The following is a 71,611-nucleotide window of genomic DNA, read 5'->3' on the forward strand; positions in this document are numbered from 1 at the left end:
CTGTCTGCCTGACTTTCACTCCCAGGGTCTAAAGCACTGCTTCTTTCCTCTCTGCTGTTTTGTCTGCAGGGCTTTCGGAGCCGTTTGTAAAGGACTCGACAGGGCCACTGGACGAGAGGTGAGTGTCTGCTGACAGAGAGAGAGGGAGAGCAATGAGAAGATGGATGTCCAGAGCAAAGCTCTCTCCTAAAGCCTGCAGTTTTCCTTGGCTCTGGTGTGGGTGCCAGCCTGTGATAGGGATCATCTGAGCATGGGATGTGTGTGTTTGCTTTGTTGTGCAAGCCCAAGCAGAGCAGCTGCGTTTGAAATCATGAGCAAATGCCATAGAATTGCTAAAGGGTTCCCAGCTCTTTTGCTCTGTTTGCACAGAACCAGAATTACCTCCTGCTTGCAAAATGTGTTTGAATAATAATGAACATCATCATCATCATTCTAAGAGTGGTGGTAAACTAGGGCCATTTGAGAAGAGTGTAGGTGCAGAGAAGGTTGTTAGAGCTTTGAAGCTGAGGGACCATTTCTGCAGAGCTCACAAGGCCAAATGTCTCTGGCCACGTGTCCTGTAAGCAGCCCCCAGCCAGCAGAGCAATGGGCTGTGGGAATGGCACTTGCTGAGCTCTGGTGTCCCATCCCAAGGCAGTTTGGCACAGCCTGGCTGCGGCGCTCCAAAAAGACTCGCTCCGTGTTTGCTGTGGCCTCCTGCCACAGACTCCTCCAGTTGAAGGTCTGCAATGTCCCTTCAGGTGGCCATAAAGAAAATGAGTCTCCGAGGGCAGAAGAGGGAACGAGCTGTGAATGAGCTCCTGCTCCTGAAGGACAAGAAGAACCCCAACATTATCAACTCTTTGGACAGGTGAGTGCTTCAGCTCTCATCCCGTGCACGAGCCCTGCGTTAATCTTTCCTGGCATCCGTAGTCCGTAGCCTGTTTTGAGAAGCCTGACCCGGCCATATCTTGCCAAAACAACAGCCTGGCAGTTCACTCCCTCCATGTTCCTTTGTTGCACCACTTTGGTTTTCTCTTCAAGCGGACCCTATTTTCTGTGTCTTACAACAAGTGCTGATAATCCATGGCAGAAATTATTTCCCTTGGTGTCTTCTTCCCAAATCTTTTCCATTGCTTCAGTTACCAGGAAGAGCAGGTTCTTGTTTCCAGAAAGGCCTCATCTGCCCATTTTTCAATGGCCCTGCCTGTTGCTGAAGAGACTTTCTGCAAGGTTTTCCAAAGAGTTGACCACTTTTATCCCAAGTGCTGCACGGCCTCCCTCCCTGGATAGCTCCGGAAGTTGTGTTGCCTTGTGGTGGAGTGAATGGTGGAAGTGATGAGTTCAGATGCTGAAGCAGCTGGGGGCAAGTGTTGTGGTTTCACATTGATCTGGGCTGTTGCTAAAAGTGCATCTTTCACTTGCTTGCCATCTAAGGCCTCTCCTTTTTCACAGGTGTCTCCTGTGAAAATCAGATGGGATTCTGTCCTCATTGACAAGTGAGCTGGAAAGAAAACCCCACTGGAGGCTTTGCCATGGGGGAATTGAGCACTGCACATTCATCTCTGTGCCATTGTTTTCCTTTTCCAGCTTCCTTGTTGATGGAGATCTCTGGCTGGTGATGGAATACATGGATGGAGGAACTTTGCAGGATGTGGTCAGACAGACACGCATGGCTGAAGGAGACATGGCAGCTGTCAGTCGGGAGGTGAGGGATCCTGCTTGTGCCTCCCATGGCTTGGACACGATGCTCCTTCCAGAAGGGCAGGAGAAGAGGAGGGGCTCCACGCTCAGGGCTTTGTTTCTGTCTTGTTTTTATGAGCTGGAGAGGAAAGAGCCACTGAAATGAATGGCCTGCCAGCATCACTGCACTTCTGTTCTTGTCCCCTTTCCTGCTGTTGGGGTACTCTGTCTTTTTTGGGTTTGATTTGCTCTTCTCAGCTTTGCCTTGGAACCATTTGCCTGGAGCTTGTGTGCACTGCACTCCTGGCCTGTCACAGCAAAGTTTCTGCTGGCAGAATTCTAAACTCTCCTTTCTTGGCTGATATATTCCAGCCATTGATTTTTACCCTGGTGTTTCTTTTTCTCTCTCAGTGTCTGCAGGGCCTGGATTTCCTCCATTCCAACCAGGTGATCCACAGAGATCTGAAGAGCTCCAACATCCTTCTGGGAATGGACGGCTCTGTCAAGCTGGGTGAGTGTTCCTGGCCAGGCACGGCGCTCCCGGGCTGCGGGTGTGGGGCTGCTTGCCAGTGGCGGCCAGAGCCCCACAAGTGCTGCTGGTGGCACTGCCACAAGCGCTCCTGCTGCCCCTGCAGAGAGCTCAGGGGAGGAGCAGGAGTGTCAGGAGTGGCTTTGCTCTGGCTATGGCCCTTGCAGAGGGGCAGGAGTTGGAATGGAAATCTTCAAGGGAATCAGTAAAAGCCACTGCATGAAAGCTGAGGGTTTCTTGAAGGGTCCAGTTCATCTTTCCTTGCCTCCAGCCGTGAGGACTTTTGCAGCTGTATTCACGACTGCATTCTCACACTGAGAGTGGGGAATCTTTGGGGTTGGTTTCCTCATTCCAGCTGCCTTTGACAGGGTTTGTTTCTGTCCTCAGCTGATTTTGGCCTCTGCGCTCAGCTCAGCCCTGAGCAGGACCAGCCCAGCTCCATGGTGGGCACTGCTCACTGGATGGCCCCAGAAGTTGTCACCAGTTCTCCTTACGGCCCCAAGGTGGACATCTGGTCCTTGGGCATTGTGACCATCGAGATGGTGGAAGGAGAACCTCCTTACTTCAAGGAAACGGCGGCCATGGTAAGAGGCAGATTCTCCAGTGTTTGCAGAGGCCTGTGAGCACAGCGTGGCCCTGCCCTGGCAGGAGCAGATGAAGGTTTCTGGACATGGGGAAGGGAATTCCCAGAGGACTCGAGCCTGAACACAGACCAATATTCTGCAGTCTCTGGCAACAATGTGCTTTGGACTTTAAGGTGTTCAGCTCTTCTATCTGTGAGGATGACCTGAAAGCGTGAAGACAGTATCAGCTCCAATGTTATCTTGCAAAAAAGCCCCAAACGCACCCCAAAAGCCACCCCCAAACACAAGAAATCTATGAAGGAGTTTGTAAAACAGGTTTGGCGAGATTAAGTCCCTCCCGGCTCTTCTCACTGGGAAAGTTGTCTAACACGTCAAGATGATTATTTAACATGCCCAAAGTCTAACACGTTTCTTTCCTAGCCCAAGCTCCTTTCTCCATGTCACCAAGCCTGAGCTTTCAGCAACACAAACCTGTTTCTTGTCTGACAGTTTCTGGGATGGGGCATCACAAATGAATTTCCTTGAGTGTCAGTGTCCCTGCAGAGATGCGTTTGATGTAAGAATCCTTTGAAATAACAGTCAGACCACAGTGACTCTTGCAAATGGCCTGGAACGCTGGTGTCGGTATTTGGAGAAGCAAAATCTGCTCTTTCTGATGGAAGTGCCTACTAAGAAAGCCAATGAGATTGGCTCTCCAGGCCAGATCATTTGGATGTTGCAATGGCTGTGGCTGCATCAGGCTTTGGGTTTTTTGGTTGGTAAAGAAAAATGAGCAGCATCTCTGCCAGGGAGGAAAGTGCCCCTGGAGCTGGGGCTGAGAAGCTGGGGTCGACGTGAGCACTGTGGGTGTGATGGAAGCTGGCAGAGCGCTGTGTTTGCTTTTCCTGCAGGCTCGCACTCTGATCCGGCAGAACGGGACCCCGCGGCTGCAGGAGCCCCGGCGCCTGTCGGCTCTGCTGCGGGACTTCCTCGAGTGCAGCCTGGAGTGGGACGAGGAGCGGCGCTGGTCTGCCCAGGAGCTGCTGCAGGTGAATGCCAAGCGGCTGCAGGGGAAACAGCAGCGGCAGGGAGGGGTTTTCTTCTGGGGCCCTCTCCCGTAATCTCCAGGCTGGCTGCTTTGCACGCGCAAAGCAAGCAGAATCCTCGCCCGGTTTGGGTTGGCAGGCTCCTTTCCAGGTCCTCTGCACCTGGTGCCCTCAATGGGCGCAGACATCTTCAAGCAGATCAGGTGCCCCAGAGCCCTGCCTGAGCTGAGCTTGGCTCTTTCCAGGGAGGAGGCACCTCCCACATCTCTGGGCACCTTCTGTCAGTGTGTTCCCCACTCTCCTGGTAAAAAACCAAAATTCTCCCTTACATCTAATCTGAGCCTGCTTCCCTCCCTGCACTTCAAATCCATTCCCCTTTGTCCTGTTGCAACAGAGCCTGGGAGGAAGTTGACTTTGGAAAGTAACGCTTCACTTCTTTCTTTTTTATCCTTTGGCCAGCACCCATTTTTAGCATCAGCCAAGCCTCTCTCCAGCCTGACCCCTCTGATCACTGCAGCAAAGCAACTGAGGGAGCAGCGGAGGACATGAAGCGCTTTCTCTTCTACTTGGGACAACTACTTAGTTCTGGTAGTTAGCACTGCCAGTTAGTTCTGGTAGTTAGGACAGCCTGTTTGTTGTGGTTGTTGTGACACCCTGTTTGTTACGGCAACTTTTGGAATAAAAACTCCCTTCAACCTCAACTCCCTTGACATGTGCCATCCTTCTCCCCCTGTGACTCAGCTGCGCGGAGCAATGCGAGGCCACAGTGGGCCCAGCCTTGCCCAGAGCTGAGCCCCAGCAGAGGCCTGGCAGAGGCCAGAGCAGCCTCGGCATCTGCAGAGTCAGCCTGGAAGGACTTGCTTGGAGCCTTCTGGGCTGCACTCGACTCTGGGTTACAAACTGCGTGTGGCGGAAAATGCCACTGGTTCTGCAAGAGGGCAGAAGGGGCCTGGGGAAGGCCAGAAGGGCCATGGGGAAGGCTCCATGCTAGAGAAAAAACCTGCCCTGTGTTGGAGAAAAACCATGCCTTTATCCCCTCGGACAGAGGCAAGAAAATTGAATCCTAAACCAAGGCAAAGAGAGGCAGGGGAGCAGCCCCGGCCCTTCCGCTCCTGCCAACCAAAGCGTCCCTCACCTGCTTCTGAGCCCCTGGGCGCTGGTGGCCCGTGGCTGTTGGTTTTTGTCAGGCTGGCTGCCACCAGCCCCGGACAGGCTGGGCACTGGAGGCTTCAGGTGGGGAGATGGGATCCTGGGATGCATTTGATGGCACCTGGCAGCGCAAGCAGGGGAATGGGCTCAGCCGAGGCAGCGGCGGGAAGGAGACCGCGGGCAGCCGCTCCCGCAGCGCCCTCAGGCCACGGGGAACACGGCGCCGACACGGCACAAGGAACCCGCCAGAGCCCCCTGCCGCCCCCTCCGCCCGCAGCCGGCCCCGAGCCCCGGCAGAACCGAGCGCGGCTCCCACCCGCGCTGGGGCCGCCTCCGAGCTCCGCCGCCGCCTCTGCGGTGGTTCCCTTTAAGCAGCAGGCATTAATTAATTAGTATCAATAAAATAAATTATGAATGTCAATATGGAAAACATGAAGCTACAGAAATCAGCCAGTGTGAAGGCTACTGCTCAAATATATTTACCAAATCATTCTTTAAAGTAATTTGATAAATAATTTGAAAAATAAATTAAGAAAACAGAAGGATGCCTTAAAATGTTGATTTGGTAGTAAAGTTGTTGCTTCATCACTGCAAGAAAACTGTACATTTTTTTTTCTGCTCTTGTGTAAGCTTTAAACTTTGTGTTCATTTTTTTTATATAAGTTTGCCAGTTTCCTATATACTGTGTGCACCTCCACTCAAAAACTGTCTCTCCTTTTATGGCTTTTAATCTATAATCTATGCTCCTTCTCTATGTCACTGAGAAAATTCAAAACTTTGGCAATCTTTAGAACACAAAAGCATAGCAAGCTATTTATTTAGTGGTAGACAGATTCCATGTGAGACAGGGCTTGCTACCTGCAGAATCTCTTTTCCATTTGACAGTGCACAAACTCACCAAACACTTTGAAAAACAATAAAAATGGATTTGGACACGTTAGATGTTTGAAAACAAGTCAGTTTCCAAAAAGTTAATGAATCAAACATAATATCCTGGCTTACTATTCCCTTCTTTTCCTTTAAAGGATACCAGAAAAAAGTCTTTGTGCCATGTGACAGGTTTATTTGAGAGGGCACTTTTTTACATCTATTTCATTGTAGGGGTTGTTAAGCAGCAAATGAACATGAAGGTGTGCTCCACTGAAATTTAAAATGAACTACCACTACTAGTTGAAGGGAGATGGAGAAGAACTGTTTATGAAGTAAAGGGGGGAAACCCCACAAACCAACAATCATAGTGAAATTAGTTCCAAAAAGCTGTTGTTGTGGATATTAACACTAGAAATCTTGCTACTGTATGGTCTGAATGAAATAGATATAAATACAGAGTCACAGAAAAGGTGAGATTAGAAGGCTCTCTTGAGACTGCCTATTCCAAATGCCCTGCTAAAATTGGATCAGCTAGAGCAGGTTGCCAATGACCATATGCAGTAGGGTCTTGATTGGCTTTACAGATAGAGACTGCACAGACTTTCTGAGGAACCTGTTGGGCACTCTCCGAAACAAAATGTATTTTTTCTTATGTTCAGATGGAATTTATTATATTTCAGTTTCTGCCCACTGTCTGTTCTATGTTTACTGAATACAATGGAGAGGACTACGTCTCCATGTTCTTTATCAGTTATAAATACTTATGTTTCCTTCTGTCTTCCTTGCCTTCCGCGGTTTGAATCATCCCAGCACCTTCAGCATCTTTCTGTAGCAACAGATGCTTCAGCCTCTACTCAACTTTGTTGCCTTTCAAAGGAATGTTCTTATCTCTGTTGTATTTGAGAGTCCAGAACTAGGTCTGGCAGTCGAGATGTTTCTCCCAAGGAAAAGATCCCCCCCTGAACCTACTAGCAATAATATTACTAAAGTAACCCAGTGGGCTTTGCCTTAAGAGCACACTGCTGGACATAATTTGTTATCTGTGGAAAGGGATTGGTTAAAACAAAGGGAAAGTAACTCATTTTGGAGTAAACACCTCCTAAAATTTGTCTTTAACCAAGGCAACTAGGAAAAAAAATGCCTATTGGAATACCTTTAAGACTTATATGCAACAGTGTGTTTCACCATAAACTAAACTAGAAGGTAGATGCTAATGAAACAGATGAAAATTTCCTCCTTGATGACGTTTAAGTAATTTAAATCTTATCTTAAAAGTAGTTCAAAATTCTGATCAAATTCACCTTTTATTAGAGTGAGATTAGCAATTCAGAGTTGCTATTTGTGAATGTCAACAAAATATCAACATTTATGAGTTAGTATTTGAAGGAAGAAATATGCCATATAATCACAAAATTATTTAAATTAACATGTTAGTGGAATGTTGAATAAAGACTAATACAATAAAGATATTTTAATAAAATTAACATATTAAACAGTGAAGGTGCAAAGGGCTCCACTAAAAGTGATGAAGTCACAAAGCTTTCTGAAATCAGGAGAATTTTAAATTATGCATTCCAATTCATGTCTCATTAATATTAATATTGGTTAGATACCTTGGAGAGGCAGAACTGAATATATACTTCCCAGTTTTCATCTTTACCCAAGCAATGTTTTCAGAGGAGTTAAAGGAGCTCTTGTAGCCAAGCAGGTCAACATCCTACTGAGTTACTTTGGCAATACTATTGCTAGTAGGTTCTTCCAGGTGATCCCTCTAATTTCATCTCACTCTTTTGTCTCCCACTCCCAATACCAAAACTCTATTCACTACTCTTCTATGTCTCTGACAGATAGTAGGTAGAATAGTAGCAGTCACAAGCATATCTTTCTTGCCTTAAGTCCACGACTCTTACTTTAAATCACTGGGGCCCATGAAATACTTGCTAGATGTCAACAAAACTTATTTCTTTTTAAGATGTATGGATATGTCTTGCAACCAAAAAAATTCCAAACAAATGCAATCCAAATAAACAAACAAACAAAGTATGAAAGAAATACATATCAGCTCATTTCCGTGTACAAAAGACAATTGACCAAACCAGGAAAGTCTGGAAAGTTATGAACCTGCTATAACATCTGCTATGTTAGTGTGAAAAAATACATTATTTAACAAATAAACAAATAAATAAATATCCCTGCAAAAATGTTTTCTTTTTATAAAAGTTATTATTATGTTCTTGGTAAATTAATAACTATAATAAAAAAAATATCTCAGGTGTTCTCTATGAGGGTCAGACTGGCAGACAAAATGTAGCTAGAATGTTCATAGGTTAAGATGTATATATATTTGTCAAGACTATGACAGGAATAAAAAGTTTAAAAATTCACCCATTTCAATATATACATGCTTGGTCTTCCAATGATCACACTGGACCGTCAAAAAAAATAGAAATCCTTAGCAGGGCCAACATACCTGTAGAGAGACCAACAAGCTAACTTCTGACTTAAAACACATACAAAATATATATCATGTATTGACATAACAGATAAAAATAATTGATTTAATTTGTTCTGGAGTGTGGCAAAATCAAAGTTCAGGTCAAAAAATGCTATGCAACCGTGTTGCTATGTGTGAAGCAACTGCGGAAATTTTTGGGAAAAAACTCAATATCATCATCTCACTAGAAAACCACTTAAACGTTGAAATATGAGGTCTGAAGATGCTATTATCTAAAGCAAGAAAGAGGAAATGAAAAGTCTAAATATTAAGAAAGTATAGATAAAGACATGGAAATTGCATAAACTAATCAGGAAAAAAGAGATAACAGAAGTAACAGCCAACAAAATTTCGAAAATGACAAGCAGATGTTGTAAAATATGAGTTAAAGTAATGACAGAACCAAAACTCCATGAAGACTTTGCCTTTACTTTGCAAAAACTTCAACATCCCCTCCAAATGACAAGCAGGCACGCCTGGTCTCCTGAAATCTTGCCCTCAAATGGTTTTCTTGGGTTTTTTAAAAGAAGTTTTTTAATGTGAAAGAAAAAGACAATAGCATATATTCAATTCAATAAAGTGCTCTTTGCATCCAGTAACAGAGTGGGTAAAAAGTAAATTGGAGAAGACTGCTAAACCAGTCTTCTGTACAGGTACAGAAGAATAGCTTTGAAGTTGCTTTTGCAAGAGAAGATAGAAATAGTCCTTTGTAAAACTTAGGAAGAACTGCTTATGTCAAACCAGAAGATGAGTTCTGTGGTGGTCTGTGTAATTCGCTGAGAGTGTAAGAAAAAAGTCAGACGTGACAACCATTATATTGTCTTTCTGAAATTCTTTCTAGCTTGTGCAGCTTGTGTATGTGCTTCTTAGCCTACTTTTAGTGTGGCATCCTACAGATCTATCCTTTTTTTTAACAGAGCATTCTGCCTCAGGGTGTATTGATAAAGGGAGCTCATTTGACAGGAAACCTCTTATGCAAGAATAAAGGCAGGATTTGCTTTTTCTTTGCAGCCTCATGGAAAACTGACATCTATGGGACAGAAGGTCACATGGCCCCAGCTCTGAGGCTGTCATCAAAGTCCATCCAATGCTGTAGAGTACTTGAAGGTTTCACAGATCTGTTCAAAGGTTTAGAACTATTTTCTGACGAGAATATTATGCCTTTCCAGAACATTTTGTAATTTTGTTTACATGGCAATTGCAAGGTAAAACGGGTGTTACCTTAGGCATGGGATGATATGCTACGCTAAATTTTCTGTAGGTGCTCCTGGTGCAGAGATATCACATTTTCCTGATACTAGCTTGTCATTAGTGGACATTGTATTAAATTATATGAAATTGTGTTTTATAATTTTTGTGCAAAACAACTTTTGTTAAAGAAATGTGCAAGATTATTAAAGGTAAAAAAACCACCCTTTAAAGCCCTTTGTGAAGACTCATTTGGCTTTCATCAGAAAATCAAGAATTAATCTGATGATAAAACTAACATGACTTATCTCTTTATACACATCTCTTTCCATCCCAATAAAAAATAATTAAATCTGATTAATTTTATTCAAGCAACCTAATACAGAGATTTGAAAAATTATTTCCTTCCACTCTACAGTGGTAAGGGGCAGCACTTTCAGCTTGCTTATGTTAACTAAAATATTTTCTGTTACATACAGGATATTTCTGCAAGTGGGTTCCATTTTACAGAGATTTCAAGGTTTGTCAGTCTGGGGGCACCACAGCACAAGTTGGTTCAAGCAGTTAAGTCCAGGGCCAGAAGTCTAAACAGGCAAAGGTATGATAATCCAGTCATTCATGGTCAGGAGCCAAGAATCTAATTACACAGAAAAAGCAGCTCTAATGAAAATCTCAGATTTACTTTCCAAATAGATATGATATCTCTGGAGTTCTGAGACCCCCAGAATTCAAGATTTCCTTTTTCTATGGCCATCTCAGTAAAAGAAGATTGGTTGCATTGGAGGTTTTAGAACCCCCAAATTAATTATGTGCCAGCTGGAAAGCCTAGTCAGATGACTAAGAGTGCATGAAGTTTCAGAAGCCATGGCTTTCTGGTATTTTGCAGTATCTGGAATTGTCCTGGGAGTCAAGAAACTACAGAGCCATATATGTATTTATATGTAAAAAATTACTCATTATGATCCCCTATGTTTTCACTATCATGAGATTGTCACCTGGATATGTGGATTTTTACCTGGACATTGGTAAAGCTCTTAACACCATTTATCACGGCATTCTCCTGGAGAAACTATCTGCTGGTAGCTTGGTCAGATGTGCTCATAGATGGGTAAAAAACTGGATGGACAGCTGGGCTGAGAGAGTGATGGTGGATGGAGATACATCCAGCTGGTGACTTGTGGCAAGTGGTGTTCCCCAGGGCTCTGTCCTGAGACCAGCCCTTCTCGATGACTTTATCAGCTATCTGGACAAGGGGATAGAATGCACACTGGGTCAGTTATTTTGAAGATAATACCAAGCTGGGCAAGAGTGTCAATCTGCTTTAGGAAAGGAAGGCTCTACAGAGGGATATGGCAGGCTGGATCTATAGTATGAGGCCAGTTGCATGATTTAGTGGTGGGCCTGGCAGTGTCAGGTAAATGGTGAAGTCAATGATCTTACAGGCGTTTCCCAACCTAAGCAATCCCATGATTCAGTGATTTACCATCCATTGTTTACCTCACGCATCAAGCAGAGAGAGTTCCTACTTTAAAGAACACTTAGTAACATTTAGATTAAAAGTTATCTAGATTTTCGCCATTTCAGCAGTAGCTTAAAACAGTCATGTATACTAACAGCCCTACTTTCCAGAAATACTGCATGATGTCAGAATGACATTAAGCATAACAAAGAAAACTTCAACTCAGCATAAAGGGCATACTTCTGAAAATGTTGGAGTGATAGTTGGGTGTCAAAAGAAAGGTTCACTGCTGCCCCAGCAAGGCCAATGTGATGGCCTAATCAGAATGGTGTGGATGACATCACCGTCATCGAGTAGACAAAGAGAATTCAGCACATATTCTCCAAAACACAGAATTTCCAAAGCCTTTTCAGGGTTTGTTTTTTTTTTTTTGCACTGAAATGATATCTGAATCTGTATTACTGGACCTAAAGCAATGTGAATACACATCCTCATCGTATTCTGATTTTTGCCAAAAAAATCTTTAACTAATTTCTTTTGACCAGCCAAATCCAATTGATGAGACAAGTTCAGACCACAAACATTTTCCAAGGTGAGGAACAGCCCCATAGTAAAAGGTGTGCTAGCTGCTAAGGACACATTTATTATTGTTCCAGAAAATAATCAGAGAAACTTCTTGATGAAATGCCAGAATCCAAGAATTCAGGAGAATTTCAATTTCAATATCTATTTGTGGGTAAGCCGTGTCAGGGATTTTTTCTTGGACATTGGTAAAGACATTTTTCCTGTCTTTGAAAATTGTTTTTGGCCTAAAAGCAGAAGAGGATCCACTGCATCATTCACAGCATCAAGCGTTTCTATTAGTTTGCATTTCACAAGCAATGGTTTAATGAAGAAAATTAACCTAATGTACGTCCTTTGGGAAAAACCCCAAATTCCTCTTTTATTGCTTTTTACAGTTAGTTGAGCATGATCTGTTATTCCAAACTATGAAGAGAAATTTAGAGTGCCCTAGCACTGGAGCAGTAATTGGTGTAATGGGAACTCATTTCATGTCATTCCCTGTCAAGATATTTGTACATAAGATCTGGAAAGTCAAATGCTGCATGGCTGGGTAAAAAAAATCCAAAAGTTTTGGAGGAATGGAAGTTAGACCATCAGCAAAAATGACAATGGACTTAATGTAAGAAAGAGGCTCTACAGTACAAGGACTGTTAACTATAACGAGAAAAAGATTTTAATAAGATGGAATAAGATCCTGCAACAGGGAATCACAAAGTAGATATTTTCAGGACTAGTAGGCAGATTTTTATATAAGCCTACACATTCTTTGATCCACCTGCTAAGGCTAGTTAAAGGAGAGTTATAAGCTCTTACTCAGATTTAGCTGACTTGCCAACAGCAGTTACACTGATTTTAGAGCTCTTGTGCATGTTCCTTACATTCTACATCAGCAAAAATGGTGAGTGGCTTTTTTGAAGTCTTTACTTTCCCAGTACCTCCTGAAAAAGTTAATTTATATTGCCTCTACCTTCAGGGAAAAAAGCAATGGTAGGAGATATAAAGACAAAAACATTTTTTTTTTTGCCTTATATCATGGTTCACCTCAAGGCTAGAAGAGCTAAGAAGGAACTAATAAAACGAGAATGTAAGGATAAAGTCAGAGGAAGGGATGATGGCTATTTATGCTGCCTCTGACCTTTTAAATATGGTCTTAGAACATGGCCCTAAATTTATCCCCATAGAAATGATATGCTAAATTTATATGCAGACTTTTTGAGATTTGTTTTTAGTCTACAATTAGTTTTTCTCTGGTGAGTTCACTATTTGCTAATTTATGTCATCTCTTGTTGTGTGTATGTATTCATGTCTTGTTACTGGCTTAGACCTTTTTCTTTCCTCTTTTGAGTTTTTATATTTATTTACATATTTTTTAAAATTCCTACAGTTCAAAATAAAGAACTGGTTCCTGCTTTCAATTCTCTGTCTGTTAATCTGTTGGCTGTACTTTTTTGCTGCCCATTTCTCATCATGAGCCCTGCACAAGCTTCTATTGAAGCGCCGTAAAACACAAAACAGTACATGGTTCAGAATAGATGCATCATTAGCAAAAACTTGCTAGGAGACAAATACACACAATATATTAGCATATATTTTACGGTTCCAGTGCTTTGGTAATGCTTTTATTTGACCAGTTCCTATGTATCTTTGAATATTTTTTCTGTTTACTTGCTGTCATGTTAAGGTGTGACTAACCAGGATGAATTAATGTTCTGCAGTGCTGAAAGTAGCCCACTGTTTTCCTTGTCTGCTTCCAGCTGCCTACCCATTACAAAAACAGCTTCTCAGTACTTTACGTCAGACTCTGCGAAACACAATGTGCAAAGGCACAGCATAAAAAAAGTAGCAGCTTTGTACAGAGGAACTTCTTGCAAAACTACAGGTACACCTGCCATTTAGAGCACTTGATGTTAGGCCTTGATTCAACCTCCAAGGAATCCTCATTATTTGACTTCCATTTTAATGAGAAAAGCAGACACCACTGCAAGCCAGTCCTGTTTAATACATTTATCAATGACCTGGAAGGAAGGAAGGATCAAGTGCACTCATTGTCAATTTGCAGATAACACCAAGCTGGGCGGGAATGTTGGTCTGCTGGAGGGTAAGAAGACACTACAGAGGGATCTATCTAGACGGGCTGGATCAATGGACTGAGGCCAATTGCACGACATTCAGTGAGGCAAAATGCTGGGTCCTGCAGTTCAGTCACATTCTTCCCCTGCAGCACCAGGGGAAGAGTGGCTGGAAAGCTGCCCAGCAGAAAAGGACCTGCTGGAGAACTGCTGAACATGAGCCAGTGTGTGCCCAGGTGGCCAAGAGGGTGAATGGAATCCTGGCCTGTATCAGCAAGAGTGTGGCCAGCAGGACTTAGCAGAGCATATTTGAGGTGTTGATGCTTCACCTCAGGTCCTGTGCTCAGTTCTGGGCCCCTGACAAAAAGATGAATATTGAGGTGCTGGAATGTGTCCAGAGAAGGGTAACAAACAAAGGTGATGAAGGGTGTGGAGCACAAGGCTTAAGAGCAGCTGAGGGAGCTGGTGCTGTTTAGCCTGGAGAAAAAGAGGCTCAGGGGAGAAACAGCCTCAAATTGTGCTAGGGGATATTTAGATTGGACATCAGGGAAAATCATCTTCCAGGTAGAGTATACCTTCTTTGCCTCCCCACTTCTCCGTTCATTTCTGTGACCTGTGATTCCCACAGACTGATCTCATGAGCAAAGACAGAGGGAAAGAAAGCTTTCAGCACTTTCACCTTTTCCATGAAGAAGATATGCATGTTAGGTATCCAGTCTTGATGTCAAAGACAAAACATAAAAATACATCAGAAGAAATAGAAGCTGGGTTTTAAAGTACAGTATTTCCAGTAGATTGGAAATTCACTGCCAGCAATGTGAAAAAAACCAAAATCTCCCAAACCTATGTCTACAGGATATCTATGCATAAAATATATAAACCTCTGGAAAAGGAGAGTTCTAGGGCTCAGAATACCTCTAACAGTGTCTGTTTTATTTGCTAAGACAAATGGTTAAAGCACCCAGAGGGACTGAGCTATGAGCAATATAGATGCATACTTAGAGTCAGAGTCTTGACTGAGGCATTGAAAAAATGTATTTCTTAACATATTCACAAAAATCTTCTTAATAAAAGCTGCAGACTTTTCCAAGAGGTATGTGCTATTAGGAAACAAAACACACTTTCACATGCTCTAAAATTCTCTAAAACACATATGGTTCAAAATTTGGTTGTTTCCTAGATAAATTAGACAGAAAAAAAATCTCCTAGTGGAATTCGCAGACCTAAACCAGTTTTCTTCCCATCTCTATTCCTGTGGAATACTTATTAGTTTCAGCACTGCTTTAATTTAAATTATTGTGGCATAGATAATGCAAAAATAAATAATTAAATATTTGTGTGCACATGAAAACACACACACAACACAACCACACACACATAAGATCTTCCAGCTCAACTGGAAATGCCACTATTATCTGAATCTCTTAAAAGATCTCTTCGCTACCTTTTCCTCTGGATGTTATCTTTTTGTGGCTTTATTTTATAAGTTACAATACCTCAGACGTAGTTAGGTTATACCTGTGGATTTGACACACAGGATCCTGAAAGTCTCTAAGATGGAGCTGACTCATGAGCTGACAATAAAAGTGGACCAGATGAACAAAAGGGACAATGGAAAATACTTGTACTGATTAATTTCAATGAGGAGACAAGCAATAGAGACTCCTTAAAGCTTTCAAGCTCAGCTTCAAATAGAACATATGCAAGTACACAAGATTCTCCTCTGGCTCTGTCCTCATCATGAGTCAGGTATTAAGTTTACTAATTAGCTTATCTAAGAACTGTCATATTGTACTGCTGGATCTTCAGTATTTAGGAGAAAAAAAAATCTTTTAGCAACCATTCCCAAGAATTTATTTTCTTTTTTTCTAAACTATCATTCATATTAGCACATTTTTAGATATACTTTAAACTAACACGGAAAAACCCTCAAAAGCTTACATGCACTTTTCAACTGCTATGGAACAAATCAGAAATGTGTAGCATTTACTCTGAAGGATAAAAGGGCCAGAGAATGGGAAGAATTCTGTGAGAACCCAAATACCCTGGATATCTCATAACAAAACAAAGAAACACAGCAGACACCTAATTGCCGTCTTCACCTATACAGTTAAAAGAGGTCTGCTGCAAAAATTACGTGTAATCAATAAGAAAGCAGCTATAAACAGAACCACACATGGCACCCTGCAATTTAATTCTGTCCCTACTACTGCTGGGTTCCACTTTTGTATTTATAGTATGCATAATAAATGAATACCTTTTAGAACTGATCCAAATGGCAGAAAATCTCTTTCCTTTTTGACATATTCAGAATCAACTATTTGCTTTTCTTACATCCAAGTTAAAATATATTTGGATTGTGTCTTAGCTGAGGAAGAATTGAGTTTGGTTTGTGTAGCAAAAAGGCTATGTGAAGGAGAACATTTCATTAAATAAAGCAATATATATGTATCTTATAAACATAATCCAAAAGTCAAATAAAGAAAATAAAAAACAAATTTGCACCAGTAGCAAATGCAAATTAATTAGGAAGTAAATATATAGTTTCCAGGTATTTGTTTGTTGATCACTTTTAAAATATGCCTTCTGGCTCACTTTAAAAATAGCTTGAAAAGTATTTATCTTTTAAATGATAAATTTATGATACATAATTTAATGGATAATATAATATGTGTTGAAAAATGATTTTTCAGGTGTTTGTGATTTTGATCAGCTAATGCAACCCAAACTTAGTTAATGTTGTTTGAACACTTGAGTCCTGAATCATCTGTTGAGGACTGAGTCTTGAAGAATCGACTGGGGATTTATTTTCTGTCTTGTACCATTGTGATGGGTGAGTTCATCCTCTGTATTCAGGTCTCTGCTCTTCTTTTGTGGAAAAAAAAAAAACAACCCAACAAAAAACCAAACAAAAAACAACGAACCAAACAAAAGCAACAAAATCTCATAGCTTAAAAATGTCTATGCAGCTCAATATGAATTTCAAATACAAACTCAGTGACTCATTTTTAACTAATTATATAAAATAATTTTTTTTAAAAATAGAGATGATAGTAACATGAACTTTATGAATAACTAAGTCAAAAGATACCACTATTTTTATATATTAAAAAAATAACAACACTGTTGTTATGCCTGAGATGCATAAGAAAGAGTGTGGCCAGCGGTTCGAAGGAAGTAAGCAGATCTCTACTGTGCTCCTATGAGACTCCCCCTTGAGTATTATATCCAGCCCATGAGTCCTCAGTACAGAAAAGGCCTCTTGGACCTCTTAGAGTGTGTCTAGAGGAGGACTACAAGAATGGTCAGAGGATTGGAACACCTCTCCTATGAGGAGAGGCTGAGACACTTGGGGTTGTTCAGTCTGGAGAAGAGAAGGTTTCAGGGAGACTTCATTGCAGCCATTCAATATTTAAAGGGTACCTGTAAGAAAGACAAGGACAGACATTTTAGCAGGGCCTGTAGTGATAGGCCAAGGGATAACAAAAAGATAATGGATTCAGATTAAATGTAAGAAAAAAAAAAAAAAGAGGTAAAGCACTGGAACAATTTTCCCAGAGACTTGGTAGTTGCCTCATCCCTGGAAACAATCAGGGTGGACAGGGCTTTTGAGTAACATGATCTAGTTGAGAGGTCACTATTCACTGCAGGGGCACAGGACTAGATGATTTTTAAAAGTTCCTTACAACCCAAACTAGTCCCTGATTGCATGATGCTATTGTTGCTACTTCCCAAAAATAACAGGTTTAGAATGGATGTGTTGCCTTCATTGAAATTAGTTGCCAAAATCTTTGTTAGCAGGAAAATAGTGAAGAAGTGAACATTTTGTAAGTATGCAAGAATCTTTTTTGTATGTTTAAGAGGGCAGGGGTGCTTGTCAAACTGAGAGAAGAGATTCTTTTGCTTTGCAGTCTGTGTCCCAAGTCAGACCCAAGGTCTTTGAATAGGTCCCACAGAGTGTGCACAGAAGACCAAACCAATACCACACACATCAGATCTGTCTCAATGCATTGCATTATTGTTTCTGTACGTGCTGCAACTCTGAAAGCTGAGATCTGTGCTTCCAGAGGTCTGAATGTGGCAGATATGCTCATGTCACTGTCTACGCCATACAGAAACACACCACGTAGAAACTGAACTGCCCATGTTGCCATGGATCCTGGGAGTCACTTTGGAAAAGCATAAGTTTTTCTTTTTTGTTGGGAATGACAAAATATTCTTCTGTTCAGACTCCATAGCATCTTTTTCCGTGCCTCATCTACTGCTCTGGTATAGCTGCCATTATAATCAAGCTAGTACTTTATAGTCACAACATTATTATTATTCAATAACCTTTCTTTTCTGTTGGAGATTGCTTGTTTTGGACCTTTAAAGTGAAGTGATTCTACCTAGCAGACCTTTCTTTTATTTCAATATTTATAAAACATCATCCACTCTTGCAAAATGGTCCATAGAAAGGTATGGGTTGGAAGGGACACCTAAAAAGTCACAAAGTTCCAGCCTTTCTGCCAGGCCTGGGGAACTTTCCACTAGACCAGGCTGCTCAAAGCCCCGTTCAACATAGCCAGCAACACTCCTAGAAATGGGGCACCCAAAACTTCTCTGGGCAACCTGTTACAATGTCTCACAACTTCCACAGTGTAGAAATTGCATAAAATCGTTCTTACAAAACCACATCCACTGCTACTGAGGGAAGGTTTATCCGAATTCAAAGTTCCTAAGCTCTAATTTTCTGTCATTGATTTGCTCCATAACCTCAGATTTTCTGTGATTTAATTGTTTCAGTTTTACTTTGGATTGATATCATCTAATCCTGTGTGATTCCTCTGAGGACTTAATAGAGAACTGTTATTATATGAAAAGAAAAATGTTACATGAATGTATATTATCATGTTTAGATGCTTTGCGTCGGCCTGCTGCTCGTTAATGTTTCCTATAAGCAAGAATGAATGACATAAACTGTATTTGACAAAAATGTCTTCAGCAATTGCTAGAAGTAATGCTATGAATATACTAAAAATAATGACACTGTCATTGTATTCAGGCTGACAGGCTTTGCTAAGAGGCAAGGAATGTTAGCTTATGCATAGATCTGTTAAAATATTGTATTCTGGACATGGCTTCCTATGTTTGGCTGCTTTGCTGTGCCAGCAGGATGAACATCTGATGATCTGCAGCAGCTAAAGCCTGTGACCTCAAATATATTGACCTGCTCATGCTAATATTGTTTATTTGGCTACTGGAATCAAGCAGATTTCTGCCAGGTTGGTTTAGAGGACATAAAAAGCACTCCATAATGACATGCATCTATCCACAACTGTCCCAGCTTCAATCATTCCCTAGTCTTCCAGATTGAAGGGAATTTTTTTTTTTTTTAAATCTCAGGTTTAGAGTTTTATTGTTGCATTAAAAGTATAATATATTTCATATTAAGCACTTGATGTTAGAGAATACAAGCTTCTGAAGAGATTTTACCAAATCAGAATTCTTCAACTAGTGTGATATTTTAAATAGCATTTTTTTTCTTTAATTAAGTCAAGTTAGTACTTAATCGACTAACTAACAGCAAAACCAAAACTAAGTCCTTTTAAAAAAAGATTTTTGTCCTGGGTTGAAGTATATTCTATCACCATCTTCATGAACTGTTGAAACCAGGTGAGGCAGTGCTCCCTGCCTCCTCCACTCTGGCTTCTCTTCTGTTAATGGGCCCATCAGCACCTTTGCTGCACAGCTCACAGATAACCCCCTCCTGGACTACCTCCTGTTAATGGGCCCATCAGGCCTTATCACATGACTCACCATCCCATTGTGAGATGCTCCGCCCAGAGGGAGGAACCAAGCATTCCAGCCTGGATATAAGCTGAGACTCTGAACACCAGAGGGGCGCTTACCCACTGGATTCCCAGAGGACCCGAGCTATCAGACCTTTCTACAGGATCACTGCTTCAGGAAGACCACCTCATCTGGACTGCTTCCATCACTACGCTCAGGCTGTATTCTGACTCTGTCAGTGGTCTTTTGTATTATTGTATCTATTCTAGTTTACTTTCTTTTTTTTTTTTTCTATTAAATTGTATCTCTGACTTGGAGCCTCTCATTTGTTTTGCCTTCAAACTACTACAGCTGGATACCGAGAAATACCTTCTGAGGGCTTTAGCCTGGTCCCTAATGACCGTTGGGTGAAACAAATCACCAAGGAACAGCCGGAGCTGGAGTGCAGTCTGACACACATGGAGTCTGGTGAAACAGTCAAGATCACAGTCATGCTGGACACAGGGGCGGATGTCACTGCGATTTCTCATGGACATTGGCTGAGCGATTGGAATCTGGGGCCGCCCGAGTGTCTCCTCACAGGGTTTGGAGGAACTATGGAGTGTAAGCAAAGTAAATCTGAGATTACTGTCACGGGTCCCGAAGGAAAGACAGCAGACATCCGGCCCTACGTGGTGTGGGATAACTCAACAGTGTGGGGGAGAGACGTGATGTTCCAGTGGAGAGCAAAGATGGAATTGGATTCGTAATGGAAACCACAGCGACGCCTGCCATTCATCATTAAGTTACCATTATTCAGTTATCGTGGAAAACCAATCCGCCTGTTTGGATAGATCTGTGGCCTCTTGAATGCCCTCAAAAAATTAGTAAGTGAACAGCTACAAAAAGGCCACATCAAGCCCACAAACACTCCCTGGAATTCCTCAGTGTTTATCTTTCAGAAGAAGACTTCTCTGATTCCTGGAGATTGCTTCACGACTTGAGGAACAAAATGATAGAGGACATGGGGCATTTACAACCTGGATTTCCTTCTCTTTCAGTGATTCCAAGAGACTGGCCTCTTGTTGTCATTGACTTCACAGATTGATTTTTCACCATTCCAGTGCATCCAGAGGATGCTCCTCGATTTGCCTTTTTGGTTCCAGCCATCAACAGAGAACCACTGCAAATGTTCCACTGAACGGTTTTACCACAAAGAGATGCAAAGGACCTGCAGCCGGCTCCGACCCCGCCGAACCCGAGAACAGCCCCACGCCCGTTCCCAGTGAACCCGTGAGGGGCCCCTTCAATCCTCCCGTAACTTACCTGGGCTCGTAGCGACCCCCCCGGAGCTGACAGCGGGCTGCCCACTCCGAACAGCAGCCCTCCTGAACGAAACGGGTTTGAACACCGCGGGAATTTCAACAACTTCCTGCAGCGCTACTGCGCATGTGCGGCACAGCCGCCCGCACAGAAAAATGGCGGCTCCCTGCAAAGACCTTCCGTACAACGATATGGCCGCTCCCTGTGTTTTTCCGTACAACAAGATGGCGGCGCCCCACATGGAGCATGCGCACTGCCGCCGGCGCCATTTTGTAACCACCGAGACTCAGCCTCCATCTACAGCGCCATCTCTGGCCGCCGTGCCCGCTGCAGGGTCGGGCGGCCCCGGAACACCGGCGGCGGAGGTGCCGCGGCTGCGGCCGGCCCCGGAGGTGCGCGGCCCCGGGGTGCCGCCGGCGGGGGTCCCTGTGACCCCCCAGAGCAGGAGTCACCAGCCATGGGGGCGGGTGGCCCCGGAGCGCGGCCAAAGAGGCTTTCAGCACCCCCACCATCGGCGTGAGCCTGCCGCGGGGAGCAGCCGTGTCGAGGTGCCGGCTTCTTTTCAGCCTCTGCCAGCGCCAGGATTGGAGCACGGGAGACGCAGTTTTGGTGTTCGGGCTCAGGATTTTATTCATTCTTATCTGCATTACAGCCTCACAAGCCGTGAGTTCTGTACACTAACTAGCTAAGCACAAAATGAAGAGTCTCTCTCTATCTCTACCTGTGCTTTTCAAGGACAAATCATCCAATGAAAAAGTGACACTGAAATTATTTCTATTTTTGACTCAATGACCCCATGGTCCACAATGTGGACTTTATTACCCAATCAAAGAAACCACCCAAACACATGAATTGAAGGTGAAGAAGTAGTTGTGTTTGTGCAGGTCCAGGGCCCAGGTGGATTCCAGCGGAGAACGTGAAGCCAAATCAAGCACAGGAACACGCTGACAGCTCCAAGAGCAGAGAAGCAGCACGCAGACGTGAGCTGCACGGAGACTGTAGCTGATGGCAGACATCTTCTGTCCCACGTGCAAGAACTGTCAACCCTGGGGTTTGTGTTAGTGTAAAAGGTGTGGGAATCGTTGGTATCGTAGAGCTCTGTTGGCACAAGCGTGGTGAACATCGTGGTGTGATCTAGAATCCCAAACAAAGCACAAGGCCGTTGGATATTTAGTTGCAGTGGGTCACGGTGAAGAAAGCAGCCCCCATCTTCCCATTCTTCGGGAGGAATGGAGGAGGGAATTTTTGAGAGAATCAAAAGAGATTCAAATTTGGAGAGTTGAATGCAAACAAAATAATTCAGTGCCTTATATCTGGCCGGTCCCGGGTGAAATTAAAAGGGAACGTGCTGAAAGATGTGCCTGGAAATTAAAAATGAAAAAGGAAGTGCCTTAAATCAAAAAGCATTAAGTTAAATCAGGGATCGTGTTTATATCTTATTTTGTTTGCCTTCACCAATGCAACCTTACCTGTCGATCAACCAAAGACCAACACTTGGGGATCAGTGGTGTTGTAGAATCCCTTTGTTAGAGAATAGTTTAAGGGAAATCTGGGGTTCAATCAAATGTTATGCTATTTTGCGTGCTTGCTTTTAGTAATTTACTTGCTTTTAGTAATTTACTTGCTTTTAGTGATGCAAATTTGCCACTCAGTCAACCTAAAACAAATGTCTGGGTGACTTTAGCCAGTGCATCAGGTTTAGATACCGTATGTCTGTCCAATACAACCCCAGAAAAGCCATTTTCCACCTGTCTGGTTGGTGTGCCAGTGGATGCTTGGCCAGCTCCAGAGAAAACTGACAGAGCCATTCAAGGTACAATTGCAGGATCATCCACATGGGATTTGTGGTCCCCGGTAGATGCATGGAACTGGTGGGTTCCTCACCTTCCCGCGGCATCTCATGAACCTGAAGTACCGAAGACTTTTGGTTCTGTAAACATGATGTTTTCATGCCAAATTAAACTATACAGGGAAAGATCAATTTTTGGTTAAGGATGTTTGTCCTTACCACTTTCTATAGAAAAATGAGATTAATTAGTGTAATCATACTTCTTTAGTTCAGTCACACGTCAGTCCACACGGACATGAGGTACAAATGCAAGTTTAGTTTTAAATAAATAGAGGGTTTTTAAGTGCCTTAGCAAATAAGAGACGAAATCAGTTAGCAAGAAAAAGACCTAAAGTCTAGTTTAAAGTTCAAGTGACATTGCCTTCTGCAAGGTTGGTTTAATTCTAATCCTAACAAAAATAATGTAGCCTTGCTGAAACATGCCTAGACAGAACAGACAGAGCTACATGTGTAGAATTTGTGTAAGAAATTGCAAATATTGTCGCACATCAATCTTAGCTTAGGCCAGGCCCAACAAGGCAATACTAGACTCGTGTTTCTACCTGATTGGTAGAAACCAATAGAATAAAATGCGCTGCTTTAAAGCTCAGGGAAGACCAATCACAAATGCCACTGTTGTTGTTTCTGCGGCTGCTACTGATAACACAGTAGATATCTATATGTATATATAAATATATGCACACTGATAAGACTCAGGGGACACAGACTACAGGTGCTGCCGCTGCCGCTGCTGCTGCTTCTGCTTGGGACTCAGAAACTTGTGGGAATGCATTTCCACACCCAAGCAAATGATTCTATTTAAGTAAAAAAGTTTCAGTTTACCTTTGAACTTAGAAGGAAGCCAAGCTGGAAAGTTGTGTGCCCTTCTCATGGACATCAGCCCAGTGCCAGCACAGGGGCACTGGTTGGGCTTTGGAGATGTTTCTCAGGACCTGTGGCTGCTGCTATTGGCAGCAAGGCAAATTGTCCCTCCTTAATTATCCTATACTTGAGAATGAGCTCAGAGGTGCTCAGGCGCTTTTTAATGTGTCCTGGCCAGGGGTCAGAGGCTTCTCTGACACCTGTGCTCGCCTTTTGTTTCTGTATTGTTTGTCATTTTATCGTTTGTAAAATGTTTTATCTTTTGTTAAAACCTTTCTTTGTTAAAACCTTTGCATTACAAAACACATTTGAAGAGACATCTGGCAAATATTATGAAGCCACTCTGGGAGGTTGCAGGCCAACCCTCAGGCTTGATGCATCTTCATGGGGCTCATTACACGCTGGCCTCATGTGAGAATGTATCAGAAACTTTGTTCTTTATGTTATGAAACTTCATGTTCTTTATGAAACTTTCTGTTAGAAGGCTTCCTGCACACTGCTGCTGATATGATGCCACCGCTCCTGCTGGGGACACGGGGACTTCACTGGCTTCAGCTGTGACAGCCTCTGCCTCCATGAGACTGATTTAGCTATGCAATAAAGGACTTTGCTTTTACAACTGCCCATCACCATTGATTTCAGTGAGGACACCCCAAAAGCTTGACACAGGATGGCCCCTGTGGCCGAGCAGTGCCAAAGAGCCATCAAGGACATCTCAAAGCTGCTACGGGCACAGCAATGTCCTGTCATAGGGGTGGTGATGCCATCGGGGACATTGCTGGTGGCACTTGTCCCCTCCCCCATCCCCGTACGCTGTTTTAAACAAATTTGGGGAATTTTCCTGGAATTTTCATTGAAACTGTCCCAAATCCTGATGGGAATTCTTAAGGTGACATCAATGGGGACAGTTGGGGACAGTCAGGGAAGCTCAGGGACACTTTGGGACATGCAGGGACGCAGGGCCAGAGGGTGAATTAGCCCCCTCGGTGCCTTGCAGAAGAGGCAGCAGACCCGGGTTATAAATGACAACATAAATGACAATATAAATGACAATAAAATATTGGCTTTTGCATTCATGCTTTTGCCCGTTGTTATTGATTGAAACGATTTTGATACAGTGCCATTTATAATTCAGCTGTTTTTTGGTGTAATATAATCAGTTTATGTGTGTGCAGTATAGCCAACAGAAATGGCACCATGATAAATCAATATTATATCATAGGCCTTAGCGAAATATTAAAATAGAGACTGCGCAGTGCTGAAATGCTTTTATATTTTAACTATTATTACTGACTTTTACATTATAGCTAACTCAGACAATGGCGTTGTCTTAGTTTGAAAGACAGGTGTCTGCCAGGGAAAGCCGGAGCCTCCCTTGGAATGGAGAATTCAAACCCCCTCCCTCCAAACTGTTATAATTTTGAAAATTAATGGGCTCTCAGGCAGAGGTCCCACCATGTCTATGTCCTCCCATCATCCCAACCACGTCTCAGTTCAATGACTCTATTTTTACCCCAGCGTTGGATATTTTAAATGGATGAAGAGAAATGAAAAGCAAATCAAGGCCAAAAGAAAAGGATTTCCCTGTCCATGCCGGCTGAGGATCCACGTCCTTGGGTGGGAGGGAAGAACATTTTATGGAGGGGTTCCCACCCCACTGCCTCCAAAATCTTGGTCTTGGCCCCAGATCATCACCATGTGGCTGCACAAGATGCCCTCGGGCAATAGGAAATCAAAATCGTGTGGAATCCCTGAGGTTGGAAAAGATCTCGAAGACCATCCAGTATTCCTTGATGCCACCAAAAGATAGGACTGAACAAAAAAAAAATTTCTGGGGTTGAAAGTCAACAAATCCACTCTCCCCAAGGAATTCCCAATGTCAGTCTGCGTCACAAGGGATGTTTCTGCCCCTGTGTTCATCCAGGTGCCCACAGGGAGACAGGAAGATGTGGATCCCCCACAGCCAGGTGTCTTCCCAACATGGATCACCAGGACCACGGATCACCAGGGCTCTGCCCAACGGGGGTCACTGGGGATCATCCAACGCCGATCCTCCCATGGGGGATGGAGCTGGAGCAGCGCACGAAGCTCTTCCCGCGCTCTGTGTGCTCTAAGGGCTTCCCTTAGTGGTGCCTCTGTTGGTGTCTGGTCACGTTAGATCTGTCTGAGAAGCCCTTCCCACACTCAGGACACTCGTAGGGCCTCTCCCCAGTGTGGATGCGCCGGTGCCTGATGAGGGTGGAGTTGTACTTGAAGCCCTTCCCGCAGTCGGGGCAGCGGAAGGGCCTCTCATCCGTGTGAATCCGCTGATGTTGGAGGAGTTCGGAGCTCCTTACAAACCTCTTCCCACACTCAGGACACTCATAGGGCCTCTCCCCAGTGTGGATGTGCTGGTGGTATATCAGGTTTGAGCTCCATCCAAAGCTCTTCCCACATTCCAAGCAGGTGTAGGGCCCTTCCCCCGTGTGGATCACCTGGTGCCGGATCAGGTCATAGCTTGCCCTGAAGCTCTTCCCACATTCCCCACACTTGTAGGGCTTTTCCCCAGTGTGGATCCTCTGGTGTTCCCTCAGCTGGAATCTCTGGATGAAGCTCTTCCCACATTCCCCACACTTGTGGGGCTTTTCCCCCGTGTGGATCCTCTGGTGTTTCCTCAGGCCGGAGCTGTACCTGAAGCTCTTCCCACATTCCACACATCCATAGGGCCGTTCCCCAGTGTGGAGCCTCTGGTGCTGCATAAGACTGCCCTTCTGGCCGAAGCTCATCCCACATTCCCCACACTCACAGGGCCGTTCTCCGGTGTGGATCATCTGGTGTTTCACCAGGTGGCCCTTCCGGCTGAAGCTTTTCCCACACTCCCCACACTTAAAGGTCCGTTCCCCGGTGTGGATCCTCTTGTGTTGGATCAGGTGGGAGCTCCAGGCGAAGCTCTTCCCACATTCCCCACACTCGTAGGGCCGTTCCCCAGTGTGGATCACCTGGTGCTGGATCAGGTGGCAGCTGTAGCTGAAACCCTTCCCACATTCCAGGCACCTGTGGGGCTTCTCCCCTCCATGAGGCTTCTCCACCAGCTCCGAGCTCCGGATGGATCTCCGGCCGCCCTCCTGGAACAGGGCGGGTCTCTTCTCCTCGCAGCTCCCTGGGCTGGGTTTGCAGCCCCTCCTCCTGCGGGATCTCCGGGGCTTTTCCTCCTTCTCCATATGGACACTCCTTGGGAATGACAAATCCTGGTTTGGGGAGAAAACAAGAGGAGAGTGCTTTAGGCTGGGGGTTTCTCCTTGCCCAAGTTCATCTCAGGAAGTCACTGCTACCTCGTGTCTGTAAGAACCTCCAAAACACCAAGATTCAGCGCACAAGTCCTCCAAACATCAAGATACAGATCAAAACCTCCACAAATACTGTACTTTACACCAAACTTTCTCCAAAATATAAAGATGCAGCCCCTTGCAATAAACCGAGATACCAACATTTAGGCCCAATAATAATCAGAAAAACCAAGATTCACTCCCACGAAAATGATGAAGACCCGTAAACAGGGAACCCCCATGAAAGGAAGAAAGGAAAGTGTCTTTACAAACAGATGCTGCGAATCTGCTTGGGGATAGGGCCAGGCACTTGGACATAAGGAAGGGACAGAAGAAGTCATCACTTCCACAAAATGTTACTAACTGACCACACAGACTGCTGCTCAGCCAAGGTCCTGCTAAATCCATGAACATTGAGAAGAGGAACAAGGACTTAATAGAGATATGAACATCGTTACCTATACAGAAGTGGGGTGCATATTAAGGGGGGGTATGTAGTAGGTGGATTGGGAAGTCTGTACCTCCCAATACTTCAGCCAATGGGGAAAAGGAGAGGGAGATGCAGCAGGGAAAATTAGGATGGAAAGGAGACTGTGTGCTCCAACAGCTGGAGAGATCCCATGGGAAATGTCCCATAGCTTCTCCCTTTTTCTATAAATGAAATTACTTTTACAAGACTCCTCTGTCTTCTTTGTGGACACAAACCCCTGGTGATGTCAATTTTTCCACACACCTTGGGGCTCCTCTGGAATTCCTTCCACCGTCTGGGGCGGCGGGCAGTGAGTGGAGCTGAAGGTGCCTCACCCAGTTTGGGTGATCGGCTCCCTGGGGTGGCGGCGGCACCGGGGGTTTGACTGGGGACCCCAGAGTGTCCAGGAGACAGATCAGCAGTGACACATCAGGGGGGTCTGTGAAGAGTCGGCAGGGAGACAGCACTGAAAATCTCATCAGTGAGGACACTGGGATCTTCAGGGAGTGAACATGGCAGGGCATCCATGGAGGGTGGAAAAGGGAAAGCCAGGAAGGCATCCTGGCAAAAGGGATGATGATCCCGAAATATCTCTGAAGGGTCCCTTTGGAGAATGTTGAGGCAGTCTGCACATTCTCATTAATTACTCCCAGAGGTAATTAAGGACATGGACACCCAGCAAGGCAATAAAGGAAGTCCAGAAGGGATTTAGACAAGTGGGGATGGATGGCGTTGGTGTGTTGGGAAGGCACTGGGTGAAGGGGAGTGTGCAGGAATATGGTTAATGCTAGAAGCAGCAGGAGGAATCTCTGCAGTAAAAATAAGGATGATGGAAAAGAGGAGGAAGAGAAAAATACTGAGGACTGGGACATTTTTCAGCAGGGTCTTATCCTCTAAATTTGCCAGCTGCTGCAGATCCTTTGAACCCCCGGTTTCCAGGAGAGGAAAACAAGGAGGTCAGGATCCCAGGGGGGTTCTCCGTGCTGGGGAGCGGCAGCAGCGGGCGCAGAGGTGCGGCACCGGGAGCAGGGGCTGGGGGCCTGTGGGGAGCTGTGGGGCAGCCGGGGCTCAGCAGGAAGGAAGGAACAGCTGGGAAATGTGGATGGATCGAGATTCTCCTTTAAGGATTTTGTTTGGGTCGCTGGAGAAAGGAATGACTCTGCAGAAAGCTCAGCAGCAGTCAGAGGAGGAGCACCCACAGGCACTCAGGGGGGCTGCAGGAGCGGCACAAGAAGCCCCTGGAGCACTTGGGCACAAAGGCACAGCAGGTGAAGGTAAGAAGGGAGGAGGAAAAGGCCAAGCTGGAGGCAAAGGCCATGGCAGAGTTTCTACAGCCCCTGAGGGATGAACCCCAGCGCCCAAGGGGGCCCCAGCACCGAGGGGACGGGCTCGGCCACAAGCACCTGGCACAGGCATTGCCCTCCTCGGCGGGGGAGAGCCCACCCAAACAGCCCCTGGCAAGGAAGCAGGGTTCCATCTGCAGGCCACAAGGACACTGCAGGCACACACGGCAGCACCCTCAGCAGGAGCAAGTCCAGCCCTGCATGGACATGGATTCCTGGGGCTGCCACAGCTCCCATTCCACCAGGGACCCACCACACTGCAGCCCTTGACAACATTCAGGCTGGGGCTGCATCCACACGAGGCCTTTCCTCACACACACAGGGGCCTCTCCATCCACTCTGGATCTTAGACCTAAGGGGGGAAAATCCCAAAAATGTCTTTGATTATTCAGGGGACAAGTGGGAAAGATGAGCAGCAGTGTTTTATCCAACAATTATCAGCAGATGTGGGGGATGGGTTTGAAATGCAGGAATTTTTATTTGCTCCTAATTGTGATTGTAATTTACTGGGAAGGCATTTGATGGCTAAACTGGGAATGCAAATTAATACTGTAAAAGGTGATACAGAGGCCAGTTCTGTGGTACCTTTGTGTCAAATGTCTGGCAAGGCCTGTGCTGAAGTGAACCCACAAGTGTGGGCAGCACCAGGGAAAGACGGAAAATCAGATACCCAGCCTCTCCAAACGACTCTGCAGCAACCAGGACAAGTGGTGTCTAAAAGCAATCCCCTGTTCCGAGGGAGGGAAGGAAGGGCTTACAGCCTGTTATCCAGCCCCTGTTCAAGGCAGGGCTTTGGGAGCCAGGCATCTCTCCCTATAATGCTCCTCCTATGCTGCCAACCAAGAAATCAGATGGAATCCATAGAATGGTGCAGGACCTAAGAAGAAGAAATGAGATGATCAAACCCAGGCACCCCATAGTCTCAGATCCTTACACCAGCTGGAACCAGGTTCCCTCCTCACACTGCTGCCATTCAGGACTTGATGTCAAAGATGATTTCTGGGGATGCCCACTGACACAGGATGCTGAACAGGATTTGGCCTTTGAGTGGGAACAAGATGGAGAAGGGGAAATGGGAAAGACATGGACGGTCCTCCTGCAGGGATGCACAGAAGCACCAGCCTTATTAGGGCAAGCCTTGCAGGAAATATCAAAAGAATTTACCTCACCCCCAGGGACAGGGATAATGCAGGATGTGGATGACTTGCTTCAGTCAAGAGGACAAGAAGTGGTAGAAGAAGCTACTGTGGAATGGCTCCATTTTCAGGCTAAAAAGAAACTTTGAGTATGTGAAAAAAAAAAGCGCAAAAGGTGGAGAAAGAAGTTAAATATTTGGGGCATTATTCGACGGAAGGTTTGTAGTGAATTGACCCACAGAAAGTCCAGGGAATCTCAGAAGTAACGCTACCCAGGATAAAAAGGAGCTGTGACAATTCTGAGGATTAATAGGGAATTGCAGGACTGGATTGAGGATTCTCTGTTCTAGCCAGAACATTGTGTGACATTTTAACCCCAGACAGCCTCAATGTTATGGTATGGACATGAGAAAGAGAACAAAACATGAGAAAATGAAAAAACGAAAATGATGGATGCCCCAGCCATGGCTCTCCCAGACTCCCAAAAGGAATTGGAATTGTCTGTGGATGTTAAACAGGCCACGACTGACCCCGCACTGAAGGCACCGGAGCAGCAGCCAGGGCTCCACAGCGGGGGAAGCCCCTGTGCCTGCCCACAGATCCTCTGCTGGATCTGTGGGTCAGACTGTAGAAAGTTTAGGGAAAATCCAGTAAAACTCACGTGTCATGGAATGATTTTCGCTGCACACCCAGGCTACGTGTAGATGAAATGGTTTCTGTTGCACATCCTGGCCAAAATCAAGTAATGCCTTGACTCTCTAACACGAAAAGTATTATTGGGAATTACTGTTTTTCTCACAGTTTCAGTGAAACGATTACACCATCAGAATAATCTCTCATAATAATCCTACTTTTAAATTGTCAGTAATGTTTGGATCAGGGGTGTGAGAAACAATTTTTAGTCTTAGGAGAAGAAGCAGAAAAAACTTGATGGCTTCGGAATGTTTTTGTGTATGTTTGTGGAAGGCACTTAGTGATGGCAAAATTTTGGTATGGGTTTTTCGATGTTCACCGTTAGGTTGCATTTTACAAAACCAGAAGAGCTTTAAAAGCGACCCTTTAACAGTAAACAGTGAAAAGAATTAAACAGTTAAATTCACAGTTAAAACAAAAGTAGATTGTAGGGAACCACATGAGAGCCATTCCATGGCTGCTCTGGAAGAGAAGCTTCCTTCCAGGCAGCCAGGAGAGGAGCTTTAGAAATGCAAATTAACACTGCTGGGGAAAAGTGTGGACAATGCACCAGGCTCTACTTGCCCGGGGGAGGAATTGGGCTGATTCCCTCTGTCCCTCACCCCAAGCTCTGCCTGCTGGCACAGATGGAACTGGCACAGCCAAAGGCAGAGCCCACAGTGAGGAGATCTGACTCTGCAACACAAATTGCTTCAGCTGCAAAGGGAAACAGCAAATGGAGAATGTTGTGAAAACTTCACTAAAAGAAGTGGAGGGGAATCATCCCTCTCCCCACTCCAACATGTGCTGTCACTGTCTGTGTCACACAGGGAGCATTAGACCACTGGGGTGTTTGTGCTGTCACAAGTTCAGAGAAATCACTTGGGAATCCAAGTGTGTGAGGATTTAATCAGAGAAAAGAGATCAATTGATGCAGCCCTGGCTGGAGGGAGCACCCAAAAATGGGAAAAGATGAACGGCCATCAGAACAAATCCTGCAACACCACGGACCAGCCCCAGGGAACCCGAACCAATTCAGATCAGGAGCCAGAGAACCCACTGATCATTTCAATGGCAGAATTAGATTACAACCTGGCCTCGAAATAATAACCAACCAGACAGATCCAGCTCCTCAGTCTGGCCCACCAATCCACTCAAACGAAGAATGTAACATTTCACCAGGGGATGGGATCAGATTATCTATTAGCAGAAGGAGGAGGACAGGGTGGAAAATTAAATGACTCAAGATGTCGTTGACAAATAGATGACAACAGAAAAGTGGTGAAACAGATAACAAAGGAAATAAGAAAGCAGCTCATGTGCCGGTCCAAACGTGGAAAGGATGGGAATGGGACACGGTTTCGTGGTTCCCTGGCACACCATGGGTTAAACGAAGGCTCTTTCTCCTCTGTTGTGCTCCAGCAACTCTCATCTTTGGACCGTGCACACACCTCGCTGAGGGCAGCTCATTCAGCAGCTGAGCAAGGGGATGGAGGTGGCAGCCAGGCCTCCTGATCCACACACGGCTACAAAAGGACAGGGAATGAGGGCACTGACAATAATCCCAAAGTCAAAGAGGACCCAGCAAGAAAAAACAGAGTGAATCAGTGAATCTGCTTGGACATAGGGACAGGGACTTGGAGAAAGGAAGGAATGCAAAAAACCATCAGTTTCAGAAAACGTTACTCATTGACATGGACTGCTGCTCAGCCAAGGTCCTGCGAAATTCCTTAACATCAAAAAGAAGAAAAAAGACTGAACAGAGCCATGAATATCGGATGTTATACAAAAGGGGGGGCATATTAACGAGGACATGCAGGCGGCGGATCGGGAAGTCGGAACTTTCCAAGGACCTTCGCCACTGGGCAAAGGGACAGGGAGATGCAGAAGGGAAAATCAGGATAAAAAGGAGGCCGCGTACGACAACAACTGGAGAGACCCCACGGCAAATGCCGCACGGCCTCTCCCTTTGTTCAGGAATAAAGTCACTTTTACAGGACTCCTCGGTCTCCTCTGGGGACACAAACCTCTGGCCACGGGAATTTTCCCGCACAGCCCCGGGGACAGGGCGGCCACCTCCGTCCTCCCCGCAGGAAGCGGGACGAGGCAGCGCTGCTCCGGCACCGGCTCCTGCCGAGGCAGCGGCGGGAAGGAGACCGCGGGCAGCCGCTCCCGCAGCGCCCTCAGGCCACGGGGAACACGGCGCCGACATGGCACAAGGAACCTGTGTGAGGGGAAAGCCGCAGATGAGGAACAGCGCTGGGACGGGCCCGGGCCCGAGTCGGGATTGAGCTGGAAACACAAACAAACTTCTCCGCACCTCCCGGCCCGCCTTTCCCAGCCCCGCGTGTTCGCCGGCACCGGCTCCGAAGAAAGCCGTCACTTCTCCTGGCCATAATTAGGAGCATCAGCGCACGGCTTTGATTTCCCCCCAAAAGGGAAAACCCCCAAGGCCCTTGGGCTGAGTGGAGGAGGGGGGAGATTTCTGGCAGAAAACTCCCAAAGTGGTTTTTCCCCAGAGTCGGGAAGAAGAAACCAAAGCCAAGTGAGGCGGGGCCCCCCACCCATGCCGGGGGTTCGGCCCCTTCCCTTTCACCCCCCGGGAACAGCGCCGGGACTGGGGGGGCCCGGGCGGGACTGGGGGGCACAGGGGAGTCCCCAGCACCGGGGGGTCCCTTGGGGCTCGGTCCTGTCCCCCAACCCCCGTTATCAGCCGGGTCCCCCCGTTATCACCAGCCCCCCCTCTTCAATTTACCGGGCCCGCCACGCACCGATACCCCCTCCCCATTCTCTGCCCCACCTTCACCGACACCCCCAAAGCGCTGGGACCCCCCGATCCATGAGCCCCCCCCAGTGTGCCAGGACCCCCCCCTCACCGCCCTTCCCCAACTCACCAGGACCCCCCCAGTCCATGGAACCCCCCCCACTCACCACATCCCCCCCTTCGGCACCCTCTGGGCCCCCCCTATTGATTGATCCCCCCCAAAACGCCCCCAGCCCCTCCCCTCCCCTCCCCCCTCGGTTCCCCACGCCCCTGGCCTGCATTCTCAAGTGGGAAACCCCGAATCCTTTGGAATTCTCACCTGGGATCCCCCAAATCCCCCCAGGAAACCCCAAACCCCACCTGGGACCCCCCAAAACCATCAAAAGACTGGTGACACTGGGATGGGACTTGGTATACTGGGACACAACTGGGAACACTGGGACAGGATGGGGGATACTGGGATGGGACTAGGGGCACCAGGACAGGGATGCTGGGACAGGGCTGAAAACACTGGGATGGGACTGGGGACACTGGGACAGTGACACTGGTATGGGGACAATGGGGTGATGGCACTGGGCTGGCTCTGGGAGCACTGGGATGGAACTGGTGACACTGGGGTGGAACTGGTGACACTGGGGTGGTGACACTGAGGCAGCCCTGGGGGACACTGGGCTAGTGGCACTGGAACAGGGAAACTGGGATGGAACTGGGGACACCTGAACAAGACTGAGGGCACTGGTACTTCACAACAAAGACAAGACTTTCTAATTATAGGCAAGGCCGGTAATGGACTTTCTGGACTTTCAGTTATTCCTGCTGTTGTTTCAGTAAATTGTAAAGAGCTGAGGGGTTTAGCTCTTTTTCATGAGGCTCCAGTGCTAATTCTACCAAAAACACCAATAGCTATTGCTATTGCATTGCCAATGAATACAAATAAGTGAGCTGGATACCGAGAAATGCCTTTTGAGAGCTTTAGCCCGGCGCCTAATGACCGTTGGGTAAAACATACCACCAATGAATGGCCAGAACTGACGTGCAGTCTGACACACCTGGGTAAAACAGTTGAGATTACAGGCACACTGGACACAGGGGCACACGTCACTGTGATTTCTCATGAATTTTGGCCGAGCAATTGGAATCTGGTGACACCTAGGAGTGGTCTCTCAGGGATTGGAGGAGCTACAGTGTGTATGCAAAGTGACTTCATGATTACTGTCACAGGTCCCACAGGAAAGACAGCGACCACCCATCCCTACGTGGTGAAGAAGCCCGTTACACTATGGGGGAGAGATGTGTTGTCCCAGTGGAGAACAAAGATGGACGTGGATTCTTAATGGAAACCACAGCTATGCCTGCCACTCATCATTAAGTTACCGTTATTCCGTTATCGTGGAAAACCAATCCGCCTGTTTGGATAGATCTGTGGCCTCTTGAGCAGAAAAAATTGAATGCGCTCAAAAAATTAGGAGGCGAATAGCTACAAAAAGGCCACATCAAGCCCACAAATAGTCCCTGGAATTCCCCAGTGTTTGTCATTCACAAGAAGACTTCTCTGATTCCTGGAGGTTGCTTCATGACTTGAGGAATGAACTGATGGAAGACATGATGCATTTACAACCTGGATTTCCTTCTCTTTCAGTGATTCCAAGAGACTGGCTTCCTGTTGTCATTGACTTCACAGATTGTTTTTTCACCATTCCACTGCATCCAGGGGATGCTTCTTGATTTGCCTTTTTGGTTCCAGCCATCAGTAGAGGAGAACCACTGCAAAGGTACCACAGGATGGTTTTACAGCAGAGATGCAAAGGACCTGCAGCCGGCTCCGACGCCGCCAAGCCCGAGAATGGCCTCATGGCCGGTCCCAGTGAACCCGTGAGGGGCCCCTTCCATACTGCTGGTGACTTACCTGGGCTCGTAGCGACCCCCCCGGTGCTGACAGCGGGCTGCCCACTCCGAACAGCAGCCCTCCTGAACGAAACGGGTTTGAACACCGCGGGAATTTCAACAACTTCCTGCAGCGCTACTGCGCATGTGCGGCACGTCCGAACGCACAGAAAAATGGCGGCTCCCTGCAAAGACCTTCCGTACAACGATATGGCCGCTCCCTGTGTTTTTCCGTACAGCAAGATGGCGGCGCCCCACACAGAGCATGCGCACTGCTGCCGGCGCCATTTTGTAACCACCGAGACTCAGCCTCCATCTACAGCGCCATCTCTGGCCGCCGTGCCCGCTGCAGGGTCGGGCGGCCCCGGAACACCGGCGGCGGAGGTGCCGCGGCTGCGGCCGGCCCCGGAGGTGCGCGGCCCCGGGGTGCCGCCGGCGGGGGTCCCTGTGACCCCCCAGAGCAGGAGTCACCAGCCATGGGGGCGGGTGGCCCCGGAGCACGGCCAAAGAGGCTTTCAGCACCCCCACCATCGGCGTGAGCCTGCCGCGGGGAGCAGCCGTGTCGAGGTGCCGGCTTCTTTTCAGCCTCTGCCAGCGCCAGGATTGGAGCACGGGAGACGCAGTTTTGGTGTTCGGGCTCAGGATTTTATTCATTCTTATCTGCATTACAGCCTCACAAGCCGTGAGTTCTGTACACTAACTAGCTAAGCACAGAATGGTGAGTCTCTGTCTATCCCTACCCGCTCTTTTCAAGGACAAATCATCCAATGAGAAAATGACACTCAAATTATTTCTAATTTTGACTCAATGACTCCATGGTCCACAATGTGGACTTTATTAACCAATCAAAGAAACCACCCAAACACATGAATTGAAGTTGAAGAAGTGTTGTGTTTGTGCAGGTCCAGGGCCCAGGTGGATTCCAGCGGAGAACGTGGAGCCAAATCAAGCACAGGAACACGCTGACAGCTCCAAGAGCAGAGAAGCAGCACGCAGACGTGAGCTGCACGGAGACTGTAGCTGATGGCAGACATCTTTTGTCCCACGTGCAAGAACTGTCAACCCTGGGGTTTGTGTTAGTGTAAAAGGTGTGGGAATCGTTGGTATCGTAGAGCTCTGTTGGCACAAGCGTGGTGAACATCGTGGTGTGATCTAGAATCCCAAACAAAGCACAAGGCCGTTGGATTTTCAGGTGCAGTGGGTCACGGTGAAGAAAGCAGCCCCCATCTTCCCATTCTTTGGGAGGAATGGAGGAGGGAATTTTTGAGAGAATCAAAAGAGATTCAAATTTGGAGAGTTGAATGCAAACAAAATAATTCAGTGCCTTATATCTGGCTGGTCCCGGGTGAAATTTGTGGATGAACCAAAAAAGGGAACGTGCTGAAAGATGTGCCTGGAAATTAAAAATGAAAAAGGAAGTGCCTTAAATAAAAAAGCATTAAGTTAAATCAGGGATCATGTTTATATCTTATTTTGTTTGCCTTCATCAATGCAACCTTACCTGTCGATCAACCAAAGACCAACACTTGGGGAGCAGTGGTGTTGTAGAATCCCTTTGTTAGAGAATAGTTTAAGGGAAATCTGGGGTTCAATCAAATGTTACGTTTTTTTGCGTGCTTGCTTTTAGTAATTTACTTGCTTTTAGTAATTTACTTGCTTTTAGTGATGCAAATTTGCCACTCAGTCAACCTAAAACAAACGTCTGGGTGACTTTAGCCAGTGCATCAGGTTTAGATACCGTATGTCTGTCCAATACAACCCAGAAAAGCCATTTCCCACCTGTCTGGTTGGTGTGCCAGTGGATGCTTGGCCAGCTCCAGAGAAAACTGACAGAGCCATTCAAGGTACAATTGCATATCATCCACATGGGATTTTTGGTCCCCGGTAGATGCATGGAACTGGTGGGTTCCTCACCTTCCCACGGCATCTCGTGAACCTGAAGTACCGAAGACTTTTGGTTCTGTAAACATGATGTTTTCATGCCAAATTAAACTGTACAGGGAAAGATCAATTTTTGGTTAAGGATGTTTGTCCTTACCACTTTCTATAGAAAAATGAGATTAATTGGTGTAATCATACTTCTTTAGTTCAGTCACACGTCAGTCCACACGGACATGAGGTACAAATGCAAGTTTAGTTTTAAATAAATAGAGGGTTTTTAAGTGCCTTAGCAAATAAGAGACGAAATCAGTTAGCAAGAAAAAGACCTAAAGTCTAGTTTAAAGTTCAAGTGACATTGCCTTCTGCAAGGTTGGTTTAATTCTAATCCTAACAAAAATAATGTAGCCCTGCTGAAACATGCCTAGATAGAACAGACAGAGCTGCATGTGCAGAATTTGTGTAAGAAATTGCAAATATTTTCACACATCAATCTTAGCTTAGGCCAGGCCCAACAAGGCAATACTGGACTCGTGTTTCTACCTGATTGGTAGAAACCAATAGAATAAAATGCGCTGCTTTAAAGCTCAGGGAAGACCAATCACAAATGCCACTGTTGTTGTTTCTGCAGCTGCTACTGATAAGACAGTAGATATCTATATGTATATATAAATATATGCACACTGATAAGACTCAGGGGACACAGACTACAGGTGCTGCCGCTGCTGCTGTTGCTGCTTCTGCTTGGGACTCAGAAACTTGTGGGAATGCATTTCCACACCCAAGCAAATGATTCTATTTAAGTAAAAAAGTTTCAGTTTACCTTTGAACTTAGAAGGAAGCCAAGCTGGAAAGTTGTGTGCCCTTCTCATGGACATCAGCCCAGTGCCAGCACAGGGGCACTGGTTGGGCTTTGGAGATGTTTCTCAGGACCTGTGGCTGCTGCTATTGGCAGCAAGGCAAATTGTCCCTCCTTAATTGTCCTATACTTGAGAATGAGCTCAGAGGTGCTCAGGCGCTTTTTAATGTGTCCTAGCCAGGGGTCAGAGGCTTCTCTGACACCTGTGCTCGCCTTTTGTTTCTGTATTGTTTGTCATTTTATCGTTTGTAAAATGTTTTATCTTTTGTTAAAACCTTTCTTTGTTAAAACCTTTACATTACAAAACGCACTTGAAGAGCCGTCTGGCAAATATTATGGAGCCACTCTGGGAGGTTGCAGGCCAACCCTCAGGCTTGATGCATCTTCATGGGGCTCATTACACGCTGGCCTCATGTGAGAATGTATCAGAAACTTTGTTCTTTATGTTATGAAACTTCATGTTCTTTATGAAACTTTCTGTTAGAAGGCTTCCTGCACACTGCTGCTGATATGATGCCACCGCTCCTGCTGGGGACACGGGGACTTCACTGGCTTGAGCTGTGACAGCCTCTGCCTCCATGAGACTGATTTAGCTATGCAATAAAGGACTGTGCTTTTACAACTGCCCATCACCATTGATTTCAGTGAGGACACCCCAAAAGCTTGACACAGGATGGCCCCTGTGGCCGAGCAGTGCCAAAGAGCCATCGAGGACATCCCAAAGCTGCTACGGGCACAGCAATGTCCTGTCATAGGGGTGGTGATGCCATCGGGGACATTGCTGGTGGCACTTGTCCCCTCCCCCATCCCCGTACAGTGTTTTAAACAAATTTGGGGAATTTTCCTGGAATTTTCATTGAAACTGTCCCAAATCCTGATGGGAATTCTTAAGGTGACATCAATGGGGACAGTTAGGGACAGTCAGGGAAGCTCAGGGACACTTTGGGACATGCAGGGACACAGGGCCAGAGGGTGAATTAGCCCCCTCGGTGCCTTGCAGAAGAGGCAGCAGACCCGGGTTATAAATGAAAATATAAATGACAATATAAATGACAATAAAATATTGGCTTTTGCATTCATGCTTTTGCCTGTTGTAATTGATTGAAACGATTTTGATACGGTGCCATTTATAATTCAGCTGGTTTTTGGTGTAATATAATCAGTTTATGTGTGTGCAGTATAGCCAACAGAAATGGCACCATGATAAATCAATATTATATCATAGGCCTTAGCGAAATATTAAAATAGAGACTGCGCAGTGCTGAAATGCTTTTATATTATAACTATTATTACTGACTTTTACATTATAGCTAACTCAGACAATGGCATTGTCTTAGTTTGAAAGACAGGTGTCTGCCAGGGAAAGCCGGAGCCTCCCTTGGAATGGAGAATTCAAACCCCCTCCCTCCAAACTGTTATCATTTTGAAAATTAATGGGATCTCAGGCAGAGGTCCCACCATGTCTATGTCCTCCCATCATCCCAACCACGTCTCAGTTCAATGACTCTATTTTTACCCCAGCGTTGGATATTTTAAATGGATGAAGAGAAATGAAAAGCAAATCAAGGCCAAAAGAAAAGGATTTCCCTGTCCATGCCGACTGAGGATCCACGTCCTTGGGTGGGAGGGAAGAACATTTTATGGAGGGGTTCCCACCCCACTGCCTCCAAAATCTTGGTCTTGGCCCCAGATCATCACCATGTGGCTGCACAAGATGCCCTCGGGCAATAGGAAATCAAAATCGTGTGGAATCCCTGAGGTTGGAAAAGATCTCGAAGACCATCCAGTATTCCTTGATGCCACCAAAAGATAGGACTGAACGAAAAAAAATTTTCTGGGGTTGAAAGTCAACAAATCCACTCTCCCCAAGGAATTCCCAATGTCAGTCTGCGTCACAAGGGATGTTTCTGCCCCTGTGTTCATCCAGGTGCCCACAGGGAGACAGGAAGATGTGGATCCCCCACAGCCAGGTGTCTTCCCAACATGGATCACCAGGACCACGGATCACCAGGGCTCTGCCCAACGGGGGTCACTGGGGATCATCCAACGCCGATCCTCCCATGGGGGACGGAGCTGGAGCAGCGCACGAAGCTCTTCCCGCACTCTGTGTGCTCTAAGGGCTTCCCTTAGTGCTGCCTCCGTTGGTGTCTGGTCAAGATAGAGCTACTGGAGAAGCTCTTCCCACACTCAGGACACTCGTAGGGCCTCTCCCCAGTGTGGATGCGCCGGTGGACAGTGAGGGTGGAGTTTTGCTTGAAACCCTTCCCGCAGTCGGGGCAGCGGAAGGGCCTCTCCTCCGTGTGAATGTGCTGATGTTGGAGGAGAGTGGAGCTCCTTGCAAACCTCTTCCCACACTCAGGACACTCATAGGGCCTCTCCCCGGTGTGGATGCGCTGGTGTTTTCTCAGGTCGGAGCACAATCCAAAGCACTTCCCACATTCCAAGCAGGTGTAGGGCCCTTCCCCCGTGTGGATCACTCGGTGCCGGACGAGACTGGAGCTGTCTCTGAAGCTCCTCCCACATTCCCCACACACGTATGGTTTTTCCCCACTGTGGATCATCTGGTGTTTCCAACAGGGTAGAGCTCTCTCTGAAGCTGTTCCCACATTCCCCACACTCGTAGGGTTTTTCCCCAGTGTGGATCATCTGGTGTTTCCACAGGGCGGAGCTGTTCCTGAAGCTGTTCCCACACTCCCCACACTTGTAGGGTTTTTCCCCAGTGTGGATCCTCTCATGTCTCCTCAGGTTACTGCTGTGGCTGAAGCTCTTCCCACATTTCCCACACGCGTAGGGCTGTTCCCCACTGTGGATCCTCTGGTGCCGGATCAGGTGGCAGTTGTAGCTGAAACCCTTCCCACATTCCAGGCACTTGTGGGGCTTCTCCCCTCCATGAGGCTTCTCCACCAGTTCTGAGCTCCGGCTGGATCTCCGGCCACCCTCCTGGCACAGGGCAGGTCTTTCCTCCTCGCAGCTCCCTGGGCTGGGTTTGTAGCCCCTCCTCCTGCGGGATGTCCGGGGCTTTTCCTCCTTCTCCATCTGGGCACTCCTTGGGAATGACAAATCCTGGTTTAGGGAGAAAACAAGAGGAGAGCACCTTAGGCTGGGGGTTCCTCCTTGCCCAAGTTATTCTCAAAAAGTCAGCGGCCACCTTGTGTCTGTGAAAACCTCCAAAACACCAAGATTCAGCCTAGAACTCCTCCAAACATCGACACAGATCAAAAACTCCCCACACATCGAGACTCAGACAAAAACTTTTCTACAATATAAAGATTCAGCCCCTCGCAAAACCTCCCCCCTCACACCTCCCCAAATTCCCCTCGCGGGGGCGCTGGGGCCGAGGGCGGGGCGCACGTGGGGTCCAGGGGGGCACCGCTGGGACCTGCGGGTCTGCCTGGCAACTGGTGAGTCATCAGCGCCACGCGCTCCCATTGGCTGAGCCTGCCCGAGGGGTGGGGCTGCAGCAACGGGGGACACCCTGCTCCAGGGGGGATGTCCCGCAAACGGGGAACCCCCATGAAAGGGAGAAGAGGAAAGTGTCTTTACAAACAGATGCTGCGAATCTGCTTGGGGATAGGGCCAGGCACTCGGACATAAGGAAGGGACAGAAGAAGGCATCAGTTCCAGAAAATATTAACTGACCACGCAGCCTGCTGCTCTTGTAACATTAATTTTGAAGAATTAAAGATTTTAGTTAAACCAGATATTGCTGAAGTAAGACAGATAGACTTCCCTTTTGATAAGCAGAAGCCGGATTTAAGGAACTGATAAATCATGAGGCCTGTCAACTTATGTTTGTGTATTCTGACTAATCAATAGGCTTCAAGAAGGGCAATGAATTCATAAATCAAATACTCCTGGGAAAACAGGATTCAGTTGTCACACAACACTAAAAGGTTAAAAAGTCAAAGCGAAGAAGACTCACTTACTTCATCATTTTGAGACCCTGCCCCATAAAAAAGACCACTGACCCATTTCAAAGAACAAACCACGCATGCTTAATAGCTTTTGGCTAATTACCATACGAAGCGGGGAATGGGATGTACTAAAGTCATGAATATACATTTGTGTTTTGGGTATTCAATACTTCTGTACATAAAAAGACCCTGTGATCTTCTGTAGGGGCGCGTGTGTTTGGGAGCTATCCCGCACGCTGCCCGGCGTCGTCATTAAACATACACTTCCTAACTTTAAACTGTTAGAGAGTCTTTTGTCCGTCATAGTTGGATATTGGCATTAGGGCGATATTCATATTTTTTTAATAATTCACTCTGCCAAGGTCCTGCTAAATTCATCAACTGCGACAAGAAGAACAAAGACTGAACAGAGCTGTGACTATCGTTACCTACACAGAAGTGGGGTGCATATTAAGGGAGGTATGTCGTAGGTGGATTGGGAAGTCTGTACCTCTCAAGTTCTTCAGCCAATGGGGAAAAGGAGTAAAGGAAAATTAGGATGAAAAGGAGGCTGCGTTCTCCAACAATTGGAGAGATCCCATGGGAAATGTCCCACGGCCTCTCCATGTTTTTATGAATGAGATTACTCTTACAGGACTCCTCTGTCTACTTTGTGGACACAAACCCCTGGTGATGTCAATTTTTCCACACACCTTGGGGCTCCTCTGGAATTCCTTCCACCGTCCGGGGCGGCGGGCAGTGAGTGGAGCTGAAGGTGCCTCACCCAGTTTGGGTGATCGGCTCCCTGGGGTGGCGGCGGCACCGGGGGTTTGACTGGGGACCCCAGAGTGTCCAGGAGACAGATCAGCAGTGACACATCAGGGGGGTCTGTGAAGAGTCAGCAGGGAGAGAGCACTGAAAATCTCATCAGTGAGGACACTGGGATCTTCAGGGAGTGAACATGGCAGGGCATCCATGGAGGGTGGAAAAGGGAAAGCCAGGAAAGTGTCCTGGCAAAAGGGATGGCGATCCCAAAATAACTCTGAAGGGTCCCTTGGGAGAATGCTGAGGTAGTTTGCCCAAAGTTTTACCTTTCATGTTTTTCAGATTCTGCGCTGCATAGGGGTGTAGTTCTGAGCCTCAGATTAAGTGCTGCTAAGCTCTCATCACAGAGTAGGTACACAAAACAAATCCTTTTCCTGCTGAAGACCAAGGACAACAAGCACAACTTTCAAGCCCAAATACATAAAAACCGGTGGATTAAAGAGACAAACAAGGAGCACGACACCTCACGACCTGAGGCTGTGGTTGGACAACTGGGCTCCAATATGCAAATGGCCCAAACTTAACAAAATTTAGGACCTTGTGACCAGTCGTCCATTTTGTGACCATTCTACGTCCCCCTGGAGTGTAGCCCTGGTCAGGCTCCTGCCCTGCCCAAGGTGTACCCTAAAGAGCTTTCAATAAATATCGACTTTATTCTCTAGCTCTGTGCAGTCCCTGTTACAGGTCAGCCTTCCCAAGGCATCGTTCTCCCAGAGGTAATTAAGGACATGGACACCCAGAGGGGCAATAAGGGAGGTCTAGAAGGGATTTAGACAACAGGGGATGGATGGTGTTGCTGTGCAGGGTGAGGGTGAAGGGGAGGGTGCAAGAGTTTGATCAAGGCAAGAAGCAGCAGGAGGAATCTCTGCGGTAAGAAAAAAGATGATGGAAAAGAGGAGGAAGAGAGAAATACTGAGGACTGGGACATTTTTCAGCAGGGTCTTATCCTCCAAATTTGCCAGCTGCTGCAGATCCTTTGTGCCCCCAGTTTCCAGGAGAGGAAAACAAGGAGGTCAGGATCCCAGGGAGTTTCTCCGTGCTGGGGGGCGGCAGCAGCGGGCACAGAGGTGCGGCACCGGGAGCACGGGCTGGGGGCCTGTGGGGAGCTGTGGGGCAGCCGGGGCTCAGCAGGAAGGAAGGAACAGCTGGGAAATGTGGATTACTTCGGGAAGGATCGAGATTCTCCTTTAAGGATTTTGTTTGGGTCGCTGGAGAAAGGAATGACTCTGCAGAAAGCTCAGCAGCGGTCAGAGGAGGAGCACCCACAGGCACTCAGGGGGGCTGCAGGAGTGGCACAAGAAGCCCCTGGAGCACTTGGGCACAAAGGCACAGCAGGTGAAGGTAAGAAGGGAGGAGGAAAAGGCCAAGCTGGAGGCAAAGGCCATGGCAGAGTTTCTACAGCCCCGGAGGGATGAACCCCAGCGCCCAAGGGGGCCCCAGCACCGAGGGGACGGGCTCGGCCACAAGCACCTGGCACAGGCATTGCCCTCCTCGGCGGGGGAGAGCCCACCCAAACAGCCTCTGGCAAGGAAGCAGGGTTCCATCTGCAGGCCACAAGGACACTGCAGGCACACACAGCAGCACCCTCAGCAGGAGCAAGTCCAGCCCTGCATGGACATGGATTCCTGGGGCTGCCAGAGCTCCCATTCCACCAGGGACCCACCACACTGCAGCCCTTGACAACATTCAGGCTGGGGCTGCATCCACACGAGGCCTTTCCTCACACACACAGGGGCCTCTCCATCCACTCTGGATCTTAGACCTAAGGGAGGAAAATCCCAAAAATGTCTTTGATTATTCAGGGACAAGTGGGAAAGATGTGTTTTATCCAACCACTATCAGCAGATGTGGGGGATGGGTTTGAAATGCAGGAATTTTTATTTGCTCCTAATTGTGATTGTAATTTAATGGGGAGGTATTTGATGGCTATATTGGAAATGCAAATCAATATTGTAAAAGGTGAAACACAGGCTAGTTCTCTTGTACCTTTGTGTCAAATGTCTGGCAAGGCCTGTGCTGAAGTGAACCCACAAGTGTGGGCAGCGCCAGGGAAAGAGGGAAAATCAGATACCCAGCCTCTCCAAATGACTCTGCAGCAACCAGGACAAGTGGTGTCTAAAAGCAATCCCCTGTTCCAAGGGAGGGAAGGAAGGGCTTACAGCCTGATATTGAATCCCTGTAATGCAGGATGTGGATGACGTGCTTCAGTCAGGACGTCAAGAAGTGGTAGAAGAAGCCTCTGTGAATTGGCTCAATTTTCAGGCTAAAAAGCATCATGGAGTATTTGAAAAAAAACCAAAAAAACCCCCAAAAAACCAAAAAAAAAAGCGCAAAAGCTGGAGAAAAAAGTTAAATATTTGGGGCATATTTTGACTGAAGGTTTGTGGTGTATGGACCCACAGAGGGTCCAGGGAATCTCAGAAGTAATGTTACCCAGGACTAAAATGGAGCTGGGACAACTCTGAGGATTAATGGGGAATTGAAGGACCTGGATTGAGGGTTCTCTGTTCTACTCGGAACATTGTATGACTTTTTAACCCCAGACAGCCTCAATTTTGCGGTATGGACATGAGAAAGAGAACTTGAGAAAATGAAAAAACAAAATGATTGATGCCCCAGCCATGGCTCTCCCAGACTCCCAAAAGGAATTGGAATTGTCTGTGGATGTTAAACAGGCCACGACTGACCCCGCACTGAAGGCACCGGAGCAGCAGCCAGGGCTCCACAGCGGGGGAAGCCCCTGTGCCTGCCCACAGATCCTCTGCTGGAATCGTCTGCCTGGGCACCTCCTGGGGCATCTCCACACACTGGGGGCCAAGCCTTGCTGCCACTGCTGGAGCTTCAGTGGTTTCTGTGCCTGCACTCGCCACAGGGCTGGGGAAGACAACGGGAGAATTCCACTCTGGCTCTCAATCACACTCACACACTGGGCTGGAAGGGATTACATTGTGGGAAAACATACCGGCTTTAAATTTAGGGGGTTTTGAGTTTCTCTACTCAGGCTTGGTTTGCCTTTGCCCTGGGGAAAGGAATTTTAGAAGATTTTTTTTAAAAGGGATGTTACACCACCCAACAGAGATGAGTTTACCAACTAAACAGACTGGGAATAGCCCAAAAGACACCCACAAAGATAACGACCAGCAACAAAACATCAACGACCATCAGCAAACAGCAACCAACATCTACCGCAGACACTGCCCCTGGAATAGCTGGAGACGCCTGGTCTGGAAAAGGCTGGTAAGGAAATCCAGGAGTGCCGACCTAATTAACATCAGAGGCAAAGAAATCCAGCTCCAATAGGAAACCAAATACTGAGAACTTCACAACTTGGAAGCAATGAAAATCAAACCTATGGATTTCTATGGGTTCAGACTGTTTAACATTTAGGGAAAATCCAGTAAAACTCACGTGAAACATTAATTTTGAAGAATTAAAGATTTTAGTTAAACCAGATATTGCTGAAGTAAGACAGATAGACTTCTCTTTTGCTAAGCAGAAGCCGGATTTAAGGAACTGATAAATCATGAGGCCTGTCAACTTATGTTTGTGTATTCTGACTAATCAATAGGCTTCAAGAAGGACAATGAATTCATAAATCAAATACTCCTGGGAAAACAGGATTCAGTTGTCACACAACACTAAAAGGTTAAAAAGTCAAAGCGAAGAAGACTCACTTACTTCATCATTCTGAGACCCCGCCCCATAAAAAAGACCACCGACCCATTTCAAAGAACAAACCACGCATGCTTAATAGCTTTTGGCTAATTACCATACGAAGCGGGGAATGGGATGTACTGAAGTCATGAATATACATTTGTGTTTTGGGTATTCAATCCTTCTGTACATAAAAAGACCCTGTGATCTTCTGAAGGGGCGCGTGTGTTTGGGAGCTATCCCGCACGCTGCCCGACGTCGTCATTAAACATACACTTCCTAACTTTAAACTGTTAGAGAGTCTTTTGTCCGTCAGAGTTGGATATCGGCATTAGGGCGATATTCATATTTTTTTAATAATTCACACGTGTCATGGAATGATTTTCTCTGCAAACCCGGGCTGTGTGTGGATGAAATGATTCGTGTTGCACATCCTGGCCAAACTGAAGTAATGCCTTGACTCTCTAACAGTAAAAATATTGTTGGAGAGTTTTCGTTTCTCTCACAGTTTAAGTGAAAGGATTACACCATTGGAACATTTTCGGTAATATTCCTACTTTTATGTGGTCAGTTAGATTTGACCAGGGGTGTGAGAAACAATTTTTAGTCTCAGGAGAAGAAGAAACTTGATTGTTTTGGAATGTTTTTTGTGTATGTTTGTGGGAGGCTCTAAGTGATGGCAAAACTTTGGTATGGGTTTTTCGATGGGCAAAGGGACAGGGAGATGCAGAAGGGAAAATCAGGATAAAAAGGAGGTCGAGTACGACAACAACTGGAGAGACCCCACGGCAAACGCCGCACGGCCTCTCCCTTTGTTCGGGAATAAAGTCACTTTTACACGACTCCTCGGTCTCCTCTGGGGACACAAACCTCTGGCCACGGGAATTTTCCCGCACAGCCCCGGGGACAGGGCGGCCACCTCCGTCCTACCCGCAGGAAGCGGGACGAGGCAGCGCTGCTCCGGCACCGGCTCCTGCCGAGGCAGCGGCGGGAAGGAGACCGCGGGCAGCCGCTCCCGCAGCGCCCTCAGGCCACGGGGAACACGGCGCCGACACGGCACAAGGAACCCGCCAGAGCCCCCTGCCGCCCCCTCCGCCCGCAGCCGGCCCCGAGCCCCGGCAGAACCGAGCGCGGCTCCCACCCGCGCTGGGGCCGCCTCCGAGCTCCGCCGCCGCCTCACCGGGCTCCGGCCGCTGCCGCCGCTCCCGGGCCCGCACACACGCTCCGCCAATGGCGCCTCTGCCGAGCCACGCCCGCCCGGGGGGCGGCCCCGGGGCCGGGCTTGGCCCCGCTCGGCCCAATCAGCGCGCGAGATTCTGGAGTGACGGCAGAATATGCAAATGGCAGCGAGACAGGGGCGGGCTCTGCACACGGCCGACACCCGCCCCGCGCTCTCAGGCCCCGCCCCCGGGCTGTGTGAGGGGAAAGCCGCAGATGAGGAACAGCGCTGGGACGGGCCCGGGCCCGAGTCGGGATTGAGCTGGAAACACAAACAAACTTCTCCGCACCTCCCGGCCCGCCTTTCCCAGCCCGGCGTGTTCGCCGGCACCGGCTCCGAGGAAAGCCGTCACTTCTCCTGGCCATAATTATGAGAATGAGGTGCACGGCTTTGATTTCGCCAAAAAAAGAGGGAAAACCCCCAAGGCCCATGGGCTGAGTGGAGGAGGGGAGAGATTTCTGGCAGAAACTTCCAAAAATCTTTTTTCCTGAGGCTGGGAAGAACAAACCAAACCCAAGCGAGGTGGGTCCCACCCCTCAGCATCGCCCCCCTGCCGTCCCAGCTGAAGCCCTCGCCGGCTGCTCCGGGCTGGATGGGCAGACTGGGAGCGCTGGGAAGGGGCCCCGGCTCAGGGCGCAGCCCCCGGGGCAGCCCCACGGCCCCCACGGCAGCTCCAAGGCTCCGCCAGCCGGGACGGGACGTGGGAGGGGGAGCAGGGCAGGGACGGGGCTGCCGTCGCCGGGGGAACACGAGGGACACCGGGGGCACTTCGCAAGCATTTAATGCAAAAGATAAAATTGATGAGGGAGACAAAAGCAACAGCAACAGTGGCACCATAGCACGGGGGCACACAAGGACGTGTCCCATTGTAGTGGGGTGGTGCTGTCCGATGCCAGGCACCCACCAGAGCTGCTCTGTCAGTGCCCTCCACAGCAGGACAGGGGAGAGAAAATTAAACCAAGGGTTCATGAGTTAAGGAGCAAGAGAGTTCCCTCATCAAACATCGTCACGGGCAAAACAGGCTCCAAACTGGAGATATGAATTGAATTTATTGCTAACAAACTCAGAGTAGGACAACGAGAGGAAAAAACCCTTCAAAACACCATCCCCAGCCCTCCCTCCTTCCACCTCTACCTCCTACCCCGGTAGTGCAGGGAGACAGGGAATGGGGGGCCACGCTCAGTTCATGCCCCTCAGTTCAGGCTTCTTCCTCTGCTAAGGGACAGGAGCCATTCTGCTGCACCCTGGGGAACTCCCACTGGACAGTTCTCTGGAACTTCTCCAACCCCAGTCCATCCCATAGGCAACAGCCCCCCTCAAACTGCTGCAGCATGGGTCCCCTGTCACGGGGTCAGTCCTTCAAAGACAGGCTGCTCCAGCGGGGGCCCCTCTGTCCACAGGCTCACAGCCTCCTGTCAGGCATCCCCCTGCTCCAGCGTTGCTCCTCCAGGGGCTGCGGGGAGATCTCTGCATCCCCATGGATCTCCAGAGGCTGCAGGGGGGGTCTCTGCATCTGGCACCGCTGTCTTTGGAGGCACCAGGAATAGGCTGAGCTCCGCCTGAAGCTCATCTCACATTCCCCGTTCTTGTAGGGCCCAATCCCCAGTGTGGATGTTCTGATGTCTCCTCAGCTCGAAGCTCCACCTGGAGCCCTTTCCACATTCCAAGCACCCGTGGGGCTTCTCACTGGCCTGAGCCTTCTCCACCAGCTCCAAGATCTGGCTGTATCTCCGGCCACCTCCCCAGCACAGGGGTGGGGGTCTTTCCTCCTCCCAGCTCCTTGGGCTTGGTCTGCAGCCCCTCCTTGTGTGGGTACTCTTGGGCTTTTCCTCCCCATTGGATTCCTGTGTCAGGGAGCCACTCAAAACAGCCTCTTCCACAAGATTCCGTGGCGGGGATTTCTTCTCCCTGGTCTCTGTCTGCAGCTCAGTGCCTGGAGTAAGGAAAGACAAGGAGAGGAAGGAATGAGGAAGGAAGCAGGACAGAATGACAAGAGGAAGGAAGGAGAGGATAGGATTTGCCTCTGTCAGAGGGAAGGGGAAGGAGATCCCCCCAGCCTACCCCTGGCAGGACAGCGTCGGCAGTGGGGTTATCCTGCAGCCGGGGGTGAGGCTGGGCTGGGAGATGGAGCAGAGGAGAGGGGGAAAGGGGCAACGACTTCCTCCTCACCTGCCTCAGTATCCCAGGCATCTTCTTTTTTCCTCGCAGCCTCCTTTACCTCCATCTAGACAAAGTCTGAGGTTGACAAATCCTGGCTTGGGGGAAAAGGCAGGGGTGAGCACCTTGGGTTAGCTGGTCCCACTGCCCAAGTCCCGCTCAAGAAGTCACCACCTGTTGACCACTGGGTGGGCCGAGACCCTGCTCATCTCTATCCTCCCCCACCCTGCCAGGCTGCTGAGGAACCCTAGCTTCGGGATCTCCCCATGCTGCTCTCCCCACTCCTCGCGAGCCCCAAAACCGATGTCACCCCCCCACGTCCTCCGGTACTGGGCAATCACCATGTGGATCCTCCATGATTCTCTCAAGGGACATTTGTGGCTCAGCTTTCAGGTCCTGTGTGATCCAAACATCCCAGCCATTGCAAAAGGCCCTCCAGGACACCCTCTGAGAGATGTGGGGCGAGCTTCCCCTCCCTGTTCACCTGCTGGGGCCGGGGAATCTGCGGACTCAGCAGGAGGGTGGGGGAACCACATGGTTCTACTGCTGCTCCTTCTCTTTCTGCTCCTGTTCCTGCTCCTCCTTTTCCCCCTCCTTGTCCTCCCTCCTTCCTCTTCCTCCTGCTCCTCCTAACCACCAAACCCAGACCCCCCCTTTCCCACCCCCTTGCCCCATGGCCGCTGAAGCACTGGATGCTGTGTGGGAAACCCCCTGTGAGCCCCCCAGGGATGAGCAGGGGGCTTGGGGACCCCTCCAGTGCAGATCCATCCTGCCTCCCCACCCCGAGACCCAGGGAATCACTCCAGGGATGGAATGACGGGGACAAGAAAGGACCCACATGAAACCCCTTTTCATGTCCCAGCCCCACCTTTCCCTTCCCTCCCCCATTGTTTCTCCAACCCAAAGACCCCTCCCAACTCAGTTTGGGGGTCCCACACCTCTCTCACTCTCTTTGGGGATCCCAGACCTCTCTTTTTCCCCCTCTTCTCTGCCTTCCTCATCATCCCCCCAGTCCCCACCACCCTTCTCCCCTGGTCTTGGTTTGGGGGATTCCAGGCCCCTACTGCTCAGTCTGCAGGTACCATCCCCCTTGCCCTCAATTCAGGCAGCTCCTGGCAGCTTTTTTCTGGAAGGATCCCTGAGTTTTGGGATTTTTGGGATGCAGTTTTGGAGGGGGACAGCTCTGTCTGGCTTTCCCCTTCCCTGTTGTGGCCTCTCAGCTGCCCCTGACACCCCGAGGCTGCTGGGATTTCCCTCCTGGGGACAAGGATGTTCATTCCCTCCCAGGAGCCCAATGCCCGGCTGGGGGTCCAGGTCAGGGACTCCTTGAGCAGCTGCCCCAGAACCTCCACCAGGGACTCCCAGTGCAGCTGGAGCTGCTCGGTCTGGGGTCCCCAAAGCCCTCAGCAAGCCCCAAGGCCCTCCCAGGAACCCTCAGCTCCCTCAAACCCAGCATCCCCCACAGCCCCTGCAAGTTCCCCCCATGGCACCGGCCATGGCCATGTCCCCACATGCCACTGGCCATGTCCCACCATGTCCTCACCCATTGGCTGTTTCCCCACCACATTCCCATCCCTGTCATGGTCCCCCATACCTCTGTCCATGCTCGTGTCCTCTCACATCCCCACAAATGGCCACGTCCCCATCCATGTCCACGTGTCCCCATGTCACTCTCCATGTCAGTGTTCCACCATGTCTATATCCTTTCATGTCCCCACCCACGTCTCAGTTCAATGTCTTTATTTTTACTCCCATTTCAGATGTTTTGAAAGAATGAAAAGAAATGAAAAGCAAATCAAGGCCAAAAGAAAAGGATTTCCATGTCTGCTGGGTGAGGATCCACGTGCTTCAGTGGAAGGGAAGAAGCTTTTTCAGAAGGGTTTCCACCCCGCTGTCTCCAAAATCTTGGTCTTTGCCCAATCCATCACCATTTGGCTGCAGAAGAAGCCTTTGGGCCATAGAAAATCAGAATGGAATCACTGAGGTTGGAAAAGACCTCAAGACCTCAAGTGTTGTTGATGCCACCAGAAGATATGACTGAACTCAAAAGATTTTTTGGGGGTTGAAAGACAACAAATCCACTCTCCCCAGTGAATTCCTGATGTTGGTTTGCATCCCTATGGATCTTGCTGCCCCTGCATTCACCCAGGTTACCACGGGGAGCCAGGAAGCGGTGGAGCCCCCCAGCCAGGTGTATTCCCAACACGGATCACCAGGACCATAAATCACCCGGGCTCTGCCCAACGCGGGTCACTGGGGATCATCCAACGCCGATCCTCCCATGGGGGATGGAGCTGGAGCAGCGCACGAAGCTCTTCCCGCACTCAGGGCACTCGCAGGGCTTCCCTCAGTGCTGCCTCCATTGGAGTTTGGTCCAGTGAGAGCTCTGTGAGAAGCTCTTCCCACACTCGGGACACTGGCACGGCCTCTCCACAGTGTGAAAGTGCTGGTGTCTTCTCAGGTCAACCCCCCAGCTAAAGCTGTTCCCACATTCCCCACGCTTGTGGGGCCATTCCCCAGTGTGGATCCTCTGGTGCCGGCTCAGGTCAGAGCTGTAGCTGAAGCTCTTCTCACATTCCAAGCACTTCTGGGGCTTCTCCACAGCCTGGGGCTCTGAGCTCCAGCTGGGTCTCTGGCCGCCTTCCCAGCACAGGGAGGGTCTTTCCTCCTTGCAACTCCCTGGGCTGGGTTTGCAGCCCCTCCTTGTGTGGAGGGCTTTTCTCTAGGGCGCTTCCTCCTCCTCCATCTGACCACAGCTTGAGAATGACAAATCCTGGTTTGGGAGGAAAAATAAGGGCTGAGTGCCATAGGGTGGGGGGTTCCTACTGCCTAGGTCTAGCTCTGGATGTCTCTGGGTGTTTTGTATCCATAAAAGTCCCAAGCAGCCACAATTCAGCCCAAAAAACCCTTCCTGGAGTTCCTCCTCTCTGATGTCTCCACTTTGGGGTTCTGGGCGTCTCCCTTCCCTGGGCTGATGGGGGTCCCGTGACTCCTGAGGTTTCCCCCTCTCTGGGGTCCCGCTGAGGGATGATCCGGGCGGCTTTTGGGAGTCCCAGGGGTCCTTTCTGCTCACTCTCTGCTCTGGCATTCCTGGGATCCCAGGGATTCCCCCTTATCCAGGCTCCCCCCATCTCCAAGCTGCTGGGGGTTCCCCAGCTCCGGGATCGCCCCTCCCCCCAGCCCCGGGCTCCCGGCGTTCCCCTCCACCTCTCTCCCGGGGGGACCCCAAGACCGATGTCCGCCTCCCACGCTGGCACCGCGCAATCACCACGTGGAGACCCCAAACATCTCCCAAAGGGGTATTTGCGGCTCAGCTTTGGGGTCCCGCAGGATCCAAACATCCCCCCCACCCCAAAATGAAACCCTCCCAGGGACCCTTACCAATATTTGGGGCTCAAACCCGGAACCTGCGAGTTCCAAACACACCCCAAGAAAAATGGCCGCTCGGGGACCCCCTGAGAGATTTGGGGCGAGCTCCCCATCTCAGCTCACCTGCGAGATGTGGGGAAGCCGAGCCCCAGCACCAGGAAGATGAAGCCCCCAATCCCCATCAGCAGCTTGCTGCAGATGGTGTCCAGCGGCATCTCTGGGGGGTCTGCAGGGCCCAGGACCCCCAAAACCTCTCAGACACCCCAAGCCCCTCCAAGCACCCTTCCAGTTGCCCCCAACCCACCCAGGAGGCCCTGAAACTTCCTCCCAATCCCTTCCCAGCCTCCCCAGGACCCACCAAAGCCCCTCCCAGCCATCCCCCTGCTCCTGCAGGGGCTGCTCCAGGGGCCGCGGGTGGATCTCTGCATCCCCATGGATCTCTGCATGCGGCACCTCCATCTTCAGAGCCACCACGGATTGGCTCTGCCAGACACGGAGGACGCTTCCAGCAGCTTCTCTCAGAACCCACCCCGCTACCAAAACAAGGCTGTGTGCAAACCCAATAGATCCCAAAAAGTGGGGTCCCAGATATCCAGCAGCTCAGGTGCACCCCAGAATGGGGATGGAGATGTCCAGGGGCTCAGGTGTGCCCAAAACTTAGGCCCCAGCTAAAGTTGTTCACTGCTTGGCTGAGTGCTGCTTGAGGGCTGGGGCTGCAGCAAAAGGGGGACACCCTCCTCCAGCAGGGATGTCCCACAAACAGGGGATCCCCACAAGCCCCTCGGAACCCTGAGGCTGAGCTGGCCCTGCCTGGATGCCTGGGAGCCACCAAAACCACCCTGTCCCTGCCCTCTGGAGCTGCACGGGGAGAGGAAATAAAAGGAAAGGCTCAGGAGGTAATAAAATAACCAGAAGAGATCTTGCCCTTAGCACCCGCATGGGCACAACAGACCCAGCCTGGCCACAGGGAGGGAATTTATTACCAACCAAATCAGAGCAGGAAAAAGACAAGGGAAAGAAATCTCTCCAACATCTTCCCTCCACTCAATGGGGATGACCCAGAGCAGGAGTCACCACGGCTCTGCTCAATGGGGGTCACTGGGGATCATTCAGTGTTGATTCTCCCATGGGGAACGGAGCTGGAGCAGCGCACGTAGCTCTTCCCACACTCGAGGCACTCACAGGGCTTCCCTTATGGTGCCTCCATTGGTGTTGGGTCAAGTGGGAGGTCTGGGTGAAGCTCATCCCACAGTCAGGAATTCGTAGGACCTCTCAACAATGTGGATGTTCTGGTGTTCCCTCAAGTGGGAGCTGTAGATAAAGCTCTTCTCACATTCCAAGCATTTGTGGGACTTTTCTTCCTGCTCCATTTAGCTTTGGCTTGGGAATGACAAATCCTTGTTTGGGGGAAAAACGGGGAGCCTCCTTGGGCTGAGGCCTCCTTGGGCTGCTGCCCAAATCCATCTCTAGAACACAGCAGGCATTTTGCATCCATGAAAGTCTCCAAATTATCAAGATTCAGCCCAAAAAACCCTCCCCTGTGTTCCCCATCTCTGATCTCTACGCTTTGGGGCTCCAGAGGTTTCTCTTCCCTGGGGGTCCCATGGCTCCAGGCATTCCCCTCTCTCCAAGGTCCTGCTAAGGGATGATCCAGGGGCTTTTGGTGGGGGCCCATGGGGTCCCGTCTCCCCTGATGCTCTAGTTTGAGATCCCAGGGATCCCTCCTCGACAGGCTCATCCCTTTCCAGCCTGCCAGGGGTCCCCCAGCTCTGGGATCATCCCTCTCTGCTCTCCCCACCCTGAGGGTCCAAGGGTTTTCCCTCCTCTGCTCTCCCAGGGGTCCCCAGGACCAATGTCCTCCCTCCGCAGATATCGAGCGACGGCCACGTGGACCCCCAAAGATCCCCCCAAGGGGCTCAGCTTTGGGGTCCTGCAAGATCCACACCTACACACACCAATGGGTAACTCCCAGGGATGGCAGATGATATCTGAGACTCAATTCTGGAACCTGCGAGCTCCAAAAACACCCCAATAAAAAGACTCACAGGGAAGCCCCGGTAGATTTAGGACAAAGTTCCCCTCCCTGCTCACCTCATCACGGGATGCTGTGGGGGTGATTGTCCCCTGGCCGGGGTGCTGCGGACACAGGGGGCACTGGAACCTCCTGTTTCTCCTTCTTTTCCCACCCATGCTCCTTGCCTTCCTACTCCTCCTTTTCCTGTCTCCCTCCTAGTCCTGCTCCTCCTCGTTCCTAATCCCACCTCCACCCCAATTCCTGCCTTCTGTATATTTAGAGTGGAGAATCTTGTTTGTTTTTAGAACTAGAACAAAGATGCCAGATGGAAGGAGGCTTGCTGGTTTTAGTCAGAAGCATCAGTGACCAAAGGTCACGCTTCCTTTGATTTTCTCCCATCCTTGTTCCTCCTCAGTGTTCAGGCTGGGCTATGAGGCGTCCTTAGGGCTGCATTTTCACAGTTCCTCTTGCATCCTTTGGGCAATAGCCTGTGCCCTGGGAGGATTCTTTCTGCTCCTTGGTGACACAGGAGAACCTTCCAGGCGGTTTTTGAATGAGCTGCTGCTGTGATGTCACAGGAGCATTGCCACGTCCCCGTGGTGTTGCTCTTGCTGTGGGACACAGAGGCCGCAGTGTCGAGAGCGACTCTGGGTGCCTGCTCCTTGCAGGAGGATCCTCCTGCCCGAGGCATTCCCAGCGGTCAGCCCACACCCTGACGGCTGTCCTTCTGTGCTTGCAGGGCTACAGTCTGCAGACGTGTGCAGCGCAGCCAAAATGTTCCAGAATTTGGTTGCTGCAGTTTGCAGCCTGTACTCTGTGGCTTATTCGGTGTATTTCTTGACCCACTTGGCACGTAAGTCAAGCTTTTCCCTCGGTGCAGCATCTGTGGCTTTGAGCTTGCTGTGTGCTTTCTGTTCTTCCTCGGGAACTGGGTTGACTTTGTAACCAAATTGCCATGAAGACACCATTGGTTTGGGAGAGCTGCTGCCAGCAGCTGCAGCTGAAAAAAGGGGGTGTCTGCAGCCAGCAGGGTGTGCACAGCATTTGATGGGGAGAGTTGCTGGGGGAGTTCCGTACTCTCAAGGGGAGAGTGTGTGGCAGACGAGCCTGGAACTCCCTCCGTTTGCTGCTCCGGCCCAGAACTGACACAGCCCAGTATTTGGTGCTGTTCTCTTGCTTGCTGTGTGAAGGGACTGTGGCTCCAGGAGGGATGCTGTGAAAGCAAAATGCTCTCTTGGGCTTGCTTTGCTCTGTGGCATTTCCCACCACAGGCATTTCTTTTCCTGACAGCATCTGGTTCATGTTCCTTCTCCCATTGCAGGGCACCTGACAGGTGGATCTCGAGCAGCTCCTCCTTTGGTGAGTTCAAAGGGAACCTTTGGTGTTTGGAATTGTGCAGCAAGTTGTGAGCTCAGCGTGTGGCAGCCGAGTGCAAGCCTGGGAGGCTGAAGGAAAGTTCCTGTCAGTGTCTTTGCAGCAGCAGCAGCAGCAGCAGCAGCAGCAGCAAAGGCATCCCTGGCAGTTTTCTCCTTTTCTGTTGAGGTGCTTTTGAAGAGCTGCAGGTGTGGTTTTGCAGGCAGAAGATTGCTTGCTGGCTTTAGCCATGGTGGAGTATCAAATTCCCAACAATAAGTGGCAATGTCGACTTTAGCCCATTGATTGTTTGTTTGAACAGCTGGGAACCCTATTTCTGCTTAGTGCAGCTGGATGTGTAGCTGAGGATAAATAAGGTGATAACTGAGATGGAACTTCCCATCCCTCACACTACCGCCTGTCCACAGGGCACAAAAGCAGCATCAGCACCTCCTCCGGCTCCCTCTGCCTCCAAAGAGGAGGCCAAAGAGGAGGAAGGCAGCGGTGAACTTCCCACTCTTCAGGGAGATAATGGCGAACTTCCCTCTGTGCCGGGAGACGACAGTGAACTTCCCGCTCTTCTGGGAGATGAGGGTGAACATCCCGCCGATTGGGAATACAACGGCGAGGCTCCCGCCGTGTGGGACAAGGACAGTGGACATCTTCCAGTGTGGGATGAGGATGGTGGACGTCACTCGGCACAGGGCGAGAATGGCCAAGCTGCCATGGCGTGGGACGAGGATGACGGACATCTCCCGGTGTGGGATGAGGACGGAGGACATCCTGTGGCTTGGGAAGAGGAGGGTGAATGTCTCCCAGCATGGGAAGTGGAGGGTGAACGTCCCATGGCTTGGAAAGACGATGGCCAACCTGCAGCATTTTGGGAAGAGGACGGAGAAGCTGCAGCGTTTTGCGAAGAGGACGGAGAACCTCCCTCTGCTGCGGGATCCTGGGCTGAAGGTTCTGGCAGCAGCACAGCCCTGCAGGCAGAGGGGAGAGGGGAGCAGTGCCTGATGCAGCTGAGTACGTCTGCTCTGTTCCTGTGTGCCAGAGCAGGTGCTGTGTGTGTGTCTCAGCATCAGCTGCAGCCGGTGTTGCTCTGCAGCTGAATGTCCCAGAGTGACTGATTGTCCTTCCCCAGCTGAGAACAAGGGCCCCCAGGGAGTGGGGCTGCATTCTGGCTCTGCTGCAAGGTGGGGTCTCTGTCTGGGAGAGAGTGTCTTCCATGTGGTTTCTTTCAGGAAACAGCGTGAGCGTGGGGGAGCCTGCAGAGAAATACCTGGAACTGGAGCAGATTGGCCAAGGGTAAGTGCAAGGCAGTTACTTCTACACGAGCAGGGCCCAGGTATTTTGCTGGTGCAGGATCAAGTGAGAAGTCAGGAGAGCTGCAGACACCTTCAGGCACTGGGGGATGATGCTGCTGTCTCTCAGTCCTGATCAGAATTGACAACTGTGGTCAGATGGCACCTCCAAAGGCCCCTGAGGCTGGCAGTGTCCTGCCTGCAGCAAGGAGCAGGACATGGAAGATCTTCTGTCCATGCAATTGGATTGCCTAAGAGAGCAACTCACCATCTGCTGACTGTCAGACAAGAGTTCTCAACAAGATTGCTTTCAAATCTTTTACTTGCAAAACTATTCACCGCTCAGGATTATCAAGAGAATGGCTTCCAAACAGAAAGCAGAGATGAACTAAGAAGGGCTCTTTTCAGCACAAGTAGTAGACCCCACACATCCAGTAACAGACACAGAGCTGCTGCACTCAAGGGGAAAATGCATGATGCCCTGATGCAGGGCTCTTGTGGATCCTGCAGCTCTTAGGCAGGAAACGCAAAAGGATGAAATACATTCTTTTCTAGTTCTTTAGACAGCCGGCCCCCAGCCCAGGTTTTGAACTAAAGGAATTCATCACGGACATTTGGGGTTTGCTCCAGCACTTTTCCTTCATGTTTGGCCTCAGTTTTCCCTTGCACACCTTGCATGGCAGAGGGCTGGTGGCTGCCGCGCCCTTCTTTCAAGGCTTGACGCGCCCAGGTGTTTTCTGAATGCTACAGGTAGAAGAGATCTCCTGTCTGCCTGACTTTCACTCCCAGGGTCTAAAGCACTGCTTCTTTCCTCTCTGCTGTTTTGTCTGCAGGGCTTTCGGAGCCGTTTGTAAAGGACTCGACAGGGCCACTGGACGAGAGGTGAGTGTCTGCTGACAGAGAGAGAGGGAGAGCAATGAGAAGATGGATGTCCAGAGCAAAGCTCTCTCCTAAAGCCTGCAGTTGTCTTTGGCTCTGGTGTGGCTGCCAGCCTGTGACAGGGATCATCTGAGCATGGGATGTGTGTGTTTGCTTTGTTGTGCAAGCCCAAGCAGAGCAGCTGCGTTTGAAATCATGAGCAAATGCCATAGAATTGCTAAAGGGTTCCCAGCTCTTTTGCTCTGTTTGCACAGAACCAGAATTACCTCCTGCTTGCAAAATGTGTTTGAATAATAATGAACATCATCATCATCATTCTAAGAGTGGTGGTAAACTAGGGCCATTTGAGAAGAGTGTAGGTGCAGAGAAGGTTGTTAGAGCTTTGAAGCTGAGGGACCATTTCTGCAGAGCTCACAAGGCCAAATGTCTCTGGCCACGTGTCCTGTAAGCAGCCCCCAGCCAGCAGAGCAATGGGCTGTGGGAATGGCACTTGCTGAGCTCTGGTGTCCCATCCCAAGGCAGTTTGGCACAGCCTGGCTGCGTCGCTCCAAAAAGCCTCGCTCCGTGTTTGCTGTGGCCTCCTGCCACAGACTCCTCCAGTTGAAGGTCTGCAATGTCCCTTCAGGTGGCCATAAAGAAAATGAGTCTCCGAGGGCAGAAGAGGGAACGAGCTGTGAATGAGCTCCTGCTCCTGAAGGACAAGAAGAACCCCAACATTATCAACTCTTTGGACAGGTGAGTGCTTCAGCTCTCATCCCGTGCACGAGCCCTGCGTTAATCTTTCCTGGCATCCGCAGTCCGTAGCCTGTTTTGAGAAGCCTGACCCGGCCATATCTTGCCAAAACAACAGCCTGGCAGTTCACTCCCTCCATGTTCCTTTGTTGCACCACTTTGGTTTTCTCTTCAAGCGGACCCTATTTTCTGTGTCTTACAACAAGTGCTGATAATCCATGGCAGAAATTATTTCCCTTGGTGTCTTCTTCCCAAATCTTTTCCATTGCTTCAGTTACCAGGAAGAGCAGGTTCTTGTTTCCAGAAAGGCCTCATCTGCCCATTTTTCAATGGCCCTGCCTGTTGCTGAAGAGACTTTCTGCAAGGTTTTCCAAAGAGTTGACCACTTTTATCCCAAGTGCTGCACGGCCTCCCTCCCTGGATAGCTCCGGAAGTTGTGTTGCCTTGTTGTGGAGTGAATGGTGGAAGTGATGAGTTCAGATGCTGAAGCAGCTGGGGGCAAGTGGTGTGGTTTCACATTGATCTGGGCTGTTGCTAAAAGTGCATTTTTCACTTGCTTACCATCTAAGGCCTCTCCTTTTTCACAGGTGTCTCCTGTGAAAATCAGATGGGATTCTGTCCTCATTGACAAGTGACCTGGAAAGAAAACCCCACTGGAGGCTTTGCCATGGGGGAATTGAGCACTGCACATTCATCTCTGTGCCATTGTTTTCCTTTTCCAGCTTCCTTGTTGATGGAGATCTCTGGCTGGTGATGGAATACATGGATGGAGGAACTTTGCAGGATGTGGTCAGACAGACACGCATGGCTGAAGGAGACATGGCAGCTGTCAGTCGGGAGGTGAGGGATCCTGCTTGTGCCTCCCATGGCTTGGACACGATGCTCCTTCCAGAAGGGCAGGAGAAGAGGAGCGGCTCCACGCTCAGGGCTTTGTTTCTGTCTTGTTTTTATGAGCTGGAGAGGAAAGAGCCACTGAAATGAATGGCCTGCCAGCATCACTGCACTTCTGTTCTTGTCCCCTTTCCTGCTGTTGGGGTCCTCTGTCTTTTTTGGGTTTGATTTGCTCTTCTCAGCTTTGCCTTGGAACCATTTGCCTGGAGCTTGTGTGCACTGCACTCCTGGCCTGTCACAGCAAAGTTTCTGCTGGCAGAATTCTAAACTCTCCTTTCTTGGCTGATATATTCCAGCCATTGATTTTTACCCTGGTGTTTCTTTTTCTCTCTCAGTGTCTGCAGGGCCTGGATTTCCTCCATTCCAACCAGGTGATCCACAGAGATCTGAAGAGCTCCAACATCCTTCTGGGAATGGACGGCTCTGTCAAGCTGGGTGAGTGTTCCTGGCCAGGCATGGCGCTCCCGGGCTGCGGGTGTGGGGCTGCTTGCCAGTGGCGGCCAGAGCCCCACAAGTGCTGCTGGTGGCACTGCCACAAGCGCTCCTGCTGCCCCTGCAGAGAGCTCAGGGGAGGAGCAGGAGTGTCAGGAGTGGCTTTGCTCTGGCTATGGCCCTTGCAGAGGGGCAGGAGTTGGAATGGAAATCTTCAAGGGAATCAGTAAAAGCCACTGCATGAAAGCTGAGGGTTTCTTGAAGGGTCCAGTTCCATCTTTCCTTGCCTCCAGCCGTGAGGACTTTTGCAGCTGTATTCACGACTGCATTCTCACACTGAGAGTGGGGAATCTTTGGGGTTGGTTTCCTCATTCCAGCTGCCTTTGACAGGGTTTGTTTCTGTCCTCAGCTGATTTTGGCCTCTGCGCTCAGCTCAGCCCTGAGCAGGACCAGCTCAGCTCCATGGTGGGCACTGCTCACTGGATGGCCCCAGAAGTTGTCACCAGTTCTCCTTATGGCCCCAAGGTGGACATCTGGTCCTTGGGCATTGTGACCATCGAGATGGTGGAAGGAGAACCTCCTTACTTCAAGGAAACGGCGGCCATGGTAAGCGGCAGATTCTCCAGTGTTTGCAGAGGCCTGTGAGCACAGTGTGACCCTGCCCTGGCAGGAGCAGATGAAGGTTTCTGGACATGGGGAAGGGAATTCTCAGAGGACTCGAGCCTGAACACAGACCAATATTCTGCAGTCTCTGGCAACAATGTGCTTTGGGCTTTAAGGTGTTCAGCTCTTCTATCTGTGAGGATGACCTGAAAACGTGAAGCCAGTATCAGCTCCAATGTTATCTTGCAAAAAAACCCCAAACGCACCCCAAAAGCCACCCCCAAACACAAGAAATCTATGAAGGAGTTTGTAAAACAGGTTTGGCGAGATTAAGTCCCTCCCGGCTCTTCTCACTGGGAAAGTTGTCTAACACCTCAAGATGATTATTTAACATGCCCAAAGTCTAACACGTTTCTTTCCTAGCCCAAGCTCCTTTCTCCATGTCACCAAGCCTGAGCTTTCAGCAACACAAACCTGTTTCTTGTCTGGCAGTTTCTGGGATGGGGCATCACAAATGAATTTCCTTGAGTGTCAGTGTCCCTGCAGAGATGCGTTTGATGTAAGAATCCTTTGAAATAACAGTCAGACCACAGTGACTCTTGCAAATGGCCTGGAACGCTGGTGTCGGTATTTGGAGAAGCAAAATCTGCTCTTTCTGATGGAAGTGCCTACTAAGAAAGCCAATGAGATTGGCTCTCCAGGCCAGATCATTTGGATGTTGCAATGGCTGTGGCTGCATCAGGCTTTGGGTTTTTTGGTTGGTAAAGAAAAATGAGCAGCATCTCTGCCAGGGAGGAAAGTGCCCCTGGAGCTGGGGCTGAGAAGCTGGGCTCAATGTGAGCACTGTGGGTGTGACGGAAGCTGGCAGAGCGCTGTGTTTGCTTTTCCTGCAGGCTCGCACTCTGATCCGGCAGAACGGGACTCCGCGGCTGCAGGAGCCCCGGCGCCTGTCGGCTCTGCTGCGGGACTTCCTCGAGTGCAGCCTGGAGTGGGACGAGGAGCGGCGCTGGTCTGCCCAGGAGCTGCTGCAGGTGAATGCCAAGCGGCTGCAGGGGAAAGAGCAGCGGCAGGGAGGGGTTTTCTTCTGGGGCCCTCTCCCATAATCTCCAGGCTGGCTGCTTTGCACGCGCAAAGCAAGCAGAATCCTCGCCCGGTTTGGGTTGGCAGGCTCCTTTCCAGGTCCTCTGCACCTGGTGCCCTCAATGGGCGCAGACATCTTCAAGCAGATCAGGTGCCCCAGAGCCCTGCCTGAGCTGAGCATGGCTCTTTCCAGGGAGGAGGCACCTCCCACATCTCTGGGCACCTTCTGTCAGTGTGTTCCCCACTCTCCTGGTGAAAAACCAAAATTCTCCCTTACATCTAATCTGAGCCTGCTTCCCTCCCTGCAGTTCAAATCCATTCCCCTTTGTACTGCTGCAACAGAGCCTGGGAGGAACTTGACTTTGGAAAGTAACGCTTCACTTCTTTCTTTTTTATCCTTTGGCCAGCACCCATTTTTAGCATCAGCCAAGCCTCTCTCCAGCCTGACCCCTCTGATCACTGCAGCAAAGCAACTGAAAGAGCAGCGGAGGACATGAAGCGCCTTCTCTTCTACTTGGGACAACTACTTAGTTCTGGTAGTTAGCACTGCCAGTTAGTTCTGGTAGTTAGGACAGCCTGTTTGTTCTGGTTGTTGTGACACCCTGTTTGTTATGGCAGCTTTTAGAATAAAAACTCCCTTCAACCTCAACTCCCTTGACATGTGCCATCCTTCTCCCCCTGTGACTCAGCTGCGCGGAGCAATGCGAGGCCACAGTGGGCCCAGCCTTGCCCAGAGCTGAGCCCCAGCAGAGGCCTGGCAGAGGCCAGAGCAGCCTCGGCATCTGCAGAGTCAGCCTGGAAGGACTTGCTTGGAGCCTTCTGGGCTGCACTCGACTCTGGGTTACAAACTGCGTGTGGCGGAAAATGCCACTGGTTCTGCAAGAGGGCAGAAGGGGCCTGGGGAAGGCCAGAAGGGCCATGGGGAAGGCTCCATGCTAGAGAAAAAACCTGCCCTGTGTTGGAGAAAAACCATGCCTTTATCCCCTCGGACAGAGGCAAGAAAATTGAATCCTAACCCAAGGCAAAGAGAGGCAGGGGAGCAGCCCCGGCCCTTCCGCTCCTGCCAACCAAAGCGTCCCTCACCTGCTTCTGAGCCCCTGGGCGCTGGTGGCCCGTGGCTGTTGGTTTTTGTCAGGCTGGCTGCCACCAGCCCAGGACAGGCTGGGCACTGGAGGCTTCAGGTGGGGAGATGGGATCCTGGGATGCATTTGATGGCACCTGCCAGCGCAAGCAGGGGAATGGGCTCAGCCGAGGCAGCGGCGGGAAGGAGACCGCGGGCAGCCGCTCCCGCAGCGTGTCACGATCCGCTCCCAGAGGCGGGGTTCAGGATGGTTCGTTTTAGGGATCTCAGACTACAAAAGACACAGCGGGGGACAAACTCAGTTTACTCAATCACAAATGCACTTTGATTTTGTGCCAACAAATGCCATAGTGGGGAGAGAAAAGAGAATAGCAAGAAAGACAGAAAAGAGGGCAAGGGGATTATAGCTACCAGCATGGAGGGTGGAGTCTTCGAGGCTTTTGAAGATACCTATAGACGTGAGTTTCTCCAGTGGGGAGATCTCAAAAGTGAGCGGGGGTCTCTAGGGTTTTTATAGTCCTCTCCGAAGCGACAGGCAGTTGGCCAAACAGGTGGGGGAAATCATTGCAGTGTGTTCATTTAGAGAACTCAGAACAAGTCGGTCGTCAGCAGGTACGGTGTCGACCAGTACGAGTCAGCAGGCGCGGTCACTTCACCGTGACTTGCCCATTGTTTCTGCTCAGGTTCTGATGTTCCCATGTGGGTGCTGGGTTTTTCCATCAAACACACCTGCAGGAAGCACTTGGCCAACATCCCACCTCAGCCAGGCCACAACTCCCGTCTTGAGATTTTCAAGTCCCTTTGAGGGGTTTCAGTCTCTGTCCTTGACCATGGTGGTGAGGCAGATGAAGGATCTTCAGACCGTCTCTTACACCAGCCCGGGACTCACGATTGTCGTCAAGAGAGCTCCTTCAGCAGGCTTCCGTAGTCTTGTGAAGTCTTCAGGACTCGTTCATGTTAGTAGCATATCCTGGAAAAAACAGAGACAGTAGAGAGTGTGTGTGAAAGAAAGAGAGAGAAAGAGGAAAAAATAGAAAAAGGAAATAGAAAGAAAACAAAATCAATCAATATTGATTAAAACAATTTCTTCAAAATATTCAAAACAAATCATCAAATTTCTTCAAGTTATAACAAGTTTCAAACAAAAGCTTAATTTTGATGACAATCTAACATCATTCAAAGAAAGAACAATAATCAAAGCAAGCAACCAACAATTTCAAATGAATCCGCTGTTGCAGGTCTAATTTCCGCTGTTTGGGTAGTATGTCTGGTGTCAATAACTTTGGGAGTGTGTCTTGCAAAAGGGGTCTTGACTAAACTGTGTGCTTCCATGATAGATGCCAAGTGTGTCAACTTCTTCATCATTTTCCAACTGAGGATGTGTAAAACGACTGATAAGACAAAAGCAATCAACACCAAAATCAAAAGAACAACAATGGGATGACACACTTTGTTCCGGATACCTGTGGCAGTAGGTGACCACCCAAAAAGGGTATCCCACCACCTGTATTCAGCATCCTTTGGACCCTTTCTAAAACACCATGTATTTCTTTCACATCATGATAGACTGTCACGAAAGTTTTCTGTCCATTTTTCTTGATCTTTTCCAAAACTCCTACTAAGTCTTGGTGAAGCAACAATTGCTTAATTCAAGTCAGATTCATTCCTATGAGGACAGGCGTTATCTGGTGAAACATGGTAAAATTTGATTGGAAAAGGTGGTAGGATGTAACTGGGGCTAAGAAAAGTCACATCCTGGAATTGTGGTAAAATTGCAGACACAAAAAATTGGAGTGATTTTTAGTATCCACCACTACATTTTCTACAACTACAACATCACAAGCAGTCCTTCCACAAGCACATCCATTGCCTATATACACAAGCACTGTTTCAGGAGTTTCCTTAGGGTGTACTTCAAAGCGACAAATCTTTTTGCTCTGTGTCCAAACAAATGTCTTGAGCTATGATTGCATGAACAATATCAAATGCACTAAGGCATTACATACGGTTCTTACAAAAGCTGTAACTGTGTTGGTATTGGGGTTAGAGGTAAAGTTGACCAATTTCCACCAGGATTGGAATTCCTTTTCAAAATCATTTGCATTGTCCCAAATTATTTTCCGAATTTCAGGAGGAAAAGTGCCTTCTTCTCCTTCCCTTATGATTGAGGCTACAACTGTCTGCATCCAAAGCTGTGTCTGGATGCAGCTAAGAGCCAAAGAAACATTCTTTTGTGTAGCACCAAGTGCATCAATTATCATTTTGTGATCCTTCACATCTACTTTTCCCAATTTGCTAATATGTTTGATAGCAACCACTGATGTGTCCCCAAAGCCAGTAAGGATAACTGCAATGCTTGTTCTAATTTGGTCAAATCCCTAGTTGTAACAGCCAATTTGTTCATTAATACTACTGAACCAATCCTGTTTAGAATTCCCAATTTAAGATATTTATCATGGTTTCCATGGCCTTCATGTCCCTCGGAGTTCTCCTGTAAAAAGTAAGCACAACAGAATCTGCCACCAGAAGGCAGAAAGTTAGAATGATGGACATTCTTCCCTGTGCATTTATTCCATACTCTTTCCCTAGAGCATCAAAGGTTAGCCATGGGTATTTCTTCAGAGGGGGTCTTAGCACTAGTGGTACCTCTCCCACCGTGGGGAGGTCCAGCAAAACAGGTTGTCCAGGGTAACGTGCTGGATCCTTGGAATCCCTTGGTCCCCGTAGTGAGGGAACTATGCTTGGAGCTGTTGGGCCAAAAGGAAAAGCATCAGTAAAGCGAGGATTTGCTGACTGTTTGGGGGAAAAGGGAGGGGTAAGAACTGAGGCAGGTTTGTCTTGGATGCTCCCCAAGTTTTCTGCTTCTTGTACTGCCAGTTTTTTCACAGCTCCTTCCGTTCTTGAGAAGACGTTACAATAATGATACAAGGATGTTCTAATAATGTTACAATCTGAGCACAGCACTTTCTTCCTGAGGCTGTCTGGGCCACCCCGTCAGCTGGGGGAGTCCCAGCAGTGGCTGACTTAAAAACTTGGAAAGGCCCTCTCCAAACAACTGGTGGTTGTTGTACAATCTTCTCTACTTCTAGGAGAGCTGGGCTAACCACAAAGAAGCCTTTTTCCCAGGCAATATACCTCTTTTCAGCATCTCTGAAACCACGGGAATAAAAACCAGCAGGCCATGTCGGACCCTCAGGACCCCACTGCCATATGTGTACTGACAACCGTGAGGAAGCAAATCCCCATTCTACCTGAAAAGGATCTGTTGGCTGGATAGGGCTTAGGGCCTGATGAGCTGTGGCTCCAAAAATCAACAATTGTACCGCTTCTTCCTGAGATGGGCTCCAGTCCCATTTTACTCCCTTTCTCAACAAATCATAAAGAGGCCTGGCAAAAATGGAAAAATCTGGAATGTCTTTTCCCCAAAACACTACTAATCCCAAGGCATGCTGTAGATCTTGCCTGGACTCAGGCACTTGAATTTGATCTGAGGAGGTTAGGGTGTCAGCTGGGGTACATGTCATACCTCCTTTCCACCAGATATCCCAAAATTTTACTTCTTGAGAAAGTTTTTGTATTTTCTCTCAGGGGATCTGCAAAGCAAGGCTTTCTAAGTGGGAAATTCTTTTCCGTTGATGAACACCCCCCACTTGCTGTGTCTCATTGTTTACAACTTGTGTAAGGGAATGTTGTGGCTTGTTGCCCAAGGCTTGTGGAAGAGGAGGTGCACTGGGTTGTTGGTTGGACGATTCCAACACAATAGGTTTGGGACAGGGCCAATTAGAAATTATTTTAGCCAATTTATCATCAGGCAATTGATCCGTTATTTCTGGCGGCACTCCCCTTTTCAGTCCTAGCGACCACAGTTGCTGCCGCTTGGAAATTTGTTTTCCCTTTGCTGATTTTTCATTAGGAGAGGCAATGTGCCTGACTCCTCTGGGTTTTTCTTGTTTGTCCTCGGGGTACTTCACTGGTCCATATTTTCTACTGTAACTTATTAACTCCTCTGCTACCTGACTCCATGTCCAAAGTTTAGAACTGCTGTTAGATTGTGTGCTAGGAGTTGTAAAAGGTGAGGAGTCAGTGGAGTCGGTGGAAGCAGTTTGATCTCTTGTCTGTCCAAGAAATCTTCCAAGTCTATCTAGCGGAGAGATAGATGCTATTGTTTTTTGAAGAAGAATTGCTGTTGGTTTAAAAGACTCTGGCAAACCTCGAATTAGAGGGGTCATAATCTCAGGTTTGACAGGCATTGAGCATTGGTGACTCACAGCCAGAGATTCATTTTCTTGCATGTATCATTTGCAAGCATGCAGCTTTGTCTATGTTTTCTAGGAGTCGGTCTGAGGTGCCGACTATTGCCAGAGGGTCGCCCCTCTCAAGGGGGTTTAACCCCCCTGCCCAGTAGGCTGCACGCTGTCTCAGGGACCATGGAGCACGCCTATTTCCTGCTGTTAAGAAAACTCCATGTCCCCAAGAGCCACTTGCTTCTTGTTCACTTCATTTAATTTGCTCGCCTCTTGTGAGGGAGACTCGACAAACATCCTCCGTCTCTGATTCACTAGGAAGGCGGGAGTACTCTTTCTTTAACTGAGCTAATTCAGTGGCTGTGTATGGTATTTCTTTGGGAGTTCTGTGGGGATCACCATCCTCTTCATTTATAGAATTGTATTCTGTTTGAATGAGAGGTCTCAAGTTGGAGCAACAGTGTTTCCCACAATTTTGCATGTGTACTAATTCCTTCTGAGGGTATATTTGTTTAATGCTGGATGCTTCCTTTCCTTCTGCTTCTGTGGGTGAATCTGCAGATTTGAAGGTTTTACTTTGCCCTTCTGCAAGGGAAATCTGCAGCAAATAATTCTGATTTCTTTCCTCTTCTAATTGTTTTTGCAAAGCTTCTACCAAATTTGGCAGGGATTCTAGGACTGCTTGTTCTTCACTTACCCGTAAAAAACGGGTTTCTATGGCTGCCGAAAGACAGGCCCCCAAAACTGAGCAAAGAAGGCTTTTATTTCTGCCCAGTTTCGATCTAGCATCATCTTGCAAAGAATATATTCTATCTACAATGTTTTCAAAGTGAAACCAATTATTCTGTGCCCACCTTGCTCCATCTGGAGAAGGTCTAGCACCATGTTTTGCATGCAAAGCATAAAATGCATTCTCATCTTTTTCATTCATTTTCTGAAGGGACCAAAACCACTCTCAGGGAGGTACGGTTCAAGTTACACCAAAGGCACAGCTAAAACTCTGTTTCCCTTTGCTTCCCTGGAATGGGCCAGGAGACCAAAACTGCCTGGGAGGTTCACCTTAGTTACAAATGGTTGTCTCCTCAACAACGCCAAGCAGCCCAAAACACACACACACACCAAAAACTCACCACGGTCCCATCTTTTGCACAATGAGACCTTGCTGTGAAATCCTGACGACAGGAAGTGCTATTCGCCTGGGTGCGTACGGTCTGCGGGAATTTTCCCTCGCCCCCCTTGCGTTCTAACAGCGCTCACCCAAGTGGCGTGCTAGGTGCGGCTGAGACGAGGCTCCTTCCCCTGTTACAAACTATGTAAAACCCGCAACTCCTCTGTCCATCCAGATCCTGTCCGTGATGCCAATTTAATGTCACGATCCGCTCCCACAAGCGGGCTTGGTGATGGTTCATTTTAGGGATCTCAGAGCGCAAAAGACACGGCGGGGGACAAACTCAGTTTACTCAATCACAAATGCACCTTGATTTTGTGCCAAAAAATGCCATAGTGGGGAGAGAAAAGAGAATAGTAAGAAAGACAGAAAAAGAGGGCAAGGGGATTATAGCTACCAGCATGGAGGGTCGAGTCCTCGCGGCTTTTGAAGATGCCTATAGACGCGAGTTTCTCCAGTGGGGAGATCACAAAGTCTCTGCTTAATTCAGGGGTTTTTATAGTCCTCTCCGAAGCGACAGGCAGTTGGCCAAACAGGTGGGGGAAATCATTGCAGTGTGTTCATTTAGAGAACTCAGAACAAGTCGGTCGTCAGCAGGTACGGTGTCGACCAGTACGAGTCAGCAGGTGCGGTCACTTCACCGTGACTTGCCCATTGTTTCTGCTCAGGTTCTGATGTTCCCATGTGGGTGCTGGGTTTTTCCATCAAACACACCTGCAGGCAGCACTTGGCCAACATCCCAGCTCAGCCAGGCCACAACTCCCGTCTTGAGATTTTCAAGTCCCTTCGAGGGGTTTCAGTCTCTGTCCTTGACCATGGTGGTGAGGCAGATGAGGGACCTTCAGACCGTCTCTTACAGTCTGGAAGCTCCAATCTGGTAAGACACTGCATGGGGGTCAGGAAGGGGCATCCACCCAGCACCGCTCCGGGAATCCTGTGCCACTGACACTGATCCCACTTTGTTTCCCAAGGGAAGAGGGACAGGAATGGGTACAACATGGCAGCCAGTGAGTGCCAGTGGCGGATCCAGCTCTGGATCCCCTCTGTGTGGATCCCAGGATGGATGCTGGGATTAATCCTGGTGTGTGATCTGTGCTGGAATCTGATGGATCTTCTCTTTCTGCAGGAAAAGATGTGGGAACCAAGGGCCTGACCTTAGGTACGGAAGGGGATCAGCGTGGGATTCCAGAGGGAGATTGGGGCAGGATGGACGGACTTGGATCAGGGGGGGATTCCAATCAGAGCAGGGGTCCAGAGCAGGATCAGATGAAATTGTGGAGTGGGTTTGGCGCTGGATGCTGGAGGGGGATCAGTTGGGATGGATGGAGCAGGATTGGTGCAGGTTGGATGGAGCAGGATCAGTGGGCATGGATAGATGAGGCAGGTTTGGTGCAGGATGAATGGGGCAGGATTGGTGTGGAATGGATGGAGCAGGATCAGGCTTGGATTCTGGAGTGGGAACAGGTGGCATGGGTGGAGCAGGACTGGGACAGGGTGGATGAAGCAGGATCAGGTGGGATTTGGGAGCAGCTCCCGCTCTCCATGGGCTCCACAGCCCAGGTCCATTGTTGAAGAATGGTTAGCAGAGCAAGGCCACGGATCATTAGAGGCCTTATGGCCCGATACCAAGTGCTAGCAGCCTACGTGCTGCTAAGACAAGCTGTCCTTGGGACAGCAGTAAGCACGGTTACAGGCCAAAGATAAAAGAACTTGTGGTTAATAGAGCGTAGCAGTAAGCACGTCTCCAAAGTTTTCAGCATGCCAAGAGGAGGAACCTTCTCACCCTTGATATAGCAAACCAAGTATAGATGAGTAGTGGATGCTAACCAATTAAAATTTGACAAGTATGCTGAACGCTTCGGGCAAAAGTATAATAACGGATGTTATGAGCAATAAAGTTGAACAATGCTTTACCAATCATAATGATTGATTGCATTATTCCCTCTCCGAAATCCTCCGCAGTTGGTGACCCCCGACGTGATAGCGACTGGGACTGCTCTCGTGATACCCACCCGGAGGTAAGCGAGCGGCGAAGCTCCGAGAAGCAGCGCTCGGAAGGCAGAAGGGTTCCGTACGCGGGTGTATACCCCGCTCCGTGCCTAGGCTCACCTTACAGAAGGAAGTTTGCTAAACCGACACAGTGCCACCTCGCACAGGCTGCATGCGCGCGCACTGGTAAAAGGTACAGCTTTCCCTGACTGCTCCCCTTGAGATAGTTTGTTAGGGGTGGGCAATGGAGAAACAGGTGGCCTATGATTTGTTTAAATGCTTTTTACAAAAGCGGGGACTGCAGGAGGTAGATTTGAAAAAGGAACTTCCTGGCCTCCTAGAGTATGCTGAGGAAAAGGGTTTTTTCCGGGACCCTGAAAGCGTGTATCAGTTCGAGGAATGGCAAAAGGTGGGGGATTGCCTGTGGCAGGCTGTAACAGATAATGATAAGGCGGCAATAAAGTTAGCTCGACCGTGGCGCGCTGTGATTAATTGCCTGGAAAAATTTAAAGCAGAAAAATGTGTTGCCGTGGCAGCAGCCTTGCACTTAGAAAGGAAATCAGCTCCTGCAAAGGAGGGAATGATTACGTTTGGTGGGGAAAACCTGCCACAGCCGATCACTGTGAATGGGCTGACATTACCACCTAGCACCCCAGATGAGCCCTTGCCATCCACCCCGCCGCATCCGAGCGATTCGGAGGAGGACTGCCACCCTCTGAGGAAACTACCTTAGAGGATGAGGCAGCCCGTTATCATGAGAATGAAAACAGTGCACGACAGGGTCGGGGCAAAATTAGGGGTAGTGTTGATTGGCAGGGCATTATGAGGGAAGCTTTGGAGAGCGGAGATTCACGTGCTGTAGCAACATTACAAGAAATACAGGAAGATAAACAAGCGTTTCCAGTGGCATACATGCCTAACGCTGCAGGAGGGATGGATGTAACAGTATCCCCTTTAGACTGGAAGCTATTAATGCAATTGCAGAACATGGTCAATGAATCTGGACTGCACAGTGAGCCTACCAAAAAAGTGCTAAATTA

General features: G+C 48.7%; 1 long non-coding RNA gene and 2 pseudogenes across 1 annotated transcript; all 3 read right to left on the bottom strand.

Moving 5' to 3' along the window:
- Positions 1–25,356: 25,356 nt before the first annotated feature.
- LOC136303360 (zinc finger protein 850-like) lies at positions 25,357–47,306 on the bottom strand (annotated as a pseudogene).
- Positions 34,017–35,055, bottom strand: LOC136303384 (uncharacterized). Its single transcript, XR_010724221.1, has 2 exons — positions 34,973–35,055; positions 34,017–34,830 (listed from the first exon to the last, which is right to left on the bottom strand). It is a non-coding gene; the product is annotated as an uncharacterized lncRNA (long non-coding RNA).
- A 19,448-nt stretch (positions 47,307–66,754) lies between the features above and the next one.
- LOC136303294 (uncharacterized) lies at positions 66,755–68,297 on the bottom strand (annotated as a pseudogene).
- Positions 68,298–71,611: the final 3,314 nt, after the last annotated feature.

Source organism: Chamaea fasciata, unplaced genomic scaffold (assembly GCF_029207755.1).
Source record: "Chamaea fasciata isolate MVZ Bird 193981 ecotype frontalis unplaced genomic scaffold, bChaFas1.0.hap1 SCAF_32, whole genome shotgun sequence".
Classification (NCBI taxonomy): domain Eukaryota; kingdom Metazoa; phylum Chordata; class Aves; order Passeriformes; family Sylviidae; genus Chamaea; species Chamaea fasciata.